Source organism: Triticum urartu, chromosome 1A (assembly GCF_056163025.1).
Source record: "Triticum urartu cultivar PI428250 chromosome 1A, HENAU_Tu73, whole genome shotgun sequence".
In the NCBI taxonomy this organism is placed as follows: Eukaryota; Viridiplantae; Streptophyta; class Magnoliopsida; order Poales; family Poaceae; genus Triticum; species Triticum urartu.
In genome coordinates this window covers 582,254,061-582,325,966 of record NC_141873.1, presented here as the reverse complement: position 1 = coordinate 582,325,966, position 71,906 = coordinate 582,254,061, and the positions used below count along the sequence as shown (strand labels likewise).

At 45.3% G+C, this 71,906-nt stretch overlaps 3 protein-coding genes and 2 pseudogenes across 8 annotated transcripts; 3 read left to right on the top strand and 2 right to left on the bottom strand.

The window, feature by feature from the left end:
• Positions 1-2,788: 2,788 nt before the first annotated feature.
• Positions 2,789-3,580, top strand: LOC147993088 (uncharacterized). The gene has a single exon (XM_087533414.1). The coding sequence runs from the start codon at positions 2,789-2,791 to the stop codon at positions 3,578-3,580; it is 792 nt and encodes a 263-aa protein (XP_087389540.1).
• A 31,115-nt stretch (positions 3,581-34,695) lies between these two features.
• On the top strand, positions 34,696-39,809 carry LOC147993087 (LIMR family protein Os06g0128200-like). Of its 5 annotated transcripts, none has more exons than XM_087533399.1 (7): positions 34,697-35,486; positions 35,577-35,650; positions 36,670-36,861; positions 36,986-37,017; positions 37,874-37,955; positions 38,110-38,178; positions 39,570-39,809. In XM_087533399.1, exons 1-6 carry the CDS (start codon positions 35,311-35,313, stop codon positions 38,172-38,174), a joined length of 621 nt encoding a protein of 206 aa, XP_087389525.1. In that variant the 5' UTR covers positions 34,697-35,310; the 3' UTR covers positions 38,175-38,178; positions 39,570-39,809. The 5 variants fall into 5 exon arrangements, 3 of the variants coding, with proteins under 3 accessions (XP_087389525.1, XP_087389523.1, XP_087389517.1); XM_087533397.1 differs by lacking the exon at positions 39,570-39,809 and adding an exon at positions 38,481-38,589; XM_087533391.1 differs by lacking the exon at positions 39,570-39,809 and adding an exon at positions 38,286-38,589 and having other exon boundaries at positions 34,698-35,486.
• Positions 39,810-39,947: 138 nt separating this feature from the next.
• Positions 39,948-42,786, top strand: LOC147993086 (uncharacterized). The gene is made up of 2 exons (XM_087533402.1): positions 39,948-40,394; positions 41,299-42,786. The coding sequence occupies exons 1-2, from the start codon at positions 40,092-40,094 to the stop codon at positions 41,527-41,529; spliced, it is 534 nt and encodes a 177-aa protein (XP_087389528.1). The 5' UTR covers positions 39,948-40,091; the 3' UTR covers positions 41,530-42,786.
• Positions 42,787-58,048: 15,262 nt separating this feature from the next.
• LOC125549693 (small nucleolar RNA Z247) lies at positions 58,049-58,187 on the bottom strand (annotated as a pseudogene).
• Positions 58,188-60,502: 2,315 nt separating this feature from the next.
• Positions 60,503-66,115, bottom strand: LOC147993085 (putative disease resistance protein RGA1; annotated as a pseudogene). Its single transcript, XR_015610083.1, has 4 exons — positions 65,629-66,115; positions 63,800-64,905; positions 60,784-61,829; positions 60,503-60,691 (listed from the first exon to the last, which is right to left on the bottom strand). The product of XR_015610083.1 is annotated as a putative disease resistance protein RGA1 (transcript).
• Positions 66,116-71,906: the final 5,791 nt, after the last annotated feature.

The following is a 71,906-nucleotide window of genomic DNA, read 5'->3' as shown; positions in this document are numbered from 1 at the left end:
TTTAGATATATAGGAACTAGGGAAAAGAACCTCTTGCCGTCCTTGTCGATCGAAAAAAAGTAGTAAAATAGAAAAAAGGATTCAAATCTGCGTGCTACTCCCTAGCTTCTTGAAACCACCAATCCATTACGATGCCAGCAAAGAAAACCAACGCTTAAGACGCTATTGGAGACTCGCGTAGCTATTATTCGAAGGTTATTAATTTATTTACTGCGTTCAAGGCATGACCGCGTGATAGGTGTCCTTTTCCCCCTACTCAAGAAGAAGAGTTACATGTGAGTTCCGATCGTGATATGACAAACAAATCTTACTTTTGCTTTCCCAAGCTGGCGCATAACCTCTGGACCGATAGGAAGATCGATGACCCGCATCCTACAACTTCAAAGAAGTATTTGTATCACACCCGAGCAATGGACCGGGGAAGGAGTTTCATTCATTTACGGAGTTTGGAAGCGAGGACGATCCAGGATCGACTGCTATCTGAAGAAGTGGAGTGGAATGGATCTGATTACTCATTGGCGTCTGCATTGACGCTTCTGACTAGCCCTACTCTGTGTCTTTTGCATTTCCTTATTCATGTACTCATGTCTATTTCTATTTGTATGATACTTATATTGCAATCGATCTATCCCTTGGTCCTGCCAATCGAATTGTTAAGTATGTTTTTTCCCTTTCGAGTAATGGTGACAGTACCAAATGCCGAATTAGCGGCTGTACCGGGTCAGGACCATAAACACCACGAGCCGGTTAAGCAACAGAAGCTGTGGGCGAAAGCACACTCGTCATTCTCAGACCTGCGGTCGAGGTACGTGCGAACAAGTTCCCATTCTCTATGTTTCATGGCCTATCAATGAAAGTCGGTATCAGGCTGGCTCGCTTGGCGGGTCGTCTCCTTATATACCTAAATCCTCGTTTCACTCATCTGTAAAGGTCTACCCTTCGAAAGGTAGGTTGAGTTCCCCCGTATGTAGCCAGCCACACTCTACTCGCAGGTCAAATATTGGCGTAGACAACAGAGAATGTGCTAGGTAGGAAACCGAAGGAACTCTTACTATACGAGAATTTGCAATTCAATATGACAACCGATCAGAAGGGATTGGACGATCCCAATGTGTTGCCCTCCTTCACAATACCGGAACTATCTGACCGAGCTCCATCAACACAGAAAGCGGAAGGGACAGCAGATACGGATAGACTGGATCCGGAAAGGGATTTCAGCCAGTCCTTGCCTATTGCTGGGCTGGTTGTTTTGTCACGGTCCGATTAGTAGAAGGTGAGTGAGTAAGACGAGGCCCCCGAAGCGTAATGTAGAGCTATACTGCTCTTGTTTTTCCTTCCGCCCTGCTTAGGAGAACTTTGTCTAGAACCCACTTTAGCTAGCTTTCAAGGATACCATTACAGATGAGTGAAGCGAGTATACCGTTTCTGGAGCTCCCGAGGTAGCGCGGTAGCGGAAGCCCTTTCTAGTTCAAGCAGTTCCAATTCCTATTCTGCTTCACCGCTTACACCACACTCTATTGGTTCGCCTTGTGGTGCCTTTCGATCAAGGTCTACTTTGGTTGATCCACTTTCTTCTACAGCGCGTTATCCGCATCGAAGTTAGCCAGGTTCCTACCGCTTCTTGATATTATGGATTTTGCAATCCCTGAACGCCAGTGCTTCCACAACCAACGGATACTATTTCACATAAATAATAAGTAGAAATGGACAAACGAGTGTGGCTACACAGAGTGAGGAAAAAAACATGGTGGTACCAGCATTGCGTATCACTCACTATGCTTTATGTAATATGGCTTAAGCAATGGTAAAATGGGAGTCCTGAGCAAAGCACATCTGATCGATACGAATGAAAGATACATCCGTCTTTTCTTCTCCTTCGAAGGTTAGGTATCCGCTCGTTAGTTCAGCGCCGCATAAATACTTACTTTAAAAGGGGCGACTCCCGCCTGTGCTTAAGTTGTTTCAAGCTTGTAAAGACTCGCGATCGGAAGATTGACCTGGTTTTCTTTCAGCTGAAACTCTACCTAATGGTTCAGATTCCCCGGGTCCATGGGTCCATGGCCGCTTAGCTTAGACAGCCTTGTTAGAGACATGAATGCGGGGTGAGGTTTCCAATTGATTTGTATTCACCGGGACCTCCCCTTATTGGATTTTCTCCACTTTTCTAGTTGCTGTGGAAACAATGTTGAGCAAATGAGTTTAAGGGGTGGTTTTCTGTTTACTTTTTTTCAGCCTACGTCGTCTCTCTTCCAGAACCTCACAATCATCAGTGTCTGAAGTTTCATGATGAATATTGGTTTCACATTTTATTGCTTACGTGAGGAAATATCAATTTGGAACTCGAATTTGTATTTGAGTTATGATGAGGAGTGAGGTAGATTCGCATTGTTGAAGAAAGCGAAGAAAAAGGATGCTGCTATGGCTTGCTTGTGGCTCTTTCTTCTATTGGCTAGTCTCAGGCATGATAGTTTCAATTTATTTTGGAAAGCAAGTGCGGCTCAGTCATAAGTGTTAGTAATAGCATGAAGTAAGTTGTCGGTAGCCGGCATTAGGTAAAAGGAAAAGCTTCTCAAAAGCATCCAGAAATATCATAGAATGGTGATCGAGATCACCTTCACGGGAATCATCCTTTGCAAATTGGGGGAAGGGAACCAATCAAGTCACCAAGAAGTTCCCGAAACTTGGTTTAGTATTAAGGTTCTTCTCTTCCAGCGTTTAGTATTCAAGTTCTTCTCTTCCAGCCCCCTGGCCCCTCTCTGATAAGTCAAGTTTTCAAAACGAAAAGAAAATGAAAAATCTGGTTCGATGGCTCTTCTCCACTACCCGCTTTACTACTTTCTATTTTTTCTTATGTATTAAGTTTCCCTTAATATATAATTTGATATTACTTTCGATTTTTATATTTTTATTCCTTTGTCGTTTTATATTCTGCCTAATACCAATTTTCAATCTTTTTAGTTCGTGCTTCGTCGGCTCCTCCTTTCTGATCACTCTCCTGCCGGAGATTCAAGACCCCCAGGCTCTAGCTCATTTAGCAGGGCTAAACTTCTATCTGAGTCTTTACGAGCAGGATCCGGGATGGGTTACGTTCATTCAGAACGAGCTTAATCACAATACCCCCCTGGAAGACATACCTGGGCGGCTTAAGCTCTTCCTAATGGAAGAAAAGCTCTCTTCTATGCGACAAGATGTCATTCAGGAATTTGTGGCGCTTTATCAAAGAGTAGGGCCTTATCTACCGATCGAGCCCTACTTGGTCGATGAAGCGCTTCGTTCCTATCTGGACCATATTCACGCAACTGATTCTTTCACTGTTCTCCAAGCGTCTTATCAAGATCTGCGGGAGAATGAGGGAGGATCCGTTTTCTTTCGAAATGCTGTTTCCCACAACCGGGATCTCCTTGAGGCGGAAAGCTCCGCAAGGAGGTGCCTGGAAGTGGAACAGAGGATCCGGTGGGAAGAAATCCCCAAGAGCAAGGCAAGTCTCGAAAGAGCTGAGCACGAGCATGCTCTCGACTTGTTTAAGTCGGAGGATCTTAGAAGGGAATTAGAAGAAAAAAAGAGCGGGGTAGCTCAGTAATTCTGATTCTTTTCTCTTCCAGCCCCCCGGCCCCTCTTTGATAAGGAAAGTTTTCATTTCTCAAATCAAAAATGACAAATATGGTTCGATGGCTCTTCTCTACTAACCACAAGGATATTGGGACTCTCTATTTCATCTTCGGTGCCATTGCAGGAGTGATGGGCACATGCTTCTCCGTACTGATTCGTATGGAATTAGCCCGACCCGGCGATCAAATTCTTGGTGGGAATCATCAACTTTATAATGTTTTAATAACGGCTCATGCTTTTTTAATGATCTTTTTTATGGTTATGCCGGCGATGATAGGTGGATTTGGTAATTGGTTTGTTCCGATTCTGATAGGTGCACCTGACATGGCATTTCCACGATTAAATAATATATCATTCTGGTTGTTGCCACCAAGTCTCTTGCTCCTATTAAGCTCAGCCTTAGTAGAAGTGGGCAGCGGCACTGGGTGGACAGTCTATCCGCCCTTAAGTGGTATTACCAGCCATTCTGGAGGAGCAGTTGATTTAGCAATTTTTAGTCTTCATCTATCAGGTATTTCATCAATTTTAGGTTCTATCAATTTTATAACAACTATCTTCAACATGCGTGGACCTGGAATGACTATGCATAGATTACCACTTTTTGTGTGGTCCGTTCTAGTGACAGCATTCCTACTTTTATTATCACTTCCGGTACTGGCGCGGGCAATTACAATGTTATTAACCGATCGAAACTTTAATACAACCTTTTTTGATCCTGCAGGAGGGGGAGACCCAATATTATACCAGCATCTCTTTTGGTTCTTCGGTCATCCAGAGGTGTATATTCTCATTCTGCCTGGATTTGGTATTATTAGTCATATCGTATCGACCTTTTCAAGAAAACCGGTCTTCGGGTATCTAGGCATGGTTTATGCCATGATAAGTATAGGTGTTCTTGGATTTCTAGTTTGGGCTCATCATATGTTTACTGTGGGCTTAGACGTTGATACACGTGCCTACTTCACCGCAGCTACCATGATCATAGCTGTGCCCACAGGAATCAAAATCTTTAGTTGGATCGCTACCATGTGGGGAGGTTCGATACAATACAAAACACACATGTTATTTGCTGTAGGGTTCATCTTTTTGTTCACCATAGGAGGGCTCACTGGAATAGTTCTAGCAAACTCTGGGCTAGACATTGCTCTACATGATACTTATTATGTGGTTGCACATTTCCATTATGTACTTTCTATGGGAGCCGTTTTTGCTTTATTTGCTGGATTTTACTATTGGGTGGGTAAAATCTTTGGTCGGACATATCCTGAAACTTTAGGCCAAATCCATTTTTGGATCACTTTTTTCGGGGTTAATTTGACCTTCTTTCCCATGCATTTCTTAGGGCTTTCGGGTATGCCACGTCGCATTCCAGATTATCCAGATGCTTACGCCGGATGGAATGCTCTGAGCAGTTTCGGTTCTTATATATCCGTAGTTGGGATTCGTCGTTTCTTCGTAGTTGTCGCAATCACTTCAAGCAGTGGAAAGAACCAAAAATGTGCGGAAAGTCCTTGGGCTGTTGAACAGAATCCAACCACACTAGAATGGTTGGTACAAAGCCCTCCGGCCTTTCATACTTTTGGAGAACTTCCTGCAGTAAAAGAGACAAAAAGCTAAAAAAAACCTCTCCTAACTATGAAGGAAGTTTCATAGAGATAGGTGTGGGGAAATAAGTTCTTCATTTGAAGAGTTAGTTGGCTGGCCTACCGGCCCGCAGATTAGGTTGGCTTTTATCGCCAACTGAACTGCGTAACCAAAGCGATTCCTTCTTGGTGGAGATAGGTGGGTCCTGGTCCAACCTAAGTCAGTTCGAACCTGACGGGTCGTTCGTTCGTGTGGAGAATCTCTCTCCTTACTCAGGATTTCTTTATCTTCGAGGCGAGGCATATTCATATGTCGAAGAAGGGGGAAGTGTCTCCATTTATGCTCATAGAACCCGGAAAAAAGAATATACCATCGTTTAAGGACCAAGGATGCGATGTGAGAAGCGTAGGTCGGAGTAGTAGGAGTATGCGACAAGCAGTTGCATGTTTGATGTGGGTCTGTAACGAGATGAATTAGAACACTTGGAATCCTCGCGGATATAGCTGCCACGAGGGCTCTTTCCCACTTAATAGATTCATTCCTTCGTTACGGCGGTTGAGGGTACCTGCCGTTCAGAGATGCTATCAGAGTAGGAAAGTTAGCCAAGTTATTCTGCCTAGTTTAGATAAAGCACCCCGATCATACCAGACGCAACCCGATCATTGTATACATAACATAGTGGAATTTGAGTAAATTCTCTCTGCCTTTCCCATTTCCAATTCAAAAACCACTAGGCATAGAAGGAAATCTTTCCCGGTAGAAGGTTCTCAGTAATCAGCAGTGGGAATAAGCCCTTCTAGTCTTTTTCGCCTAAGAAGGTTTTGGAGGAGGAACCTATGGGAACGGCAGTCCTGCATCGAGATTATTAGTTGCTTACCGCTGCACATTTTATCAAGATCAACCTGTGGGAATAGCCGTCCCTTCCTTACCAAAGAAAGAAAAAAGGAATGACGCGGTCTGGTTTACAAGTAAGAAAGAAATAGGATAAGGGTAAAGGTGACGTTTTAGCTCTTCGTTCTGCTCTTGGTTTACAGGCTTTGTTAACCGGACCGAAAAAGGGGGCATTTTCTGGGTAGGTTTCCCTATTAAGTCAGCACCGGATCAAGATTGGAGACCCACCACAAGCAGAGAACAAAAAGCCTAAGAGTGGTGACCAACCATCTGCAAAAGGAGTAACAGAGCAAAGCGGAGAAGAGAAGGAAGCTCTCAGGTTTAGTGATTCATACCTGTCCTGTCTTTTGTTTCCAGGGTTTCGATTTCCGGTCCAGAGCTAGTCTACTTATTTATTTTATACAGAAACGTAATTTTGCATATTATACGGAATTTGTCATACCAGGTTTTCCTAGAGTTGAGGAATTCTATCCATTCCAGGAAAAGCACTGGTTTGAGAAACTACACTACAGGAAAGTACTAAGGAATAGGAAGCTGCTACTTATACTTATTATTCTTGTCCAAAGATGCCAGGCCGAGACAGAAACCCAACTAGTGAAATAGAACGGATCTCTCTAATAAACTGGGGTTCTTCTCTTCGGGTTGCTGGTATCCTTATATGGATCCATCTTGTCTCCTCGGCTCGATAAGCTAGCAAAGTCAGTTCGTTGGATTGGTCTGTCCGGTCTGTCAGTCAGGAAAGCACGTCAAGTCGGTTAATAGCTCTGGTCCGGTTTCTAACTCGGTGAATTGGTATGGTCTGGAGGCCCGGCAATAACAATAGCAGACAGGTCAGTTGTTCAAGTCCGTCTGGTTGATAGGTCAGCTCGGTATAGAATCTTGTCTGGTTTCTGAAGTCGGTAAAGTCCAATCAGTAGAGTGCCAGTTAAGTTCCTCAAGTAAGGATCTTTGATTCCTCCAATTCGGTAGGTAATCATAATAGTCTCGGCTCGGAATGCGAAGATGCTGCTAATCTGTTAAAGGGATCTAGATCGCATTTATTTGATATGCGTCCCTTCTTCAACCCCGGATGTGTACCTGACGCCAGGGAATAACGTAGTTCTAAAGTAGTGACTCGTGTCTTGGAGGTCGTCCATCCAAATGTTCCTCTTTGCCATTGCCCGCGTCTACTCCTATAACCGAATCGATGGCCTATAGCGCCATGCCATAATGAAATTCTTGATCATTTCTTTGTTCGTAACATGGCGTAGTGTATCACTGGGTGCCACAATCCCATTCAATTCTTGTCCATTCAATACCATGGATATATCGATTTCTATTTTCAGAAAGCTCCTATTTCGATTGATATCTCTAGCAAATATATGCGTAGCGTATGTCAAGATAAAGTGAATCAATCCGTATGACGGCAGGGAGCGGAGGCAGCTTCAACTCAAGTGAGGAGCAAGCTTACCTCGGGCGGGTAGATTGATCGGCTCCTTCATATCTCGGGATTTAGCTTAGGCCACCCAGGCCATACCATAGAAAAAAGATCTGGTTTCCTTTCCCTCATCAACCTGCCGCTGCCGTTCTTTTATTTCACGAAAGAATCTTTCCGTCCGTATTGAGCAACTCAAATTCCTAGAAAGCCGTTGGTGCACCCACCCAGTGAGTAACTACTAATGTAGTGAGTAACTACTAATGTTACGAACAAAGAAACTTTCAAAAAGTGGACCCAACAAGCAAAGCAACGGATTGGGCTGCACTGCCTTTCGGCGTTTTAGTTAGGCGCATCCTCTTGCGGGATGAAAATCTGCCATAGCACGCTCCGCGCCTTTGAAGGAACATTTGCTCGATGATGGTCCTACCCTACGCGGGCTTACTAACGATGGCCAAGCACGCAGTCATTCCCGTTCTATTTGATAGGGGAAGCAAGCTAGTCAAAGAAGAAGGAAGCATGGGTATAGGTAAGTCTAGACATATTGACACGGGCGTATACTAAAATAGGCATAAGGCCGCTAACGCTAAGGAGACAGCACCGCTTCTTTGTTCGTAACTAGGACATGTATTGATGCTAGAGGCAGACTCCTGGCACTTATCACTCCTTAGATGAAGCAAGACAAGAGTGAGTCCGCTAAGGGACAAGTATGACTCAAAAAATGATGGCAGATTTTTATGGAAACGATTATATTTTAGTATATTGTATCATTGGGTTTGTCATTGTCGATAGCTATTCTTGTCGCCGTTAGGGCTGGCCGGATGATCCATCACATAAATGCTATTAATGTTGAAACACAAGTAACTGATATATCAAAAGATGTTCTTAAAGAACAAATCATTTATCAATTGGAAATACTCTATAAAGTCTATAGAGATACTACTGAGGGTGTGCACTTACCGGCAGGAATCAAACCATAGAGAATTTGGAATACAGTAGGTTTAACACCAATATAAATAAAGAATGAGTTCATTACAGTACCTTGAAGTGGTCTTTTCTTTTCTTTCACTAATGGAGCTCACGAGATTTTCTACTTTAAGTTTTGTGTTGCGAAGTTTTCAAGTTTTGGGTAAGGATTTGATGGATTATGGAACAAAGAGTGGCAAGAGCCTAAGCTTGGGGATTCCCATGGCACCCCCAAGATAATCCAAGGACACCAAAAAGCCAAATCTTGGGGATGCCCCGGAAGGCATCCCCTCTTTCGTCTACTTCCATCGGTAACTTTACTTGGAGCTATATTTTTATTCACCACATGATATGTGTTTTGCTTGGAGTCTCTTGTATTATTTGAGTCTTTATTTGTTAGTTTACCACAATCATCCTTGCTGTACACACCTTTTGAGAGAGACACACATGATTCGGAAATTATTAGAATACTCTATGTGCTTCACTTATATCTTTTGAGTTATATAATTTTTGCTCTAGTGCTTCACTTATATCTTCTAGAGCATGGTGGTGGATTTGTTTTATATAAACTATTGTTCTCTCTTGCTTCACTTAGATTATTTTGAGAATCTTAAATAGCATGGTAATTCTCTTAATAATCTTAATATGCTAGGTATTCAAGATTAGTAAAAAAATTATGAGTGTTTTGAATACTATGAGAAGTTTGATACTTGATAATTGTTTTGAGATATGGAGATGGTAATATTAGAGTCATGCTAGTTGAGTGGTTGTGAATTTGAGAAATACTTGTGTTAAAGTTTGTGATTCCCGTATCATGCACGTATGGTGAACCATTATGTGATGAAGTCAGAGCATGATTTATTTATTGATTGTCTTCCTTATGAATGGCGGTCGGGGACGAGCGATGGTCTTTTCCTACCAGTCTATCCCCCTAGGAGCATGTGCGTAATACTTTTCTTTGATAACTTGTAGATTTTTGCAATAAGTATGTGAGTTCTTTATGACTAATGTTGAGTCCATGGATTATACGCACTCTCACCCTTCCACCATTGCTAGCCTCTCTAATATCGTGCACCTTTCGCCGGTATCATACACCCACCATATACCTTCCTCAAACAGCCACCATACCTACCTATCATGGCATTTTCATAGGCATTCCGAGATATATTGCCATGCAACTTTCCACCGTTCCGTTTACTATGACACGCTCCATCATTGTCATATTGCTTTGCATGATCATGTAGTTGACATTGTATTTGTGGCAAAGCCACCGTTCATAATTCTTTCATACATGTCACTCTTGATTCATTGCATATCCCGATACACCGCCGGAGGCATTCACATAGAGTCATATTTTGTTCTAAGTATTGAGTTGTAATTTTTGAGTTGTAAGTAAACAAACGTGTGATGATCATCATTTTTAAAGCATTGTCCCAAGTGAGGAAAGGATGATGGAGGCTATGATTCCCCCACCAGTCGGGATGAGACACCGGACGAAAAATAAATAAATAAAAGAGGCCAAAGAAGCCCAAAAAAAGAGAAAAGAGGCCATAAAAAAAGAGAAGACCCAAATAAAAAAAATAAAAAAAATGAGAGAAAAAGAGAGAAGGGACAATGCTACTATCCTTTTATCACACTTGTGCTTCAAAGTAGCACCATGATCTTCATAATATAGAGTCTCCTATGTTATCACTCTCATATACTAGTCGGAATTTTTCATTATAGAACTTGGCTTGTATATTCCAATGATGGGCTTCCTCAAAATGCCCTAGGTCTTCGTGAGCAAGCAAGTTGGATGCACACCCACTTAGTTTCTTTTTGAGCTTTCATATACTTATAGCTCTAGTGCATCCGTTGCATGGCAATACCTACTCACTCACATTGATATCTATTGATGGGCATCTCCATAGCCCGTTGATACGCCTAGTTGATGTGAAACTATCTTCTCCCTTTTGTCTTCTCCACAACCATCATTCTATTCCACCTATAGTGCTATGTCCATGGCTCACGCTCATGTATTGCGTGAAGATTGAAAATGTTTGAGAATGTTAAAAGTATGAAACAATTGCTTGTCTTGTCATCGGGGTTGTGCATGATTTAAATACTTTGTGTGGTGAAGATAGAGCATAGCCATACTATATGATTTTGTAGGGATAACTTTCTTTGACCAAGTTATTTTGAGAAGACATAATGGCTTAGTTAGTATGCTTGAAGTATTATTATTTTTATGTCAATATTAAACTTTTGTCTTGAATCTTTCGGATCTGAATATTCATACCGCAATTAAGAAGAATTACATTGAAATTATCCCTAGTAGCATTCCACATCAAAAATTCTGTTTTTATCATTTACCTACACTACAAAAAAAAGACACATCCGTGACATTTTGGGCCGAACGAAATTTTTTTCTGTCATACATATGACACTTCTATAACGATAATTGTGACAAAACCTGGTATCATCATAGATGTGGTGGGCTCCTACTTCTATGACAAAAAATCATGACAGAAAATGGGTTTTTCGTCCTAGGCAGGCCGGAGACGCGGCTGCATGACATTCTTTGGGCCGTCCATGACGGAGAAAACCATGATAGAAGCGAGAGCGAGGAAAATTTTGGGGAGTTCCCGGTTACGGTGGGAGGTCGGGGGCCGAGCGATGCGCGTTTCTCTCATACACGTACGCGCGTGTGTGCGAGGCGTTGGCTCTAACTGAACCCGAGCGAGACGTTGGGCTCTAACTGAACCCGAGCGATTGCACTGCCACTACTAGGAAAAGGGCTATAGATGAAATTGACACTAATGGCGCACCATACACGTGGTGCGCCACTACTATATACTAATGGCGCATCATGTGCTGGTGCACCATTAGTGTGGAAGACACTAACAGCGCACCAGACACATGGTGCGCCACTAGTAACAAAAACTTTTTTTTTCATTTTTCCAAACATACTAATGGCGCATCAAGGCACAGTGCGCCATTACTAGTTCTAACTAGTAATGGCGCACCAACAAGCAAGTGTGCCATTACTGTATTTTTTTATTCTTTTTTTTTTGCAAAACTACTTATGGCGCACCGCGGCATAGTGCACCATTACTAGTTTAAACTAGTAATGGCGCACTCTGCCACAGTGCGCCATTAGTATATATATATATATATATATATATATATATTTGCAAACCTACTAATGGCGCACCACCAGCAGGTGCGCCATTAGTATGTAGGGTTACTAATGGCGCATGAGTGGGTGGTGCGCCATTAGTAACCTGGGACCAGCTAGATATTTTGGACAGTCACACCTACACACTCACTTTCCCCACTTCATTCCCTCCACCTCCTTCTCCAAGCTTGTGTCGGCTGCCTCCTCCTCCTCACCTCATTTGCACCATAGATTCATCAAAATTAAGTGGTTAAATTACCTTTTTTTTGATAGGTAAGTAAGGAAAAGTTATCTTTATGTTGTAGATCTACTTTTTTTCTTCCTAACTCGCTCCAACAACGTGCACATGCACTTTTTGTGGCCTAGTTAGATCTATGTATGTTTGTGGTGTTGCATATATGTTTGTGTTTGCAGGTACCGGTATTTGAAATGCGATAGTTGCCAATATTTTGCCGGAATGTTGATTCATTTCCGTTTCGGCGAGAATTTTGGCATTATGCATTCTTTTTGGTCCTATTTTTAGGGAAAGACATGCCAATTTTTTTCTTGGTTCTAAAATATAGTTTTGCTCTACCCCGCAGGCGACCATGGTCCGCACGATGACCGAAGGCATCGTGAATAGGTTTTTGAGCTCCGCGAAGGCCGAGATGCTTCAAAAGAACGAGACGGAGATAAGATGTCCGTGTCGAAGATGCAAGCTGAAGAGCCTTATTGCGGACCCGGATTCCGGGCAGGTGCGGGACCACCTGCTCTTGCGTGGTTTCATGGATGGCTATCGGTGGCAAGGTGATGAAGATGACTATGAAGCCATCCATGGGGGCCGGGCAAGAAATGAGGAAGGGCAGCAAGACAACCACCGCGGCTCGGGCGGGCGAGAAGACGAAGAATCTCCAGGACATGATCACGACGGTGATGCTGTACACAGTCAACATGTAGAAGATGCTGGACATGATGATGAGGAAGATCAAGACGAAGGGCATGATCATGAAGATGAAGATGCCGGAGCAGACGGCGATGGTGGCTGGGTGCAGGACCCTCATATTCAAGAGCTGCTTCTCAAGCAGACGGGTAACGCAAGAGCTGCAGCCCAAGAGAAAGCCAAGCTGGATCAACTGGAGATAGACGCGGTTACTCCATTGTATGAAGGATGCAGGCCCAAGGATACCTGCCTGAAAGTAACGCTCATGGCTCTGGAGATGAAGGTAAAACACAAAATGACCGACGCATGCTTCGACGAGAACATGTCATTCTGGCATGAACGTCTTCCCAAGGGGAACAAGTGCCCGACCAGTTTCGAGGAGGCAAAGAAAATCGTGTGTCCTCTGGATTTACCGCACGTGAAATACCATGTGTGCATGAACAATTGCATCATTTATTAGGACGAGCACGCGGAGTCTACCATATTTCCAGTGTGCGGCGTCACTCGATACAAGAAGAGGAAGAAAGATCCTCGAAAAGTGGTGTGGTACTTTCTGATCACACCTCGTCTGCAGCGGTATTTCGCGGACCCTAAGGTAGCAAAGCTCCTGCGTTGGCACGCGGATAGGGAGGAGAGGAAGCGGGAATATGACGGAAATGATCCGAAGATAAATAAAAAAGACAAGATGCTGAGTCACCCTAAGGATGCAAGCCAGTGGCAAGCGTTGAACTTCGAAGACCTAGAATTTGGGAACGATCCAAGGAACATCGTGCTGGGCGCGAGCACCGATGGAGTTATCCGTTTGGCAGCCAGAGAAGCACACATAGCACCTGGACTGTGTTTGTGTGGATGTACAACCTCCCCCCTGGTTATGAAGAGGAAGTACATTCACATGAGTATGCTAATTGAAGGGCCGAAACAACCAGGGAACGACATCAATCTGTATCTGGGGCTACTGAAAGAGGAGCTAGACACGCTGTGGAAAACGCCAGCCAATACGTGGGATGCCGCAGAGAAAGAATATTTCCCTATGAGAGCCGCACTACTCACGACGGTGCACGACTATCTCGGTTACGGATATCTCGCGGGGCAGGTGGTCCATGGATTTTCTGGATGCGTCAGGTGCATGGATGACACAACGTATCGCCGCTAGATAGAGACCCCGGGTCTTCGAAAACCGTGTTCATGGGACATCGAAGGTGGCTTCGTGACGATGACCTATGGAGGAAACGCAAGGATCTGTTCGATGGTGAAACCAAACCCCGAAGACACCCGCGTACGAGGAGCAGCGAGGAAATAGACGAGCTGTTGAAAAATTGGAAAGATTGCCCACTGCCAGGAAAGCAGCAAAAGGCACCAGAGCCGGGAAAGAAGCGAAAGGTGCCAGAGCCGCTGCTGAAGGTATGGAAAACGAGGTCTGTTTTCTGGGACTTGTCGTAATGGAAGATCCACCGTGTGCCTCACAGCCTTGATGTCATGCATATCACGAAGAACGTGTGCGAGAGTCTGCTTGGTACCCTGCTCAACATGCCAGAGAGGACCAAAGATGGGCCGAAAGCAAGGGCAGACTTGAAATCAGTGGCCATCAGGCAGGAGCTTCATGCTGATGATGATGATGATGATGATGAGGCGAAGCAGGACACATAAAGTTGTCGCAAAGGCAAAAAGGCCAAGAAGACCAGAAATGACTACCCTCCCGCGTGCTTCACTCTAAGTCAGGAGGAGATCGAGCAGTTTTTCACCTGCCTCGTAGGAGTAAAACTTCCTTACGGTTACGCGGGGAAGATAAGCAGATACCTAGACCCAGCGAAGCAGAAGTTCAGCAGGATGAAGTCTCACGACTGTCACGTGCTGATGACGCAGATACTTCCAGTTGCAAACCATGGGATCATGGACGCGCACGTCCGTGAAACGCTATTTGGCCTATGCAACTTTTTCAACGTCATCTCTTGGAAGTCGGTTGGCGTGAGGCAACTCAGAAGGCTACAGGAAGAGATCGTGGTGATACTATGCGAGCTTGAGATGTACTTCCCGCCCGCATTCTTCGACGTTATGGTGCATCTGCTGGTCCATATCATGGAGGATATCATCCAACTCGGGCCGACGTTCCTGCACAGCAATATGCCGTTCGAAAGGATGAATGATGTCATCAAAGGATACGTTCGCAACATGTCACGTCCAGAGGGAAGCATAGCCAGGGGCTTTCTGACCGAAGAGTGCATCTCCTACTGCACGAATTATCTAGGCATCGAGAACCCCGTTGGTCTGCCCGTCAACAGTCAACTCGGCAGGCTCGCTGGATGGGGTCACCGTGAGGGTCACCGCGAAATGCATGTCGACTTCGAGGGTCGACTCGCCGACTTTAAAAGAGCAAACCTAGTCGTGCTACAACACATAGACGTGGTCGATCCTTGGGTGGTAGAGCACAAAACCTTTATTGAGAAGACGTACAATGACCGAGGCCAACAGAGGACGGACGGAGATATAATCAAAGAGCACAACTCATGTTTCACGCGTTGGTTCAAGCAGAAGCTTGTGTCGTACCCTTTACATGAGGATTCTTCCGCGGAAGAACAACTCATATTCGCCTTGTCACAGGGCGCCGAGCACAACCTGATGACCTATGAGGCGTACGATATCAACGGCTACACATTCTACACCGAGGACAAGGACATGAAGAGCGATGGTTATCAGAACTCCGGGGTAACTCCATGGCAAGAACGCCGCAACGCTACCGGACATGCCGGACATCCCTATGGCACAGGATCCGGACATGCAGATGGCACAGGATCCGGACGACGATGACGATGGTACATTTACCAACGTTGATAAGTACTTTTCCGAACATGGGTACGGTGACGAGTTCTGCGGGCCTCCTTCTCAAGAACCCAACCAAGACGACCGCGATCTAGCTGGTACGGCGGAGAAACCCAATTGCAACAGGCGTCGTCTGGCGTTCAGTTCTCAGGAGAAGCCTCCGCCTTCACCGAGCCTCAGATAGCTGAGGTGCGAAATATTATCAGCCCCAACACGCTCAAGAAGGCGGTCTGTGAGCTGAACTCGGTCCCATTACATTAGATCAAGAAGAAGGGATGGAAACGAAAGGCTAAAAAGGGCGCCAGTGCGAGCCAGCCGGCACCGAGTACGATCCGTGCTCAGGACGGGCCACCTTCACCTAAGGATATCTCGAGGAGGGTGCATGTGGCGGGTAGGGCAATGCTACCGACAAATATGCTCAATGTTGCAACCGGTGCTATGCGGAGTCTGCATGACAGTGTTCTTTCTTTGAAGAAGCGGCGTCTCAGAGAGAATGATGTGGCATACCCAGTTTAAGTGGCCAAGGTGCCAGAGGGCAAGGGCTTTGTGGATGGCGCCATCAGGGGTACGATCGTCCTGCGGTTTGATGACATCTTTGCTATGTCTAACCTTCATCAGCTGCACTACACCTTCGTTCGGCTGTTTTCGCTGAGTATGAAGATGCGGATCATTAGAGATAAGACCTCGGACATCATGATAGTCGACAACTTCTACATGTGTGCCAAGCTCTTGGGCAGCGCTGGGGACCGCCAAGTCGTGAGTTCACACCTCGAAGGCGTCATTCTGGCAAACCCAGATAAGGATAACTTCCTCGTGTCTTACTTTCCCGAGTAAGTCATCCCTTAACCGCCCCGTAACATATGATTTCTTAGATTTCGATCGTTTTTTTTTTCTAACATTCCGTGTTCTGTGCAGTGACACACATTGCACACTCATCCTCTTAAGCCCGAAATATTCCATGGCCACGTATTTCGACCTAAACCGTGACTCCAAGATAGACTACACAAATATCAAGAAAGTTCTTGATGATGTTCTCTCCGGCTATGCCAAATCTGGAGGCACCTTCACCAGGCTAGTTTGTAGGTACGGTAGGCACGTGTTCGCCCACAATACTAAGTTCTGCTGCGTCAAGCAGCCGCCTGGCGGTCAGAAGGATGCCTACTACGCCCTCCATCACATGCGGGCGATCATATGGGACCATCATCACCTTCTGCTACCAGATAATCTCAAAGATTGGGCCGCGAGCTTGTCGGCAATCCAGGACGTGGACATCAGACAAGAATTCTTTCGCATCCAGTCGGAGTTTGTGAAAATCATCCATCAAGATGTCCTTCATACCTCGGGGCAGTTCTACCTCAGATATCAACCGTCCAACAGTGAGATAGACACAACGCTACAAATGCAGGCTGACAACGCCCGCGATTTCATGACCATCACGACAGACGGCGGCTTCATCCACGCTCCGGTCCCATGAGTCGAGTCGAAAGTAGTGATGCTATGTGTAGTTCTGAAACATTGATTGGCTCATGTTGTAATTAAACTTTAATGAATTGTATGTCTCTTTGGATTGGACCGTCGTTCAACTTAGATGTAATCGATGCTATTTATTAGTAGGACCATGAATCGTGCTATTAATATCTTGCTTTTCTCTTCTGATCCTTTTGTTGCATACTTATATATTGCTCATGTATTGTCTGTTGTTTGCCTTGTGCATAGAGATGCTGTCGTATGTCGTGTACAAAGGTAAGGTTCCCGGAGTCTACGACGACTGGGAGGAGTGTCAGAGACAAGTTCACCATTTCAGCGGTAACAGTTACAAAGGGTACACCACTAGGGCGGAGGCGGAATCTAGATACGCCCGCTATCTAGCGGGAGAGAGGAGGGAGCGTTGGAGGAACCGGATGAAGACCAGTTTCATCGCGATGGTGCTCATCGTGATGACCGCAGCTCTATTCTATGTGATGGTAGTTTAGATAATCGATATCGACTTGTAATGTGAACACAAACTCGTTACTCGCGGTCTTGAGACTTGTAATGTTCTATCTTTGTTCGGTCTTTTGAATTCGGAGACTAATATGATGAATTGTATTCGGAGACTAATCTTCTATTGTATTCGATGAATCTGTTGTTGCTGTGTGGTGCTGTCTATATTCTGTCCAATAATATATTTTGTAACCTGTGCAAAAATCAGAAAAGTAAAAAAAACCTAATATTCATACTAATGGCGCATCATCTCAAAGTGCACCATTAGTATGCCGAAGGATACTAATGGCGCATCACTACATAGTGCGCCATTAGTATGCCAAAGGATACTAATGGCGCATCACCCCACAGTGCGCCATTAGTATGCCAAAGCACATGGGTAAATATCGCCCCCTGGGAGGCATACAAATGGCACACGTCGTGGTGCGCCATTAGTATATAATACTAGTGGCGTGGTACTAGTGGCGCACCAGTAGTGCGCCATTAGTAGGCAAAACTGGTGCGCCACTAGTAGGCCTTTTCCTAGGAGTGTGCAGGCTACGCGTTACTGAACCTGAGCGATCGATCGATGGCTGTTAACTGAACCCGATCGAGCGATTCCTTCGCTACTGGTGTTAACTGAAGCTGATCGATTGGATGAACAGTGAGCGTTGTGGGAGGGGGGTGGATGAACAGTGAGCGGTGGCGTTGCCTCTAGATGAACAAGACCCCGTGGTGTGGAGGGCTGGATGAACAGTAGACGGTGAAGGGGTGCCCGTGGAGGGGTGGTTGAATAGGACCCCGTGGTGTGGAGGGCTGGATGAACAGTAGACAGTGGAGGGGTGGTTGAACAGTAGTCGGTGGAGTAGCGCGCGGTGGAGGCTGGATGAACAGGAGCCCGTGGAGGCTGGAGGAGGTCGACGGTAGCCCGTGGAGGCTGGAGGAGGTCGACGTTGGAGATGAACAGTATCCCGTGGAGTCCCGTTTTGCGGTACGCCACACCCCTCCCGGTGAACAGGACCCTCGTTTCGACCGTAGCGCTCCAACACAAGTACGTTTCGTCCGTTTTGCGGTACGCCACACCCCTCCCGATCAACAGGACCCCCGTTTCGACCGTAGGAGGACCGTTTCGTCCGTTTTGCGGTACGCCACACCCCTCCCGATCAACAGGACCTCCCGTTTCGAACGTAGGAGGTCCGTTTCCTCCGTTGTGCGGTACGCCAGGCCTCGTTTCCATCGCCTGTTCCGTCCAAGCCCTCCCGATGAACACGACCACGCATTCCGTTCCGACCCAGTGGGTTGGCTCCCACACGTTCCGTTGCCTCCCGATGAACACGACGGATTCCGTTGCCTCCCCGTGAACACGACGCATTTCATTGCCTCCCCATGAACACGATGACGACGCTGTTTCTCCGTTCCGACCCAGCCATGTACACGAGCCCTGACCATACGTATGCGCGAGTAGGCGTTGTACACATACGTGGCCGTATTTTCTTTCTTGCACCCTGGCCGCTGTACGTATGTGTACATGCTACGTGCGCACCTCTACTACGACACGTGTGCGCCTCTACACCCACCAGTATATATGTACGTACACGTTCGCGAGCAGAATGACAATGCTACATACGCTTCAACCAGGTGGGTCCCGACTGTCAGGCACTTCCTTGCGTGCGAAGATGTAGCTGGTGGGTCCCGGCAGTCAGGGGGTGAATCGTTTTTTTTTTTGCCTGGACGCACTTCCTTGCGTGCGAAGATGTAGCTGGTGGGTCCCAGCAGTCAGGGGGCGAATCGTTTTTTTTGCCCGGACGCACTTCCTTGCGTGCGAAGATGTAGCTGGTGGGTCCCAGCAGTCAGGGGGAAATGTTTTTTTCGCGAAATATGGTGGCCCGTCCGGTGGGTCCCCGCTATAAAGTGGAGGAATCATTATTTTGCGTGTAATAAGGAGGCACTTCCTTGCTGCGGCTGTGGACACAGCTGTCAGCCTCTTCATCCGATGGAAGTCGTTCCTTGACCACGTTGACCACGCCGCGCCGAGAGCACCACGGCGGTGGACGGCGACGAGGACTAGGAAGGGGACGACTCGGAGCCGGGGAAGACGCAGCAGTGGATGCCCACGCGAAGAGGAGTATGAGGGTTCACTGGTTTGGCTGCGGTGTGAGGCTGCTGTCGCCGCAGAATAACAGGGGGTGTGGGTGAGTAGAGGGATGGCCTGGCCAGCGGTGGGAGTAGTAGGGGGTGGTGAGGCCTCCGCGGCATCACAGCCGGCCACGGGAGGCAGGAGCACGCACTAGTGCAGAACCAGGCAATAGCACCGGTTCGTAAGGCCCTTTAGTGCCGGTTCGGTAACCGGCACTAAAGTGTGTGCACTAAAGGCCCCCCCTTTAGTACCGGTTTAGTACCGGTGACACCAACCGGTATTAAAAGGTTGAGGGGGTTTGGGTTTATGATTTGTTTTCATTTAATTTTGTGTTTTTCATTTAATTCTTTTTCATTTGCTGGTATTTTACGATACTATATATTGTACACGTTATGCATATGTATAAATAGAATTTCTAGTAGAACCGATCATTATATATATATATATATATATATATATATAGATATATCATTGAATGTCTCACAACCACCATTAATTAATTCACACACATGTATATATATATATATATATATACACCTACCACTAAAGCAAGGTGCGTTTCTCCAATTTTTTCATCCGTTCACCGCTAAAAGATTTTTTTTTCTATCTGAGGTGGTACTAAACTTTTGTACGTGCATGTGTTACCAAGGAAAAACGATCTCTCCCGAATTTCATACATGGGCCACATATGTTACGGCCCAGTAAGGTCAGCCCATTTTTCCTGCCTATGCAGTAATAAAATATCCTATTTCCCACACAGTGCAGCAAATAGTTTAAGCTACAGACAGGAGGCCCAAGACTGGGCCCGCCCATTTTTTCCCGTGTTATGTTTATGTTTATATTTTTCTTTTTATGTTTCCTTCTCTTTTTATTTCCTATTTCTTTTTTATTTTTCCCATTACAAGTCTATTTTTCCTTTTTCTTTGAAATTCGAAATTAAAAAATGTTTAGAATTTTAATTTTTCATTTTTTCTAAAAAGTAATGAACTCCAGAAATATTTTCCTATTTTAAAATTTGTCCGGAATTTTACTTTTTGTCTACCCAGAATATGTTCAACATTTTTAAAAGTTAATCATTATTGTTCAAGATTTTAAGAAATGTTCCAAATTCGAAAAATATTTTTGTTCTAGCGATATGTTTGAAAGTTGAAAATAATATTTACATTAAAGAAACACATTTTCAAAAAAAATCTGAATTTTGAAAACATGTTCCCATTTAAAAAATTGTTAACAACTTCAAAATTATTCGTGTTTTATTAAAGAAATATATGTGTATTTCTAGAAATGTTCCATTCAAATTTTTGTTCTTGCTATTCCAAAAAATGCATGGAATTTTCAAAAAACTTTTCGTAATTTGGGAAAAAATCACGTTGCCAAGTACTCCTATTTCAAAAATGTTTGCAATTTTAATTCTTTTAATGTTCTGATATTTTTTTCAAATTTTAAAAAATATTCCCATTTTTTTAAAAATTGTTTGCCTTTGTCCATATTTGTTCAAGATATTAGATATGCATTTAAAAATGTTACAAATTCGAAAAATATTCTTGTTTTAGTGATATGTTCAAAAATTGTAAATAATTTTTGCATTAAAAATACATTTTATAAATTCCATCTAAATGTTTCCATTTTAAAAAAAATCACAAATTCGAAAAGTGTTCGTATATTTATAAAAGGTTCGTGCTTTTAGTCAATGTTTGTGAATTTTCAAAAAATGTTCCGTTCAACTGTCTTTGTTTTGTTTTTTTAATGTATTGAATTTAAAAAAAACTGTTTGTAATTTGGAAAGTTGTTCGCATTGCCAAGTATATTTTTGGTTCATCATTATGATTTTTTGGAAAGGTCAAAAAAATGAAGAAATGTCTTGAATCTGATGTTGTCCTATACTCTTAAATATTCACATTGAGCATTCGTTACCAGGACACGTTTGTTTGAGTGGCTAGCTACATGTGGTCGGGTCTTAGAGGTCATGAGTTTGATTACTCACATACTGGGCCTGCTCCGCATCCGGACATCGAGCTAAGTGGCATTAGCCTTCTACAATTTCTCCTAATTGATACCTTCGGAGCCAGTGGCATTAGCCTAATTGGTGCCTTCGAAGCACGATAACAATTGGAAGTGGTTCATGGGGGCGGTAGCGGGTAATAGTATTCTCCTTTGGATCTATGACCTGGTCGAGAAAAAATCCCACTATTTCCTCTTGAATTGCTTCTATGCGGTCTTCTGGTAGGAGCTTCTCCCGCACCTCTTTGAACTGTTAAGAAGGAGATCAATGTGCATGTGTATTAGTTGTGTGACTAGATATCGATAATGGTGTAAAAATTGTGAACAGTATTTTGACAAACGTACCCACTCCTGTCTTTGAGATCTGCTCCTTTCGGATGCCATCATGTGAATGTTCTCGCAAACGTATTATGCACACAGATTATTCCCCGGCGCCTGCTTCAGGGCCTTTACGAGAATTGAATTTGATCAGATAATAATTAATCAAGCATGATAATTAAAGAGAAGGCAACTAGCTAGTACAACTTAATTACTTACCTGGGGTTGATACCATTTCAGATTTTGTTTCCATGGGCCTGGAGTGGCCCTGATGAACTTTTCCCAAGCCGTGCCCGCCGACAAAGAAAATGAATAAATGGGTTATTAAATAGTTGTTATCAAGAAATGAAGAACTAATAGGCCGAGATATAGTTAATAATGATTGAAATTACCTGTTGATTATCCCCTTCACGATGGTGTAGTCAGTTGGTTTCTTAAGTAGTGACTCTAGTACTTCAACTGTTCCTTCATCAACTTTAATGATTAACAAGATCCAGTGAAATCTGCAGACACACACGTTTGCATGTCTTAATTAAGCGGGCATATGTAAGCAAAAACATGTAGCTAGCTAGTAGGCAAAAACAGAATTTGTAGTACAAGACAGTGTGACTCACTCGAAGTTGTGAGGAAGTAGTATATCTTCATTGTATTTGAGGCGCTTGAAGAACTCTAGCATGCTTTCCTCTACACTTTTTTCGTAATATGGATCTAATTTCCATGTGTATTCATTAATGGTATTTGGGTCAACAAACCCAATGCCATAGCGTCCACTTTTTTTCATTTCATAAATCTTCATCCTGCATAATACCACAGAAAGAATATAGTGAGGATAATTAGAGGTAATGATTGATCAAAATGATCACTACAGCTAGCTTGAGACTTAAATTATAGAAAGAAATCACTTACAGACAATAGCAACTGACGATAGATTTGTCGTGTGCGTCTTGATTGTATAGCTGAAATAGTTCTGAATACTCAACGGACACAGCTTTCTCATGGTAGTAATGATCCTTCTTGACATTCACCATGAGGGACTCTCGATTGGAAATCTTGGTAATGTCCATGTATCATTGATGCAATTCATACATTCTCGTTAGGAGCTTTTTGACCTCGTCTGGCTCGACCAAAGGTTGGCCCCGGACATATTTCCGTTTTATTTCCTCCTCTCTAGTCGGAGACATGGGCTCGATATCGAGGACTTGTCCAACAGTGATCATGAGCATTTCAGCCTGCTCAATATGCTCCCCGGTTATTACCACATCGCCCAGCCCGGGAACGTTAACGGTTTGCCCACAATAATATTGGGCGCGCCTACTCTCATGTGTTGTTGGCACAATAAGCGGGGGGATTGATTGCGCCGCCTATTCTCCCAGCTGGGGAACGGTTTTACCGCTCCTTTTGTCAGCTGATTTGCTCGAGCTCGAGCTCGCCTCTTTTTGTAGACGTGCTCGATTTAACTTCTTGATGTGGCGCTCATAGTCTGTGTCAACAGGCTTGGGAGCTGGTGCTCTAGCCATACGAATGAAGTGGTCAATCTTTTCCTCAGGCACTTTCTCCCTTGGCGGCGGTGGCGGTTTCGGTGCAAAATGGGCTTCCACCTCGGCCTTCGATATGGCTACGTTTTCCTCCTTGAAGTTGTCGTAAGGCCTCTACGGAAGAGGCGCGAGGCTTGGACCATATTGAAATCGCTTGCCTCCGCCTGTACCTCCAGTACTACCTCGACTTGTACCGCTACGCACCATAGCTGAGGCGGCTCTCTTCCGTGATTGCTGAGGCGGTGAAGACGGCTGACGTGGCTGAGTTGGAGGAGGAGGAATGGCCTGAAGCTGTGCCGAATTTGGAGGAGGAGTGACCTGAAGCTGTGCCGGACTTGGAGGAGGAGTGGCCTGACGCTTTGCCGGACTTGGAGGAGGAGGAGTGGCCTGAAGCTGTACCGGACTTGGAGGAGGAGTGGCCTGACACGTTGGTGGACTTGGAGGAGCGGGAGTCTGCTGACTCGGTGGCGGACTTCGACGAGGAGTCGGATGATGCGGTGTCGGTGGCCTTCGAAAGATAATGCAATCCTTTCTCCATAGGATGATACGATGATTGGCCTCTCTCAGTGTGTGCTCATCATCACCTCCAGGAATGTCAAGCCCTAGCCCCGAATATTGGTCCACCACCTCATCAACCAAGACACGAGCATAGCCCGCTGGAATCGGGTTGCAATGGAAGGTTGCCTCGGGGGGATTTGTAAAAGTAAGGGCGTCCGCCACCTTCATGGATATGTTCTTTATTTTAAAGTGTAGCTCGCAGTTAGTGTTCTCGCGAGTGAGGAACAAGCTGCTAATTCTAAAGAGAAGATGTGAATTAACAGGGAACGAAAATAAAGAAAGCGTGCACAAGCCGCTCCACTCGCATGGTCAAGTTTTTCTTACAGAGATAAGCAGCAGCTTCCTTCAGGCGTACCTCCATGTCGGACAACCGCGTGGTGGTCTCGCGAGTTGGGAGGGTTGGGAGCCAGGCGCGGCCTGCGGACATTGGTGCGAACTTCTCCTCGTCGCTCTGCCCATGGGACTGTGTCTCCACGCTCGACGACCGGGTTGTCGCTAGACTCGCTGCCAACCTAAGTGGCACAGACTTCAGCTTCATCTCGGCGCATTCCCGCCACTGCAGTGTCACATTGACCCCATGACGACGCACTATCGCTGGAGCAGCTGGATGCCATGCTACACCTCCACATTTTTTTGAAAAGGGGAGACTCCTCGGTTTCTGCATCAGAATGATGCATACGGCCACATTTATTAAAAAGTAAATTAAATAAGGTTCAATAAGGTCTTAAAGTCTTCAAACAAAATGAACGGCTAGCTCACACAGAGTCTCAACGCCAAAACAGAAAGCCCAACAAGCCACAACCGGCTGGCAAAAGAAAAGATAGGTAAACTAATCGCCTATCCTATTACATGACCGCCATCCAAACCGGTCGAAGACCGGACAGATCCAGTAACCAAACGCTCCCTGGCCTCCGTCGGAGTGAGTAAGGACCACATACGGATCAACGCAGTAGCCCGGAATAAAACCTGCAAAAAATGAATAGGTCTGTTAAAAGCCAAATCATTTCTGCAATTTCAAATTGCCCATAACAATGCACATACTCCTACACGAATGTGTCTAGCTGTTCCGGACTCTATCCCAGCAAGCCACGCCCCGAATAACGTGTTGACCGAAGTCGGAGGAGTATATTAAAGGCAATTTGCACAGAGCGCCACAAACCGCGTGCCAACGGGTAGTCAAAAAAAGGTGCTTGATAGTCTCGTCCCGATCACAAAAACTACACCTAGTAGAATCTGTCCAGTTGCGCTTAACCAGATTGTTCTTTGTTAAAATTACTTGTTTATGTACAAACCATATAAACACTTTAATCTTCAAAGCGACTTTCACTTTCCAAACATATTTGGAACTAGGAATCACACTAGTGTTAATTATATCGATATACATCGATTTAACTGTGAACTCCTCAGATCTAGTAAGTTTCCAACACAACTGAGCGGGCTGAGGAGCTAACTGAACCTCCATCAGTCTACGCACCAAGTGAAGCCATGCTTCCCATCGATCGCCCACAAGCACCCTCCTAAACTGAACGATGAGTGGAATGGACTGCATAACCGTGGCAACAAGAACCTCACGACGCTGAACAATACGATATAGGGACGGATACTGGGTCGCCAAAGGCACGTCGCCAAGCCACGTATACTCCCAGAATCGAGTGTTGTTGCCATTACCGACAATATACCTAGTTCTGTTAAAGAAGATAGCTTTGATTCTCATAAGCCCCTTCCAGAATGGTGCTACTCCTCCACATGAGTGAAGCCACCATGGCCGCGGGAAAGACTCCATCGAGCTGTGCGTCACCGACGGCCTAATCGCCGGCAGTGGCGAGCGAGGCGCAGCACTCGCAAACGGCGCGATCGATGCAATGGAAAGTAGGTACTTCTCACACGTTAGGCTCCATGAACGGCCAATGAGCACGTACGTGTGTCAGTGTATGTCCATGGTGAGCCGCTCATGCTTTTATCCAAGTCCACAGTCAACGCTGACCATGCCACCTCAGTATGCTCGTGAGAGATGCTGAAGAGTAGCTACCACATCGTTTAGATAGAGAGAAGAAAAGAATAGAGATACTAGATTACTGGGTAGAGCCCGCAGAGCCGCTCAGCATCGCACCAGTCGGTTCAACAGACCACGACAGGGATAGTGGGATCCGGCAAGATCCATCATGTCGGTAGCACCATTCCGTTCTAGGCCGAGCACGGAGGTCTTGATGGGCGCGCGCGGTGGAGCCTGGGAACGCGTCCAACTCTGGATGGTCTCGACCGTGGTTCTTCTATGGATATGGTACCACTGTCTTCATCGCGCGGAGCGCCTCCCTCGAGGCCGCGACCACGAGTCCTCGCATGCTCCGAGGTTTGCTTAGGACGACACCATGGCCTCGTCTAAGGGGGTGTTGGGTTACAGGGGTTTTTTTGTTGGGATTAGAAAAAGTTCTTAGCAAATCAAATAGGACGAAACTTTTTTAAAACTTTTTGCTAAAAGTCTTTAAAAGTACCTTCTTAAGAGTCTTTTTCAACAAGTCCTAGAGACTAGAAAAAATCATATATAGGACTAGAGAATCAAACACCTAACTCCTCTGGTTGTTCCAACCACCCTGAGTGTGGACGCCCGCCTCTTCATGGACGCCAGACGACACACAACGTACAATCAGGAAGGAGCAAGTAAAGCAGCGGATTACAAACACACATGACACAACACCGTTTTCCATTTTGCGTCCTACATTGTGTGCCGTCCGCAGAGCTATATCTACATGGATGTAGATATAGGATGACGTTTCATTGCCTTTTTACCATGGCAGCGTTTTCCATGAAGCAGGCGATCCAGTACACTGGATGGCAGCCACGAGCATGAGTCAAAGGCAATTCAGCGAAAATACTATGCAGCGACTGCACCTGCGTCAACTTTCCAGTGCACAGCAGTTTCAGGCACCCTGCCCCCCCCCCCCCCCCCCCCAATACTAACCGACAAAACATGAGATTCATTTTATGCGGATGATTTATTGCGTCACCCTGTTCGCAGACCATTTCTTTAGATAGTTCTTCCTTCGTCACAAAATAAATGTATTTAAGTTGACACTTTTTTTTGAACAGCGACAGTATTACATTTCCGGCAACACGATCCCCGACTTGTTATAGATAGAGTGAGCACACAAATACGACGCATTACCATTCGTCGCCCACGCACCAAAGCCCCCCCCCCCCCCCCACACACACACACACAAAAGACCCTGTTTGGTTCAAAAACAAACAAGCATGCTCTCCCCTATATAAGATATTTGCCCCACCCCCTGTCTCGAGCCGTTAGCAACGAAACCAAAAAGCCCTCTGGCCCTGTCTAGTTCTAAAACAAACCAACATGCCCCCCCCCCCCCCGCCATATAGACGATCTTTGCCCCACCCCTGTCTCAAGTCGTCACCACCGAAACCAAAAAGCCCCCCCCCTCCCCCGCATGTCCGGTTGTAAAACAAACCAACATGCCCCCCCCCCCCCCGCCCTGGTCTCAAGTCGTCACCACCAAAAGTAACAAGCGCCGTCCCCGGGTCACGGGCGTCAAATCCCGCATGTATTTAGTCCACCAGAAATATGGAGGGTGGAACACCAAGGAACAAGATTTATGAAATCAGTTTGGTTCTTGCGGCATGGGTACCAGGGGGATCTGTGTGTAGTATGCAGAAGGATATGTTCCTTTCCATGAACGTATCAAGCTCGATGGAGACAACCCTGCACGTGGGGAGAAGTTTCTTCGCCGTCTCAAGCGACCACGCCTGCTTAGGGACTCGCTCAAGGAGAACGCGCATGCGGTAACATGGTTGAATGAGCTCGACGTCAAAGTCAGGCGTCCAATCCTCACAGATGGAACTCGATCGCGCCACCCCTCATCCATGAAACAAACGAGGAAGGAGTTTACCGGGATGATGGACACGTCGACGGCTGCTCTCCGGAATGTCGTCGAACTCAAAGAGGATGGCTTCCCTCACCTCTGCAGGTTCGACGCATGGGCTGGTGATCACCACCGTCGTGGTTCGGAGACGATTCTCCTCTTCCACCATGGCGGGTATGCACCCAATCACGCAGTTAGACAAGAACTAACGGTTGTTTGGGTCAGAGGAAAACGGCATCGGAGAGCACACTTTCTCCATTTGGTGGAGTGATCTTGTTGTTTTCTACTACCTCTGTCCCATAATATAATAATATTTTTGACACTAGTAGGCTGAGGGGGGTACCACTTTAGCACAATGCCGAAGGATGATTTGTGATTTTGGCACAACCCGTGGACTATCTTATACGAACATGCACATATTCAAATTAATGCTTCACAAAATCTTCAAATTAATGCTATAAAGAACCGCGAAAAGTATGAGGGAAGAACCGTCTTTGATGAGAATCGAACCGAATGACTATGTGAAGAACTGGTGTCCCACATTCATGGAACCGTTGTCCAACTCAATAAAAAATGCACGTTGCAATAATGGGTTCGCGGGTCGCCATGAAGAACCACCAAAATTAGGATGGAAGAACTGTGTTTGATGGGAAAGGAACGAAAATAGAATTTGTGAGGATCCGATGTCCCACATTCATGGAACCATTGTTCAACCCGCTAAAAAATGCACGTCCCGATAATGGGTTCGCAGGTCGCCATGAAGAACCGCGAAAACTACGAGGGAAGAACCTTCTTTGATGGGAAGGGAACCGAAAATATATTTTGTGAAGAACCGATGGCCCACATTCACAGAACTGTTGTTCAGCTCAGTAAAAAACGCACGATGCGATAATGGGTTCTTAGGTCACCACTAGCAAAAAGGTCTGTGCATTGCGACAGGAGAAAAAAATCATAACATTTTATTTGATTTATGACCCAAAATCAATTATTTCATCCCTTATCATTCAACTTCTAACCATGACTCCAGGTATACAATTTTAATCTTAGTTTTCAATATTAAACAATATCCAACCATGACAAATGTGCACAATGTTATTTGCGGAAAAATCAACAGAAAAACTTGATGTGTCCATCAGCAAATATAAAAATTCTAAAAGTCCTTAACGCACCTTATTTAAATTCACTATATTTCTCTAATCCCAGAGAACTATGTTGGTCTAATCCTTTCTCTATCTTTATTTTATTCAAGTTTCTTTGAGAGAGCAGTGATAGCTTAATTTGATTTCTTTGATCTTTTGATATCGACTCCCGTTTTGTGGCGTTGCAATATGCTCTTCTTTGTCCGATTGGGTCGGCCGTTTCGTTCCCCTTGTGATTATCCTCATCTCTGTTTCCTGATTTCTGTGGTCACTTGTTGAATCAATGTGTACCTATATAAACCGGTGAGAATAGACGTAAAGAGGCGATGTGGTATTATTATTTAGCCAAATCATATAATTTTTTCAGCATGATCCTAGGAAGGCAATGAGAAAGCCCTTCAGCTCATGAGGCCCAGGCTATGTGGAGGACGGGCCACCAAGCAGAAGTACAGAAAGTTTTTACAGAATTTTTTTTCCACTTATTTACTGGACGATGGATTAATTACTAAAAATCACAGGGAGCTTTTTGCAAAATCATCGCAACGGTGAGCGGGTCGAAGCAATAACGACTTTAGTATTAGGAAAAGATTTTCCTGTGCGCTGCAAAGGTGGTTAAAATGCTGCCATGCGGATGAAACTGGGCTATTGTGGAAGAAACCGCAACCACAACAGCGTCATGGGTCGTTGTGGCAGAAAATTATCTTGGCCATATTAATTTAGTTTCATATGTTAACTGTCCCTTCTTTAAAATATCATCTATATCTAAATCTACAAAAAGGATAATGAATTATCGTATGAAAATGTCCCTGCAAATGGCTATGACAAAATCTAAGAAACAATATACAATATGTAAATATTATCACAACAACCATTTTGATGCATACGTAATTCAGTTTTCTAACAGTTACATTATGTGACGTAAATCTAAATCTAAATCTCTAACATTTCTGTTGGAGGTATACAACCAATACACACAATTTCGTTATATACTTCTGAAACTGATTCAAGAAATGAGAAAGACTAAATCTCAATCATATTCGGTACAAAATTAAATCGAGGAATGCTTTGGTACACCGTACCCTTTAAATAGTTGTAGGGATGCCGATAAAGATTAGTGGTATGAATTAAGAACTAAACTATTGGGTCAAAAAGGAGATGTAGGGATGCCGATGAAGATTAGTGGTATGAATTAAGAACTAAACTATTGGGTCAAAAAGGGCTACATGGTCATCTCTCATGGTCACGGAATACTCCCATCTGTTCTCTCGTTCCCATCTACTCTCATGATTCCTCTTTTTCCATGCATCTTCTTCCCCTAGTATTGCCTTCCGACCACCACACTTCTGCCATGACTCGTACAAGCTCGCATGCCCAACCTTTACGGTTCCAATCACGGGCATACATTAATTCAGCTTAACAATACCTCTGTTCATGTGTTTGCCACCAACGCCGCGTGCTGCCCGCCGGTTAACCCTACCATGAAAAACATGAGGGTATCGGTCGATACGGCGCCGACCAACGAGACTCCCATGGCGACGGAAACGGAGCACTGATGTAGAGGAGCACACCGAGGCGAGGTTCTGCTGGCAGTTGCTCATGCTCAATGGACATCAGGTTGACCATGACGCGCTTGATTCCTTTGTCGGCCAGCGCACACCACACTTACGTGGAGATCTTCTTGAGCGTGTCGGCCGCCATCCGCATTCCTGCCGTCGCCATCCCGGACGGCGAGGTCCCCATGAGGCTTGACACTGAGGTTGGGGAGGGGGGAGGGTTCTCAGCGTCCCATCCATGGCTTGGCACCTCCTTCTCTCCGATTTACAACCCTTGCTCTTCGGTGGCCACCGTTAAGGCGCTTCACTCCAGATTCAGCGAACTAATTTGCAGGATTGGTTGCCAGCTCCTTTTCTTGATATGCAGGGAGCACCGATGTGAGCATTGGCAGCGGAGCAGGCAAGATGCGTTCTCCAGGATTGTATCCTACTTTTTCTCTCCCATAAATCTCTCTGTCAGTTAATTCCGTTATGTGAAAACATCCGAAAGAAACTTCCTACAGGGAGACGTTCTGGCTCTCAATTACTCCCGTTAAAATCTCTGTCTCTCTCTACTCTTCCTAAATTACTCCCGTGAAAATATTTCTCTCCCATGAAAATCTCTCTACTGTGGGGCAGGCGAGATAAAAAAAGGAATTCAAATCTGTTGGGAGATAGAGGCCATTGAGTCACGATTTATTTTGGATGTTTTTTATCCGTGTGTGCAAGGTGTGGAAAAAACGGGAATATGGAACGATGTGGGCAGAGACGGATGAAAACTTTACGTAATATATAGGAGAGACGAAGCCTTAGAGATAGTATTATATAGAAAAAAGTCCATTAAAATCTGAGCCGTCTATCTTTATGTTAACATAAAATTAACGGATATAAAGCAATGACTTATGGAGAACTATGAAAGCATCCGTTCTTTAATATTAGGTAAATATAAAGATGAAGAACCGTCAAAACTACCAGGGAAGAACCTTATTCATTGGGAAGGGAACCGAAAATATATTTTGTGAAGAACCGATGTCCCACATTCACGGAACCGTTGTTCAACTCGCTCAAAAATGCATGATGCAAAAATGGGTTCTCAATTCACCATGAAGAAGCGCCAAAACTAAAAGGGAAGAACCGTCTTTGATAGTAAGGGAACCGAAAATAGACTTTGTAACGAACCAGTGTCCCACATTCATGTAAACGTTGATGAACCCACTAAAAAATGCACTTCAAGAACCACCAATCAACGTACAGTAGGAACCCTTTCTTAATGAACGAGAACCCTATCCATTTATAGTACTTTGTGAGCATATCGACGCCCCTTTACATGTGAGAGCAAACATATCGTCATTTTCATTTTTATACACATGGTTTTCTGGCGGGGGCACATCTTTATGGGTGAATAACCCCCCCCCCCCCTGTGACCGCATCGATGGACCAAGTGGTAGTACGCAAAGCGTACATGGATTGAGCCGTACAAACGGTAGAGAAATTCTTACGGATGTGTATCCCCCCCCCCCCCCCTGAACTCGAACTTGACATTTTCTATAGGCCGGGTTACGGAGAAGGAAATCTCTTCGTTCATGATGGTGAAATGCCCCCACATGTATTAGAGAATGATGTGATTGACTTGACCCATCCGTTAGCTTAGCACTATGATCGTTTAGTTTATTGCTATTGCTTTCTCCATAACTTATACATGTTCCTATGACTATGAGATTATGCAACTCCCGAATACCGGAGGAACACTTAGTGTGCTATCAAACGTCACAACGTAGCTGGGTGATTACAAATATGCTCTACAGGTGTCTCCGATGGTGTTTGTTGAGTTGGCATAGATCGAGATTAGGATTTGTCACTCCGATTGTCGGAGAGGTATCTCTGGGCCCTCTCGGTAATGCACATCACTATAAGCCTTGCAAGCAATGTGACTAATGAGTTAGTTACGGGATGATGCATTACGGAACGAGTAAAGAGACTTGTCGGTAACGAGATTGAACTAGGTATTGAGATACCGACGATCGAATCTCGGGCAAGTAACACACCGATGGCAAAGGGAACAACGTACGTTGTTATGCGGTTTGACCGATAAAGATCTTCGTAGAATATGTAGGAACCAATATGAGCATCCAGGTTCCGCTATTGGTTATTGATCGGAGATGAGTCTCGGCCATGTCTACATAGTTCTCGAACCCGTAGGGTCTGCACACTTAACGTTCGATGACAATCGGTATTATGAGTTTATGTGTTTTGATGTACCGAAGGTAGTTTGGAGTCCCGGATGTGATCACGGACATGACGAGGAGTCTCGAAATGGTCGAGACGTAAAGGTTATATATTGGATGACTATGTTCGGACACCGGATGAGTTTCGGAGCTTACCGAATATATATCGGAGTGCCGGGGGGTTATCGAAACCCCCGGGGGAACTAATGGGCCTCTATGGGCCTTAGTGGGAAGAGAGGAAGGGCCAGGAGGGGTTGGCCGTGCCCTCCCCCCCTTGGATCCGAATTGGACTAGGGGAAGGGGGCGGCGGCCCCCTTTCCTTCCCTTCCCCCTCTTCTTCCTTCCTTCCCCCTCTCTCTCCCTCTTAGTGGATTCCTACAAGGACTCGAAGTCGTAGTAGGATTCCCCTCTTGGGGACGCGTCCTAGGGGCCGGCCGGCCTCCCCCTTGCTCCTTTATATACGGGGGCAGGGGGCACCCTAGGACACACAAGTTGACAGTTGCCTTAGCCGTGTGCGGTGCCCCCCTCCACAGTTTCCACCTTGGTCATATTGTTGTAGAGCTTAAGCAAAGCCCTGCGTCGGTAACTTCAACATCACCGTCACCACGCCGTCGTGCTGACGAAACTTTCCCTCGGCCTCAGCTGGATCAAGAGTACGAGGGACGTCACCAAGCTGAACGTGTGCAGATCGCGGAGGTGCCGTGCGTTCGGTACTTGGATCGGTTGGATCGCGAAGACGTTCGACTACGTCAACCGCGTTACTAAACGCTTCCGTTTTCGGTCTACGAGGGTACGTAGACACATTCTTCCCCTCTCGTTTCTATGCATCTCCTAGATAGATCTTGCGTGATCGTAGGTATATTTTTGAAATTATTGTGTTCCCCAACAATGTTATCATTAGCAGGCAAGATAGCCTGCTCGGAAGGCGCAATCACACAGACTTCCGCTTGTTGATGGCTTCCGCTCGACGTAACTGGTAGCTGGGGTTCAGTCTCTTTTGACAAGCCGAGAGTGGATAATGTCGAGAAGAACAAAATTTCTTTCTGGGCTACCGAATGCTATAGCCAACGGGCCAACTGCTAAAACACAACCACTCTCAATGACGGGGCAAACTACGAACTTCGAGTTCTTCCAACCCAAATCCTCAAAATCGACCATGTAACCTAACAAGAGGGAGAGGGTGAACCTTTTGCGGAACACGTCGGGGAAGGTAGATAGCTTGGCGGCTGAGCACCATGACAGGGAGCGCAAACGCGGGCACCAGATCGGCGCAGCCGCCCAGCCGGGCAAGGATGTGGCAAAGCAAGTCAGGGTAACCCAACCCCTTGTCCACGGAGGAGCTTCCGACCATTTCAGCGTTTTGTTATGGGGAGTGGAAAATGTTGATAGACCAGGGATGTGGTGCACTTTGGCGCAGGGTGAGGGAAATGGTAACAGATGGGATGAACACGAACAGACACGATGTCATAAGGTGTGGCCGACCAGCAAGGAAGAAATAACGCGACAGACGAGGTGGTGTGTGGGTTTCGCGGGTTCCCTAAGGGCAGTCTGATAAGTTGACATATTTGTGAAAGGCGAGGGCCCAAAGACAGTAACCCAAGAAAGAGAGGTCAGCGTAGTAATCTAAGCTTATACTACATCCGTCCTAGTTTGTTGGTCTTCTTTGTATTTTGTGCTAACTTTGATCATAGATTTAACTAACAAAATATAAATGCATGTCATAAAAAAATCATTAAATTCGTACTTGAACATAGTTTTTAACAATGTTATTTTTGTGACATGCATTAACATTTTGTCTATCTAAAGTCTAAATTTGATACAAAATATGAAGGGACCAATAAACCATGACAAAGACAATAAACCAGGGCGGATAGAGCCGACTTCAAGCTCCAGAGTTTTTACGGCGGCAAGGCAGTAGAAAAAATCAACCTTTTTCAGTGGCAAAAGTCAAATGCTCGCCCACAAAACAGAAAAAGCGCCTCTCATGAGGTCATGGAATCTGTGTCTCAGAGGTCTCCTGGGCTTTTTTGTCGCCTCTTCGTTGTCGCGCAGACGGAGCAGGGCGCCGGTCATTAAAACCATTCAGCTACACATCAAGGGCGCCTCCCCGCGATAGCCACGCCCTCACCTAGCGATAGCGATTGGGCGAAAAAAGAAGGAAGCGGGCCAGCGATTGGCAGCGAGGGGATATTCTTTTTAGATCGGCAGCGACCTCTTTCGTTTCATCTCCTACAGCCCCTTCGTCCCTCCCTGCTGCTTCGCTGCCACCGCCCTCCCCCGAGCCCACCGCCTGCCCAAATCCCCCCACACCGCGCGGATCCCGCCCTCCCCGCCGGTGGCCGCCACGCCGCCGGCACCATAGCATCCTATTCCCCGCTCGCGCCCAAGCCCTAGCCTGTATCCCCCCTGCCTTTAGGGGATAGAGAGATCTGACCGACCGACGGGGGCGAGGCGGCGGACCGGAACCGGGACCGGAGCCCCGAGGAGATGGGGGTTTCAACCTGGCGCTAGTGATCATGGCGGTGGTGGTCAGCGTCCTGGTGCTCCTCGTCAGCGTCTACCTGCTCGTCAACTACCAGCACCCTGAGTCCCTGACAATGCCAACCAGGCCTACTTCCCCAAGCTCGTCGTCGTGCTCGGCATCACCGTCGCCGTCCTCTCCATCCTCATGCTCCCCGCCGACGTCGCCAACCGCCAGGCCTGCAAGCGCGCTGCCTACAACGGGGCATGCGCTCTTATCCTGCCCATGAAGACGCTCTGGCTCGTCGTCTACATCCTCGACGCCGTCCTTGTCTTCCTCGTCATCCCGTTCGCCATGTTCTACTACGAGGGCGGCCAGGACAAGTCAGTCTTCTTCCTCCCTTACTTCCTCTACCTGCCTCGGCTTGATTCGCTGATCTGATTAGATCCGCCGTGTTCTGCTCCTGCATCTAGGTCGGTCGGGAAGAAGCTCAAGAGCGCCCTCATGGCCTCATCTGGGTCGTCCCACTCACTTCTGTTTTGTTTTGGTAATCGTTCTTCACAGCGAATCCCAAAGATATTACTCCCCTTATTGAAGTTAATATATGTGCTCTGTTATTCGATAACACTTCTGACAAACAGCCACTAATTTCAGATATATATCCTCTACTATTTGATAGCAATTCTGACAGACAACCACTAATTTCAGACCATCAAACTATCCAACTTGTAAATGATCCACTTTCGAAAGGGTGCTGCTCTCAGTACATGTTCACATCTGTACTCATCAGCTCATGTCCGCTTGATTGTAATAAAAAAAATTATAAATCCTTCTGTTTTGGGAAGCAGATTTTGTAAACAGAAGCATTGAACTTCCACAATGTATAGCAGTGGCGCTTTGTATTCTTGTTGCTTGTACAAGTACATCTGTTTTCACCTTAAAGGAAAAATGCGCCTAGACCTTCTAAAACAAAAATAACAAGTGGTGAAATTCCAGGTGGAGGCCTGTACAACAGAATCTGTGCCACCCATCTTGAAGTGCACCCATAATCAAAACAATGTCAACACCAGAAATATATTATCAGTTCACAACAACAAATATCTAATAAACCTTATGTTTAAATTCGTTATGTGATCATAAAGAGTTTCAGTGAATAAATTGGGCTCTAAATGATTCATACAACACTTTGTTCTTCGCAGTGTAATGACTAATGACACCATACTACAGTGAGGAAACTGTAATTCAAGAAATGACCTTGATCTGGAGAATGAGGATTGTGTATCAGTTATATTCTACCGGCAGAAGATCTTTCTAGGTTCTTTTCCCGTTTGTTCTTCAACTTTGTTGATCCTAATTTATGATGTTCACCGAGGATTATAGATAACTTTGCTCAGTCGTGGATCATGGTACCTTTACCTGTTGTCGACATTTCCTCTTTCAGATTTGATGTTAGCTTGTACAAGCTGCTGGGTTGTGCTTAGATGTTATGGTTTCTCTGCTATTTAGAAAGTACACTTAACACTCATAAAGTACACTGATCCTAACTTGAAATATTTAATCCGGCAGGTTTAAAGTTTGTTGTAGGAAGGGCACACAAGTTTGATGTTTGCAGTTCCAGATTTTTGCCAAAGGCCGCTGAAACGAAGTTTAGTTCAGCAGACCATATATGTTGGAAAAAAGCAAATTTCTTGCCTTCCGAATCCTCCGAAGCATCATATTTTATTTCAGGCCGATTTGTCCCAGCTCAGTGTATCTCTGGTAAAATACGAACATCATTGTTTTTACTTTTTTAGGGGATGCCACAAAAGGAAAAATGACCAAGACTGCATCTGTCATGTTTTTTTGCTAGATTGTTAATTTCAATTCATGTTTGATATTGCAGTATGGAGGTTTTGCCAAATACATGTTCTACAGGTTCGACCAATTATATATTGTTAGCTTATTGTATTGCTGAAATTACACTAGCCTATGTATTATGGAGGAACCGTGCTAAACTGCTAATGTAGCTGCAACAGCTTGATATATGTTCTGCTACCATAGATGTCACTTCCTTCCTAAGTATGTGTATAGTTCTCATCAATAGATGTTTTCTTTGCTGCCTGCTGTTTTCCGTAGTCTTAAGAATGATATTTACCTGACTAAAAAGCCAATAGCTCATAATATTGATAATTCCAGTCGCTTGGTTGATTATCATTGTACAATATAATTCAGAGAATACTATTGTGTTTGTTTATTCAGAGAAAACGCTTGATAGGTGGGGATTCGGAAGAAGCAACTGATAGATAGGGCGAGCCTTGTTGTGGGTCTCAGTTTTCCGTTTTTTGGGTTTGCACGTGAACCCTGCATCTCGTAGTTCCTGTTTAAGTCCCATGTTTGTGTACATCCAATTTATATTAGGGGTCCATTGCATTATGTAATACTGTTCGCTTTACACTTCTTTCTGAATTGGTATACCTGTTAATGTGAGTCCCTCTTGTGCTATTTTGCCGTTGATTTGGTCTTACCTGGAATTGTTTGACTCTTAGATTTTTTCACCGTTTGATCTCCTATTTTTTTATGGGGTTTCTTCCCTTCGATTCTGCCTCTATTTTGGATTTTTCCTTTCTCTATTTTGGATGCTTCCTTGGTGTTCTTTTCTTGGATTTAGTTTCCCCTCTTCCTCTTGAGTTAAAAATCATGCATACATCGTAACAAAAAAAAGAGTTGCAGGCTTTTGGAATTTAAATAGTAACGATGAAAAGATGGTGTGATGTATTTGGAACCGTGGCAGGTGGAATTTTGCTTCGGTGGTGTGAATCTAGCTACAACTGACCATCTGTTGAAGTTTAATGCTAAAGATTCAGATGGATTTGGTGAGTTTAACCTATTAAATTTGAATAAAGCATCCAATCATGCTGTTCACTCATGTATGTTTCTTTCATTTGACGTTTGCTTGGCCAAAATCAATTACAGTTTTACCATCATTTGGTTGATTCCGCATTTACATGTTTTTCTTATTGTGGATAGTTAGAGGCATGCTGTATTATAGGAAATCTTTGAAGCTTCAAGCATTCCTAGACATGGCTTCTTAATCTGGTAAGCTTCTTCAACTTTGAATTTGAGAATCTCTCTTCAGTACCTTCCTGATTTTATATGGTCTTAGGGAATATATCGAGAGGTGAATAGTTTCTTTTTTCATTTAGGTGCCTCCAAGAGAAGTGCACGCACTCATTTACTCAAGCGCTCTAATTTCATATTATGCCTCGCCGATTTTCCTGTCAAGTGCACCCAACTGTCACTGACCCTGCCTTAATTCCAATGCTCATTACTTACATTTTACATCTCATTTACTCTAAATTTCTTGTTCTTATTCGGTTACTTTGTACATATAATTGCAGATCATTTCAGTGCTCAGAGACTTGCAACTCAGGACACTATAGTGCTCTGTCTTCATGTGCACTCTATTTTGTGCATGTGCATTTCATACCATAGACATCGATGACTTCATGTGTTTATGTTATATTATTTAGTTTTTGGCATACACCAATGTACCAGCTTCCTTCTGTTTCACTTATTCATTACACTTTGCACTTAGCTAAGCATGTTACTTTAAATCTGATACAATAACATTACATAGTATATACAGGAAAGGGAAAGGGGCGCCTCCCACCTAGCACCGCTCAACTTTCTCTCAAGCGGCGCCATGCCCCGCCCCAACCGCTAGTCAAATTCACGCGCTGGCTGAAGAGTAAAGACCAGCGCGGCTGCTGCTTGGTATACAGGCTGACCATTTGGTGCTCCGGCCAAAAGCCCGATAGCAGTTGAAGATTGACAAGCTTCGTTTGTTCGTGGGGCGGCGCGGCAGATTTAAGGCCAACTCCACCGCAGGACCCTAAATATATACCCGTTTTGTCCGGATTTTGTTCGTATGGGATAGAAATAGGGAGAACAAACGCCGGACAGAGGCCGCACAAACTCGCTGCACGCAGCGCTACTACCCCGTTTTCACCCCATACGTCGTGGTCATGGGTGCACGTGGTGGGCCAGGTATAGAAAAGGAGAGTGACATGTGGGGTCGAGGCGGACACAGACGGACGACGAGGACGCGAAGACGTCTGCTTTCTGTCCGCTTTGGCCCCAAACCAAGAGCAACTTTGGTCTGGAAATGGGGCAAAAGCGGACACGGGCCGGACAAAACGTCCGTATGCTCCCATGCGCTGGGTCGTTTGATTTGTCCATTTTACCCCCAAACGGACACAAACGGACGATTTAGGGTAGAAATGAGTCACGCGGTGGAGTTGGCCTAACATTCAACAGATAGATTTTACTTCCCAAATCAAAAACTGCCCGACACACAGAGAAAAAACCTGCCGTCCACTGCTTTCAATCGCTCAAGGGACAGATCTAATAATGAACTTGTATGTTCGCTAATGATTGCATGGTGTTAAGTGTTATACTAATCAAGAACCGGCATGTCCATGTCACAGCAATCCGACCGAGGCGGGCAGTAGCTCCCAGCAAGGCGTCATGTCATGTGCAAAAGAACGTCCTTGATGGAGTGGAGAATTTAGCAAGCGCCATATGCTTTCCATCCTCTTTGGTGGAGTGGAGATGTGGGTGTATATATGTACGTATGGAGTGGCAAAACTTTCCAGTGTATGTGTGAACGTATTGAATCTAGCTGGCTAGGCGCTTAAGCTAATTAACTCCAGGTTATAAAACGCGCGTGGACAACGGTGTCATGGCGGCACAGGAGAGCGGCAAGAGTGCAGGAGTGCGCCGCTTCCTTGGAATCCGGCAGAGGCCGTCGGGCCGGTGGGTGGCCGAGATCGAGGACTCGGTGCAGCGCGTACGCCTGTCGCTGCGCACCTTCGACACCGTCGAGGACGCAGCATGCGCCTGCCACAAGGCGGCACGCCGCACGGGCGCTGCGCGGGGACAACACGCGCACCAACTTCGCTGCACGGCACGGCGCCGCAGCCAGGCTGAGTAAGAACCTGCAACATGTCATGGCGAGGGCGGCCGTGGGCAGGTCGTCGTCGGCGTGCGGTGCCAGGGTGGGCGACCAGTTCGCGCTCGCCGCCGTGTTTCGGGACTGGCAGCAGCCGGCGCTCTCGCCGCAGCTGCCCCTAGTCTGTCGCCCCGAGGCGGAGACCGTGCACGTGGCGGCCAACTCGGTGCAGTCGAGCTTCGTCGAGTCGAGGCGGGAGGAGGCGCCGCCGCCGTCGGTAACCGTGGGAGAAGCTGGAGACGATGTTTGGGCCGCCGATGTTTTGGAGTTGGACTGCAGCACGGAGACGAGTGCGGAGAAGGCAGGCCCGGTCCTAGGGGGGTGCAACCTGTGCCCCCGCACAGGGCCCCCAGGATTTTGGGGCCTCAAATTTTTTATGCATTAGTATTAGTACTAGGCTTAATTAGCGATAGATGATGGGCCTGCTCTTCTCTCCTCGCTGCAGCCTGCTCTCCTGGGCCTCCTAGCGCGCAAGTCCCGCTCGCGACCCATGCCTCATCTGCATCCTAGCGATCGATCCACGATTCAAGAGTCACTCGGGAAAAGAAATAGCGATCGAAGCGTCCCTCATCTCCCTTCGTTTCTACCTGCGGCGGTTAGCCTTTTCCTTCGTTTCTTCGTGCGCGTGCGGCGGCGGCTAGGGCCAGCGACCCAGCGTGATCAGGCATCTTGAGGTTCGCTGAAGAAGGCAGCGAGCGGCCGGCAGGAACGGCACGCGGCACCCAGCAGGAAGGCAGGCAAGTTCGCACCATCTTTGATTTCTCAAGCGTTGTTGCATCGACATCCGGTGATTCCTTGAGCCCTTCACCTTCGTTGTGAGTGCTAATTTCGATCTTGTATATAGTTCTGCTGATACTTTGTAGCTAATTTTATTATTTTCATCAATTAGGCGCCTAGCATTACAAGATCTGAGTCATGTCTTCGCTTAGAAAACATGAATCTGGTTACCAAAAGCGTTTCAAGAAACAAAAAATCGAGGAATTAACTCAGTCTCAATTCAGAGATATGCATAAGTTTGTTATAAAAAAAACCCACAAGTGTCCTCCGATAATCAGTCACTTGATCAAGAGCATGCATGTGATAATAATGTTGAAAATGATCCTAGCCCTAGAGATGGCCAGAGAGACACAAAAAATAATGAGGTAGGGCCCATTTTATAGTTTTGCACGGGGCCTCAGATTTTGTCGGCCCGGCCCTGGGAGAAGGCGTTCAAGGTGTCGTCGTCTGCAGTGGCGGAGCCACCGCCCGGCCACCCGGGGCACTTGCCCGAGCTCACTGGTCACGAGACAGTGTACAGACGTGATAAACAACGATGCAAATTCTGCCATGTATGGTGGTTTACCCGGACAGCAGTGTACCTGATGCTAAACAATGGGCTCCTAGCAGAAAAGAAGTGGGATGGGCTCCTACCAAGCGTCCAATTAATATTTAAGTGATAGGCTAATTAATTAGGCCTGCCAAATGCCTACACCAAGCATAATGTTCAGCAGTTACTCGAGAGGAAACGAGCAGTCATTTCGGATATTAGTTTCTGACGTACCGTATGGACTAACCAGCGGCGAGTGAAATGGAGGCTGGCACAGGCGCACGTCGGGCTGACGGCGGGTGGAACAAATCCATCTCTAGGAATGGCTTATACATCCTGAACTACTTGTTGCTTCTTACTTTTTCTTATGTTTAGATAAGATTGCACACTAATTTCAAGACTAATAGATTTAGGGCTTAAATTTTTAGTTCAGGCGATCGGGCATTTGCCTCGTGCTTTAGCACGATAGTGGTATATTCTGTATGTTTTTCTTTTCTTACAACCTCTCTATGTTGAATATCTTCAAATCACAACACCTAATCTATGTAAATTAGAAACTCATTCTTTTTAGGAAAACGCTAACCTTCAGCCGGCTGATGCCCGCACAACATCCGCCGCCTGTGTAGCCGTCAGATTGATCTTGATCGAGCGCTTGCACTGACGATAAGTCCCTTGCAGCTAGTTTTTTTTTTTCACAACAAGCGTCTTGTTTCACTAGCTTTCTGCAACAAATATCTAGTTTCAGAAAGAAAAAAAGTGTTTGGTGGTGAAGTTTTTCTTTCGGCAACAGGGTCTAGTTTTAGAATTTTTTTTGCAACAGAGGGCTTGTTTCAGAAAGAAGAAAAATGGTTCGACGATCAATATTTTTCACTTCTGCAACAAGGGTATTGTTTCAGAAACATAGTCCCGGTTACAGAAAGCGCAGAATGAGTGCCCCGCTCTATACGAGGGCAAGCATTGCAACAAGACGCATGTTTCAGAAACATAGCTCAGGTTGCAGAAATCGACAGAGGAGTGCCCGATGTGAGACTTCATTGTTGTCGTGCTGGAGTAGAGGCAACTGCTCGGAGTGCTGGTTCGGAGGAGGCGCGTCGATTCCGGCGGCCGACGACGGTCCATGGCGGGGTAGTGATGATGTCTCAATGGACCTTTGCAACAAGGTCCTTGATGCAAAGCCATGGGCGCAACAAGCTAGCTATTGCGAAGGCGCCTAGTTGGCTGGGACGATAGATCGGACGGTGTTTCGGCTGGCATCCGACGGTTGCCGAGGCGGCTGATCTTATCGGTTTATCATCCGGCGGACGCGTAGCATTGCCCTTCTTTTTACCTTGTAGTGTCCTATAAGATGTTTGGATGCTAAATTTTTTGCATTGTTTTTAGATACCTCACCACTTAGCTATACTTTTAATTGAAGGAAATATGCCCTAGAGGCAATAATAAAGTTATTACTTGTTTCCTTATTTCATGATAAATGTTTATTATTCATGCTAGAATTGTATTAACCGGAAACATAATACATGTGTGAATACATAGACAAACAGAGTGTCACTAGTATGCCTCTACTTGACTAGCTCGTTAATCAAAGATGGTTATGTTTCCTAACCATGGACAAAGAGTTGTCATTTGATTAAACGGGATCACATCATTAGTTGAATGATCTGATTGACATGACCCATTCCATTAGCTTAGCACCCGATCGTTTAGTATGTTGCTATTGCTTTCTCCATGACTTATACATGTTCCTATGACTATGAGATTATGTAACTCCCGTGTGTCGGAGGAACACTTTGTGTGCTACCAAACGTCACAACGTAACTGGGTGATTAGAAAGGTGCTCTACAGGTGTCTCCAAAGGTACATGTTGGGTTGACGTATTTCAAGATTAGGATTTGTCACTCCGATCGTCGGAGAGGTATCTCTGGGCCCTCTCGGTAATGCACATCACTTAAGCCTTGCAAGCATTGCAACTAATGAGTTAGTTGCGGGATGATGTATTACGGAACGAGTAAAGAGACTTGCCGGTAACGAGATTGAACTAGGTATTGGATACCGACGATCGAATCTCGGGCAAGTAACATACCGATGACAAAGGAAACAACGTATGTTGTTATGCGGTCTGACCGATAAAGATCTTCGTAGAATATGTAGGAGCCAATATGAGCATCCAGGTTCCGCTATTGGTTATTGACCGGAGACGAGTCTCGGTCATGTCTACATTGTTCTCGAACTTGTAGGGTCCGCACGCTTAAGGTTTCGATGACAGTTATATTATGAGTTTATGAGTTTTGATGTACCGAAGGAGTTCGGAGTCCCGGATGTGATCACGGACATGACGAGGAGTGTCGAAATGGTCGAGACATAAAGATTGATATATTGGAAGCCTATGTTTGGATATCGGAAGTGTTCCGGGTGAAATCGGGATTTTACCGGAGTACCGGGAGGTTACCGGACCCCCCCGGGAGGTATATGGGCCTTAGTGGGCCTTAGTGGAAGAGAGGAGAGGTGGCCAGAGATGGGCCGCGCGCCTCTCCCCCCCTTGGTCCAATAGGACAAGGAGAGGGGGCCGGCCCCCCTTCCTCCTCTCTCTCCTCTTTCCCCCCTCCACGAATCCTATTCCAACTAGGAAAGGGGGGGGGAGTCCTACTCCCGGAGGGAGTAGGACTCCTCCTGGCGCGCCTCCTCTTGGCCGGCCGGCTCCCCCCTTTGAGCCTTTATATACAGAGGCAGGGGCACCCCCTAGAGACACAAGTTGATCCACGTGATCATATTCTTAGCCGCGTGCGGTGCCCCCTTCCACCATAGTCCTTGATAATATTGTAGCAGTGCTTAGGCGAAGCCCTGCGACATTAGTACATCAAGATCGTCACCACGCCGTCATGCTGACGGAACTCTTCCCCGACACTTTGCTGGATCGGAGTCCGGGGATCGTCATCGAGCTGAACGTGTGCTAGAACTCGGAGGTGCCGTAGTTTCGGTGTTTGATCGGTCGGGCCGTGAAGACGTACGACTACATCAACCGCGTTGTCATAACGCTTCCGCTGTCGATCTACAAGGGTACGTAGATCACACTCTTCCCTCTCGTTGCTATGCATCACCATGATCTTGCGTGTGCGTAGGAATTTTTTTGAAATTACTACGTTACCCAACAGTGGCATCTGAGCCTAGGTTTTATGTGTTGATGTTATATGCACGAGTAGAACACAAGTGAGTTGTGGGCGATATAAGTCATACTGCTTACCAGCATGTCATACTTTGGTTCGGCGGTATTGTTGGATGAAGCGGTCCGGACCGACATTACGCGTATGCTTACGCGAGACCGGTTCTCCCGACGTGCTTTGCACATAGGTGGCTTGCGGGTGACAGTTTCTCCAACTTTAGTTGAACCGAGTGTGGCTACGCCCGGTCCTTGCGAAGGTTAAAACAACACCAACTTGACAAACTATCGTTGTGGTTTTGATGCGTAGGTAAGATTGGTTCTTGCTTAAGCCCGTAGCAGCCACATAAAACTTGCAACAACAAAGTAGAGGACGTCTAACTTGTTTTTGCAGGGCATGTTGTGATGTGATATGGTCAAGACATGATGCTAAATTTTATTGTATGAGATGATCATGTTTTGTAACCAAGTTATCGGCAACTGGCAGGAGCCATATGGTTGTCGCTCTATTGTATGCAATGCAATCGCGCTGTAATGCTTTACTTTATCACTAAGCGGTAGCGATAGTCGTGGAAGCATAAGATTGGCGAGACGACAACGATACTACGATGGAGATCAAGGTGTCGCGCCGGTGACGATGGTGATCACGACGGTGCTTCAGAGATGGAGATCACAAGCACAAGATGATGATGGCCATATCATATCACTTATATAGATTGCATGTGATGTTTATCTTTTATGCATCTTATCTTGCTTTGATTGACGGTAGCATTATAAGATGATCTCTCACTAAATTATCAAGAAGTGTTCTCCCTGAGTATGCACCGTTGCGAAAGTTCTTTGTGCTGATACACCACGTGATGATCAGGTGTGATAGGCTCTACGTTCAAATACAACGGGTGCAAAACAGTTGCACACGCGGAATACTCAGGTTATACTTGACGAGCCAAGCATATACAGATATGGCCTCGGAACACGGAGACCGAAAGGTCGAGCGTGAATCATATAGTAGATATGATCAACATAGTGATGTTCACCATTGAAACTACTCCATCTTACGTGATGATCGGACATGGTGTAGTTGATTTGGATCACGTGATCACTTAGAGTATTAGAGGGATGTCTATCTAAGTGGGAGTTCTTAAGTAATATGATTAATTGAACTTTAATTTATCATGAACTTAGTCCTGGTAGTATTTTGCAAATTATGTTGAAGATCAATAGCTCGCGTTGTTGCTTCCCTGTGTTTATTTTGATATGTTCCTAGAGAAAATTGTGTTGAAAGATGTTAGTAGCAATGATGCGGATTGGATCCGTGATATGAGGTTTATCCTCATTGCTGCACAGAAAAATTATGTCCTTGATGCACCGCTAGGTGACAGACCTATTGCAGGAGCAGATGCAGACGTTATAAACGTTTGGCTAGCTCAGTATGATGACTACTTGATAGTTTAGTGCACCATGCTTAACGGCTTAGAATCGGGACTTTAAAGGCGTTTTGAACGTCATGGACCATATGAGATGTTCCAGGAGTTGAAGTTAATATTTCAAGCAAATACCCGAGTTGAGAGATATGAAGTCTCCAACAAGTTCTATAGCTAAAAAGATGTAGGAGAATCACTCAACTAGTGAGCATGTGCTCAGATTGTCTGGGTACTACAATCGCTTGAATCAAGTGGGAGTTAATCTTCCAGATAAGATAGTGATTGACAGAATTCTCTAGTCACCATCACTAAGTTAGTAGAACTTCGTGATGAACTATAGTATGCAAGGGATAACGGAAACGATTCCCAAGCTCTTCGTGATGCTAAAATCGACGAAGGTAGAAATCAAGAAAAATATCAAGTGTTGATGGTAGACAAGACCACTAGTTTCAAGAAAAGGGCAAAAGGAAGAAGGGGAACTTCAAGAAGAACGGCAAGCAAGTTGCTGCTCAAGTGAAGAAACCCAAGTCTGGTCCTAAGCCTGAGACAAAGTGCTTCTACTGCAAAGGGATTGGTCACTGGAAGCGGAACTACCCCAAGTATTTGGTGGATAAGAAAGGATGGCAAAGTAAACAAAGGTATATTTGATATACATGTTATTGATGTGTACTTTACTAGTGTTCATAGCAACCCCTCAGTATTTGGTACTAGTTCAGTTGCTAAGAGTAGTAACTCGAAACAGGAGTTGCAGAATAAACAGAGACTAGTCAAGGGTGAAGTGACGATTGTGTTGGAAGTAGTTCCAAGACTGATATGATCATCATCGCACACTCCCCTATACTTTCGGGATTAGTGTCAAAACCTAAATAAGTGTTATTTGGTGTTTGCGTTGAGCATGAATATGATTTGATCATGTTTATTGCAATACGGTTATTCATTTAAGTAAGAGAATAAATTGTTGTTCTGTTTACATGAATAAAACCTTCTATGGTCATACACACCAAAGAAAATGGTTTGTTGGATCTCGATTGTAATGATACACATATTCATAATATTGAAGCCAAAAGATGCAAAGTTAATAATGATAGTACAACTTGTTTGTGGCACTGCCGTTTAGGTCATATTGGTGTAAAGCGCATGAAGAAACTCCATGCTGATGGGATTTTGGAATCACTTGATGCTTGCGAACCATGTCTCTTGGGCAAGATGACTAAAACGTCGTTCTCCGGAACAATGGAGCAAGCAACAGATTTGTTGGAAATCATACATACTGATGTATGTGGTCCGATGAATATCAAGGCTTGCAGCGGGTATCATTATTTTCTGACCTTCACAGATGATTTGAGCAGATATGGGTATATCTACTTGATGAAACATAAGTTTGAAACATTTGAAAAGTTGAAAGAATTTTAGAGTGAAGTGGAAAATTATCGTGACAAGAAAATAAGGTTCCTACGATCTGATCGCGGAGACAAATATTTGAGTTACGAGTTTGGTCTTCAATTAAAACAATGTGGAATAGTTTCACAAATTTGTGCCACCTGGAACACCACAGCATAATGGTGTGTCCGAACGTCATAGCCGTACTTTATTAGATATAGTGCAAATCTATGATGTTTCTTACTGATTTACCACTATCGTTTTTGAGGTTATGCATTAAAGACAGCTGCATTCACGTTAAAAAAGGGGCACCATCTAAGTACGTTGAGACGACACAATCTGAACTGTGGTTTGGCAAAAACCAAAGTTGTCGTTTCTTAAAGTTTGGGGTTGTGATGCTTATATGAAAAAGTTTCATCCTGATAAGCTCAAACCCAAATCAGAGAAATACGTCTTCATAGGATACCCAAAGGAGACTATTGGGTACACCTTCTATCACAGATCCGAAGGCAAGACATTCGTTGCTGAGAATGGATACTTTCTAGAGAAGGAGTTTCTCTCGAAAGAAGTGAGTGGGGGGAAAGTAGAAAACTTAATAAGGTAATTGTATCATCTCCCTTATTGGAAAGTAGTTCATCATAGAAATCTGTTCTTGTGACTACTACACCAATTAGTGAGGAAGCTAATGATGATGATCATGTAACTTCAGATCAAGTTACTACCGAATCTCGTAGGTAAACCAGAGTGAGATCCGCACCAGAGTGGTACGGTAATCCTATTCTGGAAGTCATGTTACTAGACCATGACGAACTTGCGAACTATGAGGAAGCGATGATGAGCCCAGACTCTGCAAAATGGCTTGAGGCCATGAAATCTGAGATGGGATCCATGTATGAGAACAAAGTGTAGACTTTGGTTGACTTGCCCGATGATCGGCAAGCCATAGAAAATAAATGGATCTTCAAGAGGAAGACGGACGCTGATAGTAGTGTTACTATCTACAAAGCTAGAATTGTCGCAAATTTTTTTTCGACAAGTTTAAAGGTGTTGACTACGATGAGAGTTTCTCACTCGTATCTATGCTTAAGTCTGTCCGAATCATGTTAGCAATTGCCGCATTTTATGAAATCTAGCAAATGGATAAACAAAACTGCATTCCTTAATGGATTTATTAAAGAAGAGTTGTATATGATGCAACCAGAAGGTTTTGTTAATCCTAAAGGTGCTAACAAAATATGCAAGCTCCAGCAATTCATCTATGGACTGGTGCAAGCATCTCGGAGTTGGAATACACGCTTTGATAAGTTTATCAAAGCATATAGTTTTATACAGACTTGCGGTGAAGCCTGTATTTACAAGAAAGTGAGTGGGAGCACTACAACATTTCTGATAAGTATATGTGAATGACATATTGTTGATCGGAAATAATGTAGAATTATTCTACAAAGCATAAAGGAGTATTTGAAAGGAGTTTTTCAAAGAAATACATCGGTGAAGCTACTTACATATTGAGCATCAAGATCTATAGAGATAGATCAAAACGCTTGATAAGTTTTTTCAATGAGTATATACCTTGACAAGATTTTGAAGTAGTTCAAAATGGAACAGTCAAAGAAAGAGTTCTTGCCTGTGTTACAAGGTGTGAAATTGAGTAAGACTCAAAACACGACCACGACAGAAGATAGAAAGAGAATGAAAGTCATTCCCTATGCCTTGGCCATAGGTTCTATAAAGTATGCCATGCTGTGTACCAGATCTATTGTATACCCTACACTGATTTTGGCGAGGGAGTACAATAGTGATCTAGGAGTAGATCACTGGACAGCGGTCAAAATTATCCTTAGTGGAATAAGGATATGTTTCTCAATTATGGACGTGACAAAAAAAGGGTTCGTCATAAAGGGTTACGTCGGTGCAAATTTTGACACTGATCTAGATAACTCCAAGTCTCAATCTGGATACATATTGAAAGTGGAAGCAATTATCTAAGAGTAGCTCCATGCAGAGCATCGTTGACATAGAAATTTGCAAAATACATACGGATCTGAATATGGCAGACCCGTTGACTAAACTTCTCTCACAAGCAAAACATGATCACACCTTAGTACTCTTTGGGTGTTAATCACATAAGCGATGTGAACTAGATTACTGAATTTAGTAAACCCTTTGGGTGTTGGGCACATGGCGATGTGAACTATGGGTGTTAATCACATGATGATGTGAACTATCGATGTTAATCACATGGTGATGTGATCTAGATTATTGACTCTAGTGCAAGTGGGAGACTGAAGGAAATATGCCCTAGAGGCAATAATAAAGTTATTATTTATTTCCTTATTTCATGATAAATGTTTATTATTCATGCTAGAATTGTATTAACCGGAAACATAATACATGTGTGAATACATAGACAAACAGAGTGTCACTAGTATGCCTCTACTTGACTAGCTCGTTAATCAAAGATGGTTATGTTTCCTAACCATGGACAAAGAGTTGTCATTTGATTAAACGGGATCACATCATTAGTTGAATGATCTGATTGACATGACCCATTCCATTAGCTTAGCACCCAATCGTTTAGTATGTTGCTATTGCTTTCTCCATGACTTATACATGTTCCTATGACTATGAGATTATGTAACCCCGTGTGCCGGAGGAACACTTTGTGTGCTACCAAACGTCACAACATAACTGGGTGATTATAAAGGTGCTCTACAGGTGTCTCCAAAGGTACATGTTGGGTTGACGTATTTCGAGATTAGGATTTGTCACTCCGATCGTCGGAGAGGTATCTCTGGGCCCTCTCGGTAATGCACATCACTTAAGCCTTGCAAGCATTGCAACTAATGAGTTAGTTGCGGGATGATGTATTACGGAACGAGTAAAGAGACTTGCCGGTAACGAGATTGAACTAGGTATTGGATACCGACGATCGAATCTCGGGCAAGTAACATACCGATGACAAAGGAAACAACGTATGTTGTTATGCGGTCTGACCGATAAAGATCTTCGTAGAATATGTAGGAGCCAATATGAGCATCCAGGTTCCGCTATTGGTTATTGACCGGAGACGAGTCTCGGTCATGTCTACATTGTTCTCGAACCTGTAGGGTCCGCACGCTTAAGGTTTCGATGACAATTATATTATGAGTTTATGAGTTTTGATGTACCGAAGGAGTTCGGAGTCCCGGATGTGATCACGGACATGACGAGGAGTGTCGAAATGGTCGAGACATAAAGATTGATATATTGGAAGCCTATGTTTGGATATCGGAAGTGTTCCGGGTGAAATCGGGATTTTACCGGAGTACCGGGAGGTTACCGGAACCCCCTGGAAGGTATATGGGCCTTAGTGGGCCTTGGTGGAAGAGAGGAGAGGTGGCCAGAGATGGGCCGCGCGCCTCTCCCCCCCTTGGTCCGAATAGGACAAGGAGAGGGGGCCGGCCCCCCTTCCTCCTCTCTCTCCTCTTTCCCCCCTCCACGAATCCTATTCCAACTAGGAAAGGAGGGGGGAGTCCTACTCCCTGGAGTAGGACTCCTCCTGGCGCGCCTCCTCTTGGCCGGCCGGCTCCCCCCTTTGAGCCTTTATATACGGAGGCAGGGGCACCCCCTAGAGACACAAGTTGATCCACATGATCATATTCTTAGCCGTGTGCGGTGCCCCCTTCCACCATAGTCCTTGATAATATTGTAGCAGTGCTTAGGCGAAGCCCTGCGACATTAGTACATCAAGATCGTCACCACGCCGTCGTGCTGACGGAACTCTTCCCCGACACTTTGCTGGATCGAAGTCCGGGAATCGTCATCGAGCTGAACGTGTGCTAGAACTCGGAGGTGACGTAGTTTCGGTGCTTGATTGGTCGGGCCGTGAAGACGTACGACTATATCAACCGCGTTGTCATAACGCTTCCGCTGTTGATCTACAAGGGTACGTAGATCACACCCTCCCCTCTCGTTGCTATGCATCACCATGATCTTGCGTGTGCGTAGGAATTTTTTTGAAATTACTACGTTACCCAACATTAATGTCAACATAGCAGGTTTAGTTCTATGCATGGCCTTGCTTTATGACTTATGGCTTCCGAGCCTTTTGACACATGGCGCCCTCCAATGACTCATCTTCGCCGAGTATCGTGCAGTAGGTACTCGGCAAACATGTGAACGCTTTGTCGAAGACGACACTTGGTAAACATCAAGGACACACGCCACCCTTTAGTGGATCCATCTTTGTCGAGTATGGTACGAAAGGTAGATTCTGCCTTGTAGCTCATGTTGACACTGGGTAAAGTCTTTGCCGAGTATTTGAGGGAAGGAACTCGGTGAAACTGAAGAGGGTACACCGAATAGAGTTTACCGAGTGTCACAATCGGTAAACTAGTTGCCGAGCGGATATCGGACTTGGCCGAGTACCCTTGGTATCCTTTGATTTTAAGTTAGACACTTGGCTCAACTTTGCCCAGGCTTCATAAAAATTCTGGCTCCGCCACTGGTCGTCTGTGATCGTGCCGTCCAAGTTCGGTGCATCGCCAGAGTCGTCTGGCCTCGACGGTTTGTAGCAAGGAACGTCCGGGCGGTTCGTTTGCATGCACGGTGTACTCCGGCTACCTTTGCTTGCGCGGCCATCTCCTAAACCCTCCATTATTTTCATCAACTTCTTAGTGTAGCGCAGGGGCAAAGAAGAGGAAGGATCTTGTTATATGCAAAGCCAGAGCTGAGCAGCGGCTTTAGTTATTGCATGCATGTTGCCGCAGCTGGACAACAAGCAAGATGCTAGATACATGCAAAACAAAGAGTTGGACGGTGGCGTTAGTAATTAGAAGCCCATACGGTTGGACGGTGCAAAACAGTATTCAATTCACCTAGGCTAAATATGGCAAATCTTACACCCCTGTTCCAACGCGTCACAGGACCATCTTGCTACTCTCAAACGGTGCCCAACAGCGCACAGCTTGCTAGGCGAAAATAGCAGCTTCAACACTACCAGCCAAGTACACCGCGCCTTGGAACTTTTGGTAAATGGCCAGAATTAGCCGATGCATTTGCTGGCCCAAAACAGCTACTGGCGCACACTGCTGCTTCAAAAAGGGACGCGGTCACTTTACCCTGAGTACACCTGCAAAGCCAGGCAGTAGGCTTCCTTTCTCGGCCCCTGACACCAAAAAGATTTGGCCCAGCTTTCTTTCCCTGGCGTGACGAAATTCAACAAATCATTATATTAAAACCTTATCCACTGACAGGTTCGGATCTCAAAGCAAACAAAGGATTCTGATAACAACCATCCAAGCTAGTGTGGATAGTGTATATATATATATATATATATGAAGAGTTCAGGCTGGTCCGCAGTGGGCTGGGTCTGTATCATCAAATCGAGTCCAGTGAGTCCAGTACGCACATGGCTCGTCGTGTTGTCAAATTCCCCAAATCCGCGCAACACAACGCCGGCGAGCCGGCTGCCCTCCCTTGACTTCCTCCCCCCTTCCTCCAAGCGCTAGGACGGCCGGAATTCTTTCACCTCCGGTCCACCGCCATCCTCTCGCCCTAGCGCCAGTGCGCCACCGTGGAGCTCGAGCAGAGGAGGTCGGCGACCGGAGATGGCGAGGGAGACAGAGGTCGTGGGCACAACGCGGCGGGGCACGAGGAGACGCCACCAGCCGACCACTCGGGTAAGACGATGTATCGCCACTGTCATATGTTTCAGGCTTTCTTCAGCATGGTTAGCTGCCCGTTAACACCGAGTAGAGTAGCAACAGTACAAGTAGAGTAGTTTGCTGACAGACAAGACAAACAAACTAGCAACAGACTTTGAGTGTTTAGGCATTCTCAACAAGCAAGTACAGCATCACCTATCACGCTCAACAAGACCGAATGAATGCAAGGCACTAACATACAAGTTTTACAATCATCTGTATCTCTGATCAAATATACTACTGTACAAAAGTAGTACAGTGATCGACGCAGGAAACAAAACTATGCAAACTAAGCACGAAGTACAAAGGACTAGGTTGACACCTTGGATACTATGTAGAACAGAACACTAGCTAGTAGAGGTGATGACCTGCGGCCTCAGACTTCCATGCTGCAACCTTGCAAAAAAGTTTCCCATCGCCACAGCTCTTAATTCCCTTGCTCCTGACGTGGTCCTCCTTCAAGTACATCGTCAATTTGAATCATCCACAAAAAAATCTTGCTGGGTGATTCAGGCCCTTCATTTTGCAACCTGGGTGTGCAGTATACGCACCATCTAGCATCTAATGTACTGCGAAATGAATGGTGAAAATTCCTTGATTAGATTTGATTCTAGTTGATATGAATGATAAGTGCAGATTTTGTATACACAAGGAAGATGTTTTGTTCAGATCAAGAAAAAAAAATGTTCCAGGTATAAATAACGCACTGGCCTGTGCTGCAAACAAATTCACAAGTCAGTTATTGTGTCCATCTTTACATTGGTAGTGGTACATGTGCGAATAGGCAGAAGCGTCTTACCTCGTTCAGAGGGACGCGTTACGTGTTATATAATCAGGGGCGAGATAAGAAGATTACATCTTGAAGAACAAGAGATAAGAGAGAGATTACAAAGAGGTATTCGGTTACAACCTAAGCTCTATCTCTCCTAATGATAGACGCGGCCAGGTCAGGTGTATATGCGCCATACATACGTGACACAGTATTATGTGTTTGACACCCTCCCTTAATCACAACTTCATCAAGTTGAGATTATATTTGAAGGCTTCAAAACTTTTAACAGGAAGAGCCTTGGTGAATCCATCTGCAATTTGATCCTGAGAATGCACAAAGCGAATGTCAAGCTGCTTTTGAGCCGCTCTTTCTCTGACAAAATGAAAATCAATCTCTATATGTTTTGTCCTGGCATGAAAAACAGGGTTAGCAGACAGATATGTAGCACCCAAGTTATCACACCACAGACAGGGAACCTTTGCACTTTTAACACCAAGTTCTTTCAGCATGGACTGTACCCATATAATCTCAGCTGTAGCATTTGCTAATGCTTTGTACTCCGCCTCTGTGCTGGATCTGGAAACTGTGGCCTGTTTTCTTGCACACCATGAAATCAGGTTAGGACCAAAGAATACTGCAAAGCCACCAGTTGAACGTCTATCATCCAAGCATCCTGCCCAATCTGAATCTGATAAGGCACTCACAAGTGTAGATGATGACTTACTAAGATTAAGACCAACATTGAGGGCGTGCTTAACATATCTGACTATGCGCTTTGCAGCAGTCCAATGAACTGTAGTAGGTGCATGAAGAAACTGGCAGACTTTATTGGCAGCAAACGAAATATCAGGTCTTGTAAGTGTTAAATATTGAAGTGCACCTACTAGACTTCTGTACTTTGTGCTGTCATCTGAGTTCAACGGTTGCCCCTCTGTGAGAGATAATTTTTCAGAACTAGACAATGGAGTAGGTGAGGGTTTACAACCTTGCAAGCCAGCCTTTTTTTACCAAATCTGTTGCATACTTTTCTTGAGATAGATGAATGCCATCTTCATGCTTCTTCACCTCTATCCCTAGAAAGTAGTGCAACTCTCCAAGATCCGTGAGAGAAAATTCTGCACTAAGATCCTTCAAGAGTCCTGAGATAGCCTCATCAGATGAACTTGTGACAATAATATCATCAACATATATGAGAACAAATATATGTGTGTTGCACTTATTGTAAATGAACAGTGAGGTATCTGACTTAGAAGGTATAAAACCAAGTGTCTGCATTTTGTGACTGAGACGTGAGTACCATGCTCTAGGAGCTTGTTTCAAACCATATAGTGCTTTATCAAGTTTGCACACATGAAGAGGTTTATTCTTACTTTCAAACCCAGGTGGTTGTTTCATGTACACTTCCTCTTCCAGAACACCATGAAGAAACGCGTTCTTTACATCTAGTTGTCTAAGACTCCAACCTCTGGAGACTGCAATAGACAAGACAAGACGGATGGTGGCTGCTTTAACAACAGGACTAAAGGTGTCCTCATAGTCTATACCATACCGTTGTTTAAAACCCTTTGCCACAAGCCGTGCTTTGTAGCGATCAATGGTTCCATCAGATTTCTTTTTGATCCTAAATACCCACTTGCAATCAATGATGTTTTTACCTTGCTGTGGAGGGACCAAATGCCAGGTTTTGTTCCTTTTTAGGGCCATGTATTCTTCTGTCATGGCCTCTCTCCAATGTTCATCACCAAGTGCTTCCTCAAGCGTGTATGGTTCTCCTGGTTCTCCTGTGGAGCAGATCATACCATATTTTGTTATATGCTTATAATCAATAGGTTGGATTACCCCTTTCTGCAGTCGTGTACGTCGCGGTGCTGGTGTAGAGGATCCCACGGCATCTACAGGAGTTGCACCAGGCGCCGATCCCAAGGAGGATGCGGTTGCAGCAGCTGCGTCGGGCACCGGATCAGCTGCATCAGGCGCTAGATCTTCTATGGCGGCAGATGAGCCACTGACGTGCAGACGAGGCACAGAAGATCCAGGCTCAGCCCCCCGTGCGTCAGCAGTGGAGCCCGCGCCGGTCGGTCGACGCAGATCGCGCCGCTTGTAACACACCGGTTGGACCGGGAAGCGAGCGCTCACAGGCGGCGGACACATGGGCGTGGGGGATTGGCGCGGAACGGCGATCACGCGGTCGCCAGCCGCTGGTTGGCGCAGACCAGGTGCGGGACCGGCTCCTGTCGCTCGGTCGGGCGCACGTGAGGCAGCTGTTGGCGCGGACTCCGGGGCGGATCGACCCAGGCCTGCAGTGGGTGTAGATCCCGAGGGGGATTCGGCTGACGGATCTGCAGCGCCTGTCAGCCCCGATCCCGAGGGGGATTTGCTCCCAGATTCTGGACACATGAAATAAGGCCCGGCTGCACCAATTTCTTCAGGATTTTCTCGTCCATTTTTTTCTGTACCGTCTCCTGCATCATCATACAACTCATGCAATGCAATAAGAGGGTTAGTCATCATAGAATCATCACAGTTTTGTGCCCCTTGAGCAAGCCCGGTAAGATTAGGAGATAAAAGAAGGATTTCTTTGCGGAGTAATGCACCGGCATTGGGATGAAGTTCAGAGAAAGGAAACTTAGTCTTGTCAAAAACCACATCTCGTGAAATATAGCCGCGGCCAGTAGAGACGTCAAGACACTTCACCCCCTTGTGTTGAGCACTATACCCAAGAAAAACACACTGTTTTGAGCGAAACATTAGTTTGCGAGTGTTGTAAGGACGGAGATTTGGCCAACATGCGCACCCAAAGACACGAAGCGATGTATAATCTGGTTTGACATGAAGGAGTCTTTCGGTGGGAGTTTCATTGTTTATGACACGACTTGGAAGCATGTTGATAATGTGTACAGCAGTGAGGAAGGCCTCATCCCAGAATTTGAGGGGCATAGAGGCACCTGCTAGGAGAGCTAAACCAACTTCAACTATGTGCCTATGCTTGCGCTCCGCTAAGCCGTTTTGTTGGTGAGCGTGAGGGCATGACACATGATGGGAAATGCCAAGTGTTTGGAAGAAGGAATTGAGCTTCTCATATTCCCCTCCCCAGTCGGATTGGACAGCAAGTATTTTGCTATCAAACTGGCGTTCAACGAGGGCTTGGAAGTTTATAAATACTTGAAACACTTCGGATCTTTTCTTAAGAAGATAGATCCAAGAAAACTTGCTGTAGTCATCAATAAAACTAACATAGTATGTGTGTCTCCCAACAGAGCTAGGGGCAGGACCCCAAACATCGGAAAATATTAATTGCAAAGGTTTAGTAGAGACACTTGTAGAGATGGGATAAGGCAATTGATGACATTTTGCTCTTTGGCATGAATCACAAATAGTTTCAACATGACGCTCACCAATAAACGGGAGCTTATTCTTCCTAAGCAAACATTCAACTAAGGAAAAAGAGGCATGTCCTAGACGATCGTGCCATCGTGTGGACGAAAGCTTGATAGCACCACAAGCTTGTTTATTGTTTCTTCGAAACTCCGGAAGCAACGGGTAAAGTCCTCGAACACATCTACCTCGATAGAGAGTTTTCCTCGTGGCCTGATCCTTGATCAAGAAGAAAGAGGGATGAAACTCAATGAAAACATTATTGTCAATGGTGATGCGATGAACAGACAGAAGGTTTTTGTTGGCACTAGGAACATGCAAGATTTTGCGAAGATGGATCTTACGGGAAGGGGTACGAAAAACTGAATGACCTATATGACTGATCCTCATACCCGCACCGCTGGCGGTGTGGATCTGATCCTTCCCTTGATACTTCTCGCGGAGAGTCACCTTCTCCAGCTCGCCCGTGAGATGGTTGGTGGCGCCGCTGTCTAGATACCAGTTGGTATCCACGCCATAGGCTCCCTCCGCGGCGGCGGCCACCTTGTCATCGTCTTCAGAAGATGCATCGTCCTCATTAAATCTGTACCAGTAGTCCTTGGCCATGTGGCCAGGCTTGCCGCAGATCTGACAACGGACAACATCGGGGCGGGACTTGCCATAGCCACCACGGCGCTCCCTGGTGTTGGTGGAGTTGGGGCGCCCGGAGCGAGGGCTTGAGTTGGTGGAGTTGCCGGGACCGCCGTGCTTGCCCTTGGGACGAGGAGGGCGCGAGGAGTGGCCGCCACGTCCACGCATGGCCGCGTTTGTAGACGACTTGAAGCCACCACCGGAGTTCTGGAACTGGGCCATGCGCTGATTGAAGTTGCTGAGCATGGCAAAGAGTTCGTCGAGGGAGACGGGCGTGACGCGGGCGTCGAGGGCCGAGACAAGAGGCTGGTAGTCCATGTCCAGCCCATGGATGATGTAGGAGATCATCTCGTCATCCTGGATGGCTTTGCCGGCCGAGGCGAGATCATCGGTGAGGCCACGCATAGAGGCGAAGTAGGCGGCGACTGATTGATTACCTTTCTGGGCATTGATGAGGGCGGTGCGGATGTTGTTGACGCGGCTCAAGGACTGCGACGAAAACATTCTCGTCAGCGCCGTCCAGAGCGCGTGCGCGGTGGTGATCGCGGTCACCGTGACGAGCACCTCTTTTGAGAGGTTGCTTAGCAGGAAGCCGAGCACCTGCTAGTCCTCCTTGACCCAGATGGGGTGGAGAGGGTTGGGCTCAGAAGTCTCCTTCCCGTCCTTGTCCTTGGTGACGATCGAGAAGGCTAGCTGGTTCCGGCATGGTGCCGTCCGCATAGCCAAAGAGACCAGCCCCTCTCAGCTGGGGTGTGATCTGTGTCCTCCATAGCACATAATTTGTGCGGGAGAGCTTCTCCGTGACCTGGCCGTTTAGGCTTGAGTGGAAGGTGGCGGAGGAGGAAGACATGGATGCTATTGCTACCGGAACCCTAGATGAGTTTGGAAGAGGCAGCTCTGATTACCATGTGCGAATAGGCAGAAGCGTCTTACCTCGTTCAGAGGGACGCGTTACGTGTTATATAATCAGGGGCGCACCTCCCTGGCAACAGCGCATACAAAGTAGTTGGAGATCTTCTAGAGAGATAAGAAGATTACATCTTGGAGAACAAGAGATAAGAGAGAGAGATTACAAAGAGGTATTCGGTTACAACCTAAGCTCTATCTCTCCTAATGATAGACGCGGCCAGGTCAGGTGTATATGCGCCATACATACGTGACACAATATTATGTGTTTGACAGTACACTGTCACTAGACGTACTCTAGAAATTAGACTACTCGTCTTTGCACTATTATTATATTTTGCAAAGCAAGGCGCTTTTAAACAAAAGGGAAATTGGAATGCCAAGTAGATAAATATCTCTGCATTTATGCATGAAAAACTCAATAAGAAATGCAAGACTGAATACATCAAGAAAAGAAGAAAGATGAAGCATATCAAAATAAGAAATGTATGACAAAGGGCTTGGCAGGACACGTACCTTCTTTTCTATGCGAGCCAGCTTGGCCTTTGTCTCCTCTAATTCACACCATTCCTTTAGTCCAGGGCACCCCGTTATTTGTAGGTTAGTGAGTTGATGTATTCCCTCAGGAAAAGACTTGATACCATCACATCCACTCAGACAAAGTCTCTTTAGAGAGGTGGGCAGGGCAGATTCCCTTTCTTGGTTGTGAGTGAGCTTCATCTTTCCCTCCTCTGGTTCAGCAACCACGTGCTCTAATGCATAGCACCAACCCAATCCTATTCGCTGGAGGCTGGTGAGCTGTTGTATGCTTGCGGGCAAAAACATCAAGCCATAATTGTCTTCTATGAAAAGTTCCTTGAGAGAGGTTAATTTGCCTATCCAATGTGGCAGTGCAGATATGCTTCTGCAGCCGCTCAGTGTTAGTGATTCAAGCTTTGTGAGTTGCCTCATGTTCTCATTCAACTCCTTTACACCATGGCTACCCATTATAATCAGTTTCTTTAGGGATGGGAGCTCGCCCAACCATATTGGCAGTTCTTCCATGTCTTCGTCTTGTAGCCATAGTTCCTCCAAAGAGGATAGTAGTTGGATGATATCTGGTGAGCCGGTTAGATCGCCACAATTGGCAATAGACAAAGAAGGGAGTCCGGGGAAGTGTCGAAGCAACCTCCACTCATGCAGAGGCCCCTTGCAGTCTCTAACTGACAACATAGTAGTTACTGGAGAAGAGGAGGAAGCACTGATGTGTGACACAATGCACTCATCCCATGATGATAACACATTATCACTGCATATTATCTCCCACTGTTCAGATTTAGGCAGAGGCCCTTTCATCCTTAGCATTGGGCAACCATTTATTCCTACTACTTTTAACACGTTCTCCTCACCGGTGGAGTATGAAGTGTCCCACTCTTCCAGATTTGCCATATCTCTGAGAACCAGTGAGTCCAGGTTTGGTAGTTGGCCCACTACCCAGCCTGGAAAGCAGACACTGTTATAACCACTTATCTCCAATCTACTCAGCGTGCTTGGAGGCACTAGTTTTTCCAGCAACAGTTTGTCATCCACAAATCTGTCAACACCTTGAGTCCACTCCAGTTTCAACTTCCGAATGCTTTGCTTTTCCATTAATTTTATACTATGTGCCTCTCGTGTGGACTTCACATTTTCAAGTTTAGTTATCTCCAGCTCAAAAGGATCTGTGGACTTTAGCAGGACAAGATTGCTGCTAGATCCATCATTACCAGCACGCACCACAAAGTGTGGTAACGATATTGCACTGCTACCGAGTTGAGGTATTTCAGCAAGATTGTAACAATTCTCTAAATAAAGAAACTTCAAGCTACCAACTGTACATATACTTTCAGGTATTCTTTCAATGTTATAATTTCCAGACAAGTCCAAATGCTCTAGCTCTGAAAGATTAATTCCGCATATATGGTTGATGAGAATGTCCCAGGTTTCTGTGGAGAGAGGGTTGAAATTGAATGCATATTTGTTCGGTTCATCCGAGGAATCTACTGGTATGTTTCTTAATCTAGATAGATTTAAATACCGGAGCTTGGTCAGATCATCTGGCAGGGAACTGACGTGTGTTTCTTTTAAATTCAAATATTGCAGACTGGTAAGACCAACCAAAGCTTCATGTACACCATCAACCATATAACAACGTGATAAGTCAAGATGGCGCAGATTCTTCAGACTCCCAAATAATCTTGGCAATTTTTTCATATCTCGCCAACCTGATAAGTTTAAGTACTTGAGTTGACTGAATCCGCCCAAAGATTCAGGGAGCTTTTTGAGTCCACATTCCCTTGAAGATAAGTTCAAATACTCGAGTTTTGTGAGGTCACCCAAAAATTCTGCTTCTTTACCACATTGAAGATATGAGCTGTTTGATAAGTTTAAATACTGCAGTTTGGATAGGCCGCCCAGAACTTCTGGTATATCTCCGATATTTGGGCAGTATGATAAGTTCAAATACTCTAGCTCTGTGAGACTCTCCAAGAACACTGATATTCCTTCCACAGATGAGCAATTTGATAAGTCCAAATGCGCCAATTTTTGTAGCCTCCTGAATGATTCTGGCAGTTTTGTAATTCCCGAACAACTTGACAAATCAAGATACATTAGACTCTCAATTTCTCCAATTGACTCTGATAATGCTAAGATTGTAGGAGATCCATGAAGATTTAGATAAATCAATTTTGAGAGCTTAGTGATACTGTCCGGAATCTTTGCATCTTGGACTCTTGAAGCATTAAGATATCTCAATTGCTTCAGTTCACCAATACAATCTGCCAACGTATATATGGTGCACTCACTTAAGTCCAAGACATGCAAAGACTTGGCAGATGAAAATGCAGCATCATGAAGTTCATATTTGTCACAATCCATAAAACGCAACGCTCTTATCTTGGATAAGTCTGATCCCAATGGCTTGCTACAATCATCTAGCAATGCATAGTGGTAGCGGCTTCCTTCAGCATTATTGATATTGCCAACAAAAATAATTTCATCCTCCATGACAGATCTTGCTAAATCATGCACCAGGTCATGCATGGTCAACAATATAACATCTTCATCATATAGCTCAAAAGTCTGCAACAAAATCATTCAGCAGTGTCAGACTTTTGGATTTGTTTAGATTTAAACAACTTATGACTTCATTCCTCAAATCTAAAACATTTCATGCGTCAACTCCTTTATTAAACACTAAATTTTATTTTTGGTCCCCTGCTATTTCCCAAGTTTAGATTTGGTCTTTAAGATCCAAACTAGAAAATTATGAACTTTGAGTCTCAAGCCCATACGAATTTCTTGTCTCAAACGTTGCAAAATCATATTTGATGACGCGACGTTATTTTGCGCCAGCGTCTACTAGTTAAACATGATTTTACTTAACAAAATATGTGAATTCAAGGAAACTAGGGAAGGAAAATAATTATTTGATAAAATTTTAGAATAAGCAAAAAATACTGCGAACACTAATGCAACAGAAGCACAAAAAAACAAGAATATGTAGGAAAATGAAAACCCTGCACTGCCTTGCTTCATCCTCGCCTCTAGGGATGATGACCTATCAACGAGAAAGACGAGGAGGTTGCTGTTCATCGTCTCCCACCTCCCTATGTAGGCAGGTGGTAGCCGGCCTCGGCCTCCATCAAGGTAGTTGCAACAGGCAGCCTGCATCATCAGATCCCGCGGCAGCAACCACAATTTTTCAGTCTCTCACTAGTACGGAACAACCTATCACATAAGATACATCACCAGCAATTTTGACGAAACCCGGTGGAGATAGCTGCCATGGTCCATTAAAGATGGGATCTCACTGGTTTCAGAAGATATGCTTATAATTATATGTACGAACTTATTCTTAGTTGTAGAGAAACGTGTATTTGTCTATTTGACCATTTTGTGTGAAAGGAATTGCATCGATGCTTTTTTAATGTGAGCTCGCTAGCAGGAATATTATTATTATTACTTTTGGCTGATGTAAGATGACTAGCGATTGACCGTCTGATGCATGTGTTCATTGGCGGGTTACTCTGTCCACGTGTGTTAGCTCGAGCTATCTCTGTCCCGTGAGTACTGGTGGCTGGCAAAACCGCTAGTATAATGTACACTACTCCTTCCGTCCCATAATGTAACACATTTTTTCATGCTATTGGTAGTGTCAAAACCCGTCTTACATTATGGGACGGAGGGAGTATCCCCGTAACTTAATATAAGACGTTTTTGGCACTATAACAATGTCAAAGTCTTATATTAAGTTGCGGAGGGAGTATGTCTGACACTATTTTGTGATGGTACTGTCTGGTTTGCATGTATACCTGGGGTGATTCTCCATGATGATTTCTAAGACCGCTACAGTGAACCAAAATATATTGGTGTATATTTCTCGATTAATGTTGTAAAAAGACTGATTCTAAAAGAATATCGGAAAAAGAACAGGGAGATTAACTTCTCGCACCAAGTAATCATGCTAGTCACAGTAAGCCCAATAGCACGTGTAAATAAGAGACTGTGTTTATGCAAATGCATGTGCCACATCTGGATGCGAACTAAAGACCTCGGGGTGGGCATTTCTTACAACAGGACATTACAATTTTCCCGATGGCCTTAGCACTCCCTCGGATCCACCTTGTCACTGCTTTAGTTCAACTTTATACTAGATCCGAGGGAGTACTTACTAATGTGTACTTTTTGTTTAACTAGCATGCTACAGTAAAACCAATAATTGAATATTGTAGGGATGTGTTGTGGTGCATTTGTGTGTATCAGTCAATGAGATATTGTCAAGAAGTTATTTGGAAAAGCTGCACTATGAGCAATGAGATGTACTCCAAATCATTCTCAGCAATTTTAGAATTATATTATAATTTCAATATCTGTGAGCTTGTGTACTCCCTCCGTTCTAAAATAGATGACCCAATTTTGTACTAACTTTAGTACAAAATTGGATCATCTATTTTAGAACGGAGGGAGTACTTTACAACTATACTTGAGTTACTTTACGCCAGTTCCAAAAGAACAATGAAAACAAATCGTAAAAGGTATGCATAACTCACCGTTGATGACTTGAAATGGTCAAGAAAAGAAAGGCCCAAAAGCTGACTAATGTATCTCTCGCCAAGCTCCCGAGTAGAGAAACCAAGAGAAACCCAATGATGAATAAGATCATCTTTAAGTATCTCGTGACCTTTTGGAAATATTGCACAATAGGCAAAGCATAGCTTCAGATATGAAGGCATAACACTATAACTTAATTTCAGAGATGCAAGCACTTGTGTAGAAGATGTATCTTCCAGAGAAGATGCAGACCAGATTTCATAGATTGCAGCGTGTGTCCAAGTGATTTAGCTGCTAATGCCACACCCGCACACTTCATTGCAATGACCTTCCCTATTTCCACCAATTGCTCTTTGTCACCTCTAGATTCAAATGCACTCTTTTGCTTTATAATAGACCAACACATATCATCAGTTAAGGGTGCTAATTTACATGGTCGTATGGTAGATATCTTCTTTGCAATACCTTCAGTCCGTGTGGTTGCTATAACAACCACCTTACTGCTCTCCCCAACTTTTAACATATCTTTCAGTTCTTCCAACTGAGATATGTCGTCTTCCCACAGGTCATCTAAAACAATCAGAATCTTCTTGTTGGCAAGGAGCTTTTCAAGGGAATTACGGATCATCTTCTTTCCAGTGTACCCACTCTCTTTATCTTTCTCTGATAGTTGTGATATTATAGAGTCGCCAATTTTGATCAAATCAAATGTCTGAGACACGTAAACCCACACTTGAGAGTATTCATTGAACTGGGAACTATTGTAAACCATTTTTTGCCAAGGTTGTCTTGCCAAGGCTCCAATGCCATATATAGGAAGGATTGTGATATCTTCTGTCATGCTCTCAGATAAAGAAACCAATATTATATCTCTCTCCTCAGTCCTCCCAACGATTTGTGTCTCCAGGGTTGATGATGTTTCCCGTATATCAGTCACCTTTGGCTCATTGGCATTAGTGCAGTCTGTTAACTTGAATTCCTTGTGTTGATCTGTTATGACCTTCAGGTTGTCCCTCATGTTCTTCATCGTATTGGCCATTGTAATGTTGGGGCCAATTGTGAGACAAGGGATCATGAACGCCAAATATTTTTTGAAGGAGAAGAACTGCAAGACAGTTGCATTGTTAGTAAAATACAAAATGGCCAGCACCCAGCAGTTTAGTATAGTAAGATATTACAAATGCATTCAGCCATTAAAAAAATTGTTTAAAAGATTAAGAGGAACATCCTGTTATTTCTAAGAACCTCCGACTGTAACTGCCAAGGTTAAGACCAATGCCACCTTTAATGATGTGCTGAGAACTGGAGCTAAAACAAAATGGTATGGAGATGTTTCAGATGCCCGGCCCGAAGGCTAAGGCCTGTGAAAACCATGTCTAGTTAATCCAAGGATCTGGTGCCCAGATTATTGTTGTGGAGACTGGATAACAGATTACCAAATATTGTAAAGATGTGGATGTGTTTATTAGCTGTGTGCATCCTAACTATAAAGAAGCAGAGTGTGTGCTCATTGTGTTTGTGTCCGCTTGATATTTCATTTTGAGTCGATAAAATCCATCATTTGTCGCAAAAAGTGTTGGTGAAGATGTGGACAATCATAGATCCAAGATCAAGCCAAACAATCTACTAGCAGATTCAATAGCTCAGTAAGTTTAACTAATTCTTTCCAAATTGTTTTCGAATACCTATATGGCAGCTCATTTTGTAGCCAAGCAAGCTACCGCTCAGCACCCCGGTGTGGTGTGCATCTGGATGCAGCAGATGTAAAGCACTTGTTTCTCAAAAGGAGAAAAGTACCATACTAACAATTTACTGCACAAATGCGTACCTTGCGCGCAGATGGCTGGGTGATGGCTTGTATATCTGCTTCGAACTCATCAATCATGTCAGAGACCTCATACAAGAAGTCCTTGAGCCGCTTCAGCCAAAGACCCGTCAGTTCGTCGGTGATGGACTGCCTCTCCGCGACCTTGAGCACTGCCGTGACAGACTCCAGCGCCATCTTCATCTTCTTGAGGTCCTTGTCCAAATTCATCTGTAGCGCGATCTGACCTCCAATCAGAGAACCAACCTGGTCACCCACCACCTTGAGCATGGCAGCAGCAAGCATACCGCCGAGCGCTGCCATGGCCGCCGCCTCTCAATACGTACGTGTTGGGTTGAAGGTGCTGGGAGGAAGAACGGTAGGGAAGACGATGGCGAGGTGCGTGATGGGATCTTGCTTGCTGGATCGGACCTTGGTAATTGCATCAAGACAACTCTATGCTCAGTCCTTGTGTGTGTTCATTTTTTTACTGAAGAGCTGTACGCATCTCTATGACTTGTATATATATTTTTTGTATGCTTGGTGTGCTAAGGCAGCTCTATATGCACTTGAGTTAGTAGTATGGGTATTAATTTACTCCCTCAGTTCCATAATGTAAGACATTTTTTGACACTACACTAGTGTCAAAAAAACATTATGGAAAGAGGGAGTATGAACGGTGTGAAATTGAAGTGTATTCACCAGGAAGATGGACAAAAGCTGTTGGCAGAGATACATGGAGGCATATGTGGTCACCACATTGGCGCAAGAGCATTTGTCGGCAAAGCATTCCGGCAAGGTTTCTTCTGGCCAACAGCCCTCCACGATGCAACTGCACAAGTAACCAAGTGTGAAGCGTGCCAGTTCCATTCCAAGCAGATACACCAACCAGCTCAAGTTTTCCAGACGATCCCTTTATCCTGGCCATTTTCGGTCTGGGGGCTCGACATCCTCGGCCCCTTTCCCCGAGCTGTCGGGGGCTTTGAGTACTTGTACGTTGCAATCGACAAGTTCACAAAGTACAGTGTCTTGTCAACAAACTGGTACATACTTAACTGCCGGGCTACTCTTTCCGCTTCTTCTTGCTCTTCGGGAAGTTTTCCTGTCTGAAGGAAACGGACAATCTGCTGCGCCCATGTTGGAGCTCGTGGCTCGACAACAGAGTAGTTACCAAAGTGTGTGGGTAGTTTGGGCGAATGTGCCGCCTCAGTGCAAACTTTGGCAGACATAACGTGTTTGGTGCCGGAAAGTGCGTGGAGTCATGTGAAGTGCCTTGCACATGCTGCTAAGTGCGTGGAGTAGTTTAAGCTTGGTTACAGCTTTTGGTCTTCTGGTTCAGTAATCAAACCGCTGGAGTATAGTAGGTGTTATCCAATTTTTTTTCATTAAATTAAGAGGGATTGACAGATATACGGTGTCTAGCTAGGACGCAGTGAGCATCAATGTTCGCTGGCAGCGAAAAGAATATACAGTACAAAATGCCTAGGATGCAGCGAGCATTGGTGAGCATCAGGGTTTTAGAGAAACGCTCATCGCTCCCGGGGAAGCTATCACAGGTAGAGGTAGATACATACAAGATGATAGGAGGGAGGCATACTACCAGCACCTACCTAAGCGAGTTTGGCGATCCAGGTTGAGATCTGCGGCGAAACTGTCATATTGGACACCCGGTAGGGAATGCAACGACAGTGCAAGCACTCGGTCTTAGATAATACTCCCTCCGTTCTTAAATATTTGTTTTTTAGAGATTTGAAATGAACTACCACATACGGATGTATATAGACATATTTTAGAGTGTAGAATCACTTATTTTGCTCCGTATATAGTCATTTGTTGAAATTTCTAGAAAGATAAATATTTAGAAACTGAGGGAGTAGTTGAGAATTGGATATGCAGTACTCTTTTGAGGAACAAGGAACGCAACGTTTCTCGTCATTATCATTAAGGGGAAGAGAGACGACATTTACAAGGGCACAGTGGGGCAAGAACAGGCTCATGCCCCACCACAAGACACCGACATTTTACACTCGAGCCAACGCCGCCAAACTCCAATCCTACTCCTCGCTACTCCCTGCCTCTTTGCTCTTGGCCATCCTCCAGAGTTTAGCTCTTCCTTGGCCAGCAGCACAACTCTCTCCACCGCCGTTGCGTTTGCTTTTCAAAGACTCTTGAGTTCAGTTCCAACCATAATTTGCGTATATAGTCCAATGATTAAGATAGTGGTCAGATCCTTGGCTTTCCACGCCCCAAAACCACTACTCGACGAAAACGCTCATCTACCGTAGCGTAGACACAAGATTAGTACAAACCTCAAACTAGCAGCGCCTCTTTCTCTCAGCCCCGATTGCTTACCAAGTGACAGCCTCTTCGAAGGTCAGCTGAAGCTGGTTTTAGTTAAGTTTGGTCCATACAGTTGTTGGACTTTTGGGTTCAGTAATCGAACCGCTGGTAGTAGTAGGTTTCGAACAGTCGTTTCGACAAGCAATGAGCTAGGGAGAGAGCTACCCAAACCGAAATGTAAACCCACCTCTGAGTCATGATCAACGTTGGATTTGGATGATAGGGGCGAGGCATACTACCAGCACCTGCCTAATCGAGTTTGTCGATCCAGGTTGAGATCTGTGCAAAAGGAGTCTTGGCTTAGTGGTTGGCATGCCGTTTTGTAGCCTAACGACCCGAGTTCAGTTCCTAAAATTGGTAGGTGATGCACAAGGATTTCCTCCCATTTATTGAGAATCAAGCTTGGTGTGTGGTGGAACCACTCATAAAGAAATATCTTGATACTCATTTTAAAAAAAATTGAGGACCATGTTTATCATGGTACTCGTACTAAAATGGTTATATGCATCCTAGTTGGTGCAGAGACTAGGAAGTGAAAATATCTCCCATTTTAGACGTGCACCTGATCCGGGGACAAGTAGCTCGCTAACCTCGTACCCCCTCGCGGCGCTCCTTACAGCGAGCGAGGGCGCAAACCTAACCGCCGGGGCTAGGCCTCCTCCTCCAGCTCCCTCCCTCGTCGCCGCCGGTGTGCGCGCCGATCCGGTCGGCTTAGGCGGCGGCGGGGATCTCTCTTCTCCTTGCTCGATGTCGCGTGGCGCGGGACGACGGCTTCAGCGATGGCGTCATGCTGATTCAGGGCACGGCGGCGTGGCGGCTTCCAACGGCGAGGGTGGAGTTCGGCTGGGCATGGCGTGGCGATCAGATGGGCGTGGCCAGAGGATGGAGGTGGGGCTGGGCATGACCGGTGGCGGTGGCGACGGCGGAGTCTGGCCCGGATCCGGTCATGGTGGTGACGGCGTCCCCTCTGTCAGGGATGACGGGCCAGGTGGTGGGTCCTTGTGGCGGCCGGTGCGGCGGATCTTGGGACCCCGTTTCCGAGCTCGTCGCAGGACGCACGTGGCAGCTGGAGCTTCCTCCGGCATCGATGGCGCTTGATGCGGGATCATGGCGTTGGTTGCCATTGTATGGGCGACGACAATGGCTGGCGGGATGGTGGGTGCTCCCTGTAGCGCCCAGAGTCAGGGTGGCGGCCCCTCTTCATCAACGGCGGCGGACTCTGAGGTCGTGTGGGCGACTCGGAGTCTGGATCTCGAGGTGGTGGCGGTATGGGTTCGATGTGGCTCGGCGGGTGACACATGTGCCTCTTTCGGAGTTGTCAGGCAATGCATGTCGCCGGCAGGTGGAGCCACCGGTGGATGCGCTACCGACGGATGTTATGCACAACGTCTTATGTGGAGACGTCAAGTCATGCCTGCTATCGGCAGGTGATGCATGGTGGCTCTGGTGGAGGTCTCATGTTTAGACTGTTGTTGTTGGATCAAAGGTGGTGCAGTAGTAGTGGGAGGCAGGCCGTATGGGACGTCTTTGTCTTCCGTTGTCTTCTCCAGAGGTATCCGGCTATCGAGGCGTCGGTAGACGGATAAGGGTGGATGGTATAGTAGGCTTCAACGACGAGTTTATGCACTCCGGTGGAAATACAAGATCACAGATCGGGCTATGTCGACGCGTGCCTGCGCCGTGTTCTTGCTGAAGGTGGTTAATTGAAGCTTGGCTTTGAGTATGAGAATCCTGAGTTCAACCATGTGGCAATTCCTTCTTGAAGGCGTAGCCCAGGAGTTGTGTATTTTTCGTCTTTGTTGTGTCTTATTACATAGGATTATAGTGGCCTCAAGGCATGTGAAGAGGAGATTGAAATCTGTCAAAAAGATTGAACTCCGAAGTTATTACGTTGGGTTACATCCAAACTTTTAAGAACCTGACGTCCGGTGTTATTATGTTGGATTACATCCAAACGTCTAAGAACCTGACAGATCCCTTCACAAAGGGTTTTATCACGCAGTGTGATAGATAATGCATCGATGAAGATGGGTTTGAGACCCACCATATGAGTTACCCATAATGGTAGCCTACTCTATGTGATCGGAGATCCCGTGAAATAAAAGTGGGAGACAAGCTGTCGGTCAGCTGGGAGGAGAATATCCCTATATTAATTATCCCACTCCGTGAAGATGCAATACTCTCCTAATCTGCATGGTAGGTTAATACACTTGTCTTAATGTGTTCCAAGTGGCCTATCTATATAAGCAGAGATGTTGTCCTGCAGAGCATATCCTGATGAACGCACCTACATAAATTTGACTGTTAAACGTCGCAGTCTGTGAGAATTGGGTGTTCTCTAATAAATTCAGGAAAGACCTTGGAGTATGGCGTATACGCTCCACCCGCGGGGAAGGCTTGCTGCAGCCCATTATCGACCAAGGATTTGTGTGAAACTAGTCCCCAGGAAACTTGTAGTTCAAGGCATAGTCCACTATTGAAGTTGTGGTCTAGTGTAGCAAAAAGTTCTAAGTGGAAGTTCAACTTAACGGTCTTCACTAAATACAGATATATAAACAATATTTTGGAACTAAAGGATGGCATGTGCCAATGAGACTTTGTGGGGGATTGTTGGAATTTGTTAGTAGGCCTTTGGCCCAAAGCCCAACTAAAAATCTGAAATTATCATGGCCCATTCATGCATGGCTGTGAATGGTGTGAGTGAGACTAAAGTTTAGTCCCACCCCGCTAGTTGACTGGTAGTTGCACCTCTTTATAAGGTGGGCTCTTCTAGCACTTGTATGAGCATGAAAAGAGGAGACCTACATATGCGCTTTGCCTCCTCGCCCGCCTCGTCACGCCGCGTCAGACCGGGCCGGGTTTCGGGATGAGATGAGTCGAGGACAAAGCTACGCACGTTGTCTATATTTTTTTCTTCTCGGAAAAATTAATAAGTCATTAATTATTAATAATGGACGCGTTAATTAGTCAGTCGTTTCCTATTCTTTAGGATCGTCGGGCTGTTACTAACTTGGATGTGGGATTTACTCCCACGACAAGACCTAACTGACCCGCTCTATATTGGCAGGAGGACGTCTATCCTAACTGCCACCACATCATATGGTTTCTCACCGTTCCAGATCATTGCGACGCCACGCAAGTCATTTCCATCCCTCTTTTCGGCGTGCACTGCGAGAAGGGACAACAGGCCTCTGAAACCCCGCCTCTCGTGATTCTCTACAGGAGAGGGGCGATCAGGTTTTTGGCGAGCGCACTCGCGCGACTGCTGGCAGTGACAACTTCACCAACGACAACTTCTTCCCCGACCTTGGCAATCTCTTCATCAACGACATGGGCGACAACATCAACGCCAGGCTGTCCTGTTCCTGCTGCATCATATGTGATTATGGCCTCCTTGTTTGGGATCGTACTAGAATTCCTACTTCTACTTTGTGCCCTAGATTCGAACTGTTCATCTACTATGTTAGTCTGCATGACTAGTTCAATCTCTCTTGTTGCTGTCATGATTTATTTACTATTTATTCGGATTAAATAGTAATTTGCTCATATATTCAACAGTCGAGGCCAATACAGATCGAGTCGGCCGAATGCACATACACGTAAAATTTTGGTCACATACCACATGAAGGGTAAATATGTTTTTAAGGTGTCATTTAACACCGTCAAGGCTTAAAATAGACGAAAGTTTCATAAAAGGCATAAAATTTACACTCGGTGTTAAATAAGGAAAGAAAAGTTTATTAGTGTCAAATAAGGCAACAAATTTGAAGATAATGTTAATTTAGGGTTCTCTCGTTTGTAATTATGTGCCACATTTCAAGTTTTTTCCGTCTTCTTCCCTACGGTGATGTGGATCATAACTGAAATGTATACTTGTTAAGACATTAGACTCTAGAGCTTGATATATGTTCTATAAGAATAAAGTAATCATTGGGAACTTGGAGCCTAGTAACACAAAACTT

Bases quoted from the DNA above. Each gene is read 5' to 3' on its own strand.
- LOC147993086 (XM_087533402.1), top strand. From the start codon at position 40,092: ATGGCGAGGGCGGCCGTGGGCAGGTCGTCGTCGGCGTGCGGTGCCAGG. The intron at 40,395-41,298 runs GCAGGCCCGGTC...CCCTGGGAGAAG, and splicing joins CGGAGACGAGTGCGGAGAAG to GCGTTCAAGGTGTCGTCGTC.
- LOC147993087 (XM_087533399.1), top strand. From the start codon at position 35,311: ATGCTCCCCGCCGACGTCGCCAACCGCCAGGCCTGCAAGCGCGCTGCC. The intron at 35,651-36,669 runs GTAATCGTTCTT...TTAATCCGGCAG, and splicing joins CTCACTTCTGTTTTGTTTTG to GTTTAAAGTTTGTTGTAGGA. The intron at 36,862-36,985 runs GTAAAATACGAA...TTGATATTGCAG, and splicing joins CCCAGCTCAGTGTATCTCTG to TATGGAGGTTTTGCCAAATA.
- LOC147993088 (XM_087533414.1), top strand. From the start codon at position 2,789: ATGAAAAATCTGGTTCGATGGCTCTTCTCCACTACCCGCTTTACTACT.